A 72,089-nucleotide genomic window follows, 5' to 3' on the forward strand; every position below is an offset into this window, starting at 1 on the left:
TCAGAAATTTTGGAAGGAGCTTCTGTCAGACTAATTTTAGTTGCATATACTCCAAACTAAGGATATTGCTATAATGGCAAGGAAAAAAAAAAGTGAGAGAGAACTTTCTATTTTGCAGGCTTGGGTCATGAGCAGTTTTAGCAATATTAGTGTTAGGAAAAGCTTGGGTCTACAGGTATGTCTCTCTCCACAAATTAAATCCAGAAAATCAAACCAGGTCCCTTTTTTCTCCAAGTTTAAAATTGGTATAACTTTGCGATCATGATTCATTCAAACGTTTGAAAGAAAGATCATTCAAAAATAATCATGTGCCTCAGAGAAGAGCCAAAGCAAAGCAGAGGAAAAGGTGGGAACTCTCCCTGCGGTCCGTCACTGCCGTGGATGGAGGGGAGATGGCCCTTTAATAGAAACAGCCTAATTTCTTTAGAAATATCTCATTAGGCCCGCCCTTTCTGAGCTGCTTCTCCATTAAAATGTGATAAATGAATTCTGCCATTGCCAATTCCAGCCTGTCCTTCTTTCCCTTAATGAAATGAAGATGCGTCATGCTGGCAAGCACTCAGAACAGAGATAATTATTCATGGGATGCAAAAAGCGCTGCAGTCACCCTGCTCATGACTGCCCCACAGATGCTGGAGACAGGACCTTCAGAGTCTGAAAGGTGTTCAAATAGAGATTTATTTTCACTTTACTCAGGGGGAAAAATTCTGTCAGTTTGCATACTCTTACAACTTTTTCTCTGTACATATATTTTTTCTGTCTCAGATAATTATGTATGTGAGTGAGTATATGTATGTTTGGCATTTTTACTTATGGATTTTAAATATAAATCAGTTTATTTAAACTTAATATATTTTTTTTAAAGTTGGGATAGATTTTTTTTTAATTGTGTTTCGGAGGCACTATATTTCAAATGATGGTTTTCCCTCTCAAATGGTAGTTTGGAAACCTATGTAGAACAAATTTTGTGACTCTAAACAAGGTAATTCATTTCTAAATACCTGGCTTGCTTTTGCTACCTTTTACCGGTATTTTCCTTTGATTCAGAATTACGTTTTCTATCACTTGGTGCAACTCTAATATTGGGCAAACTTAAGAGGGTTGTTCTCACTGTTTCAAAAACCAGTCTTTCATAATATTCCACTTTTTTCTTCAAATCAACGCACAACTGAACTTATTGTAAAAGAATGAGACTCACACTCGAATGTAGATGGATATCATCTCAGAACCCTAGTTCTAGAAAAGGAATTTGCTATTTGTCAGAGAGCCAGCCTTTAAGTTTTTCTGAGGTGAAAATGTTACCGCCAAAATCTTGAATTACTGTCCACTGATGCTGAATAGAAATACAGGGGCAGAGTTTGGAGGAAACAGAAAGATGGCTTTAGTCCTCTGCCAGGAAAGGGAAGAATGCAGCGGCTAGTGACTCAAGGACTGTGCCCCCTTCCGTGGGGGATTTGAGAGGGTCATATAGATGGAGCTCACAGTCTGGGGTATGTGATAAGGAACAAAGTCGTAAGAATTTTGCATTCCTCTTCTTGCATTGTTTCAAAAAAATTAGAGCTGGCCTTCCAGTCGCTGGGTCCTCTCCCTTGCGGGTTTGACCCCTGGGTGGGGAAGATCCCTTGGAGAAGGGCACGGCAACCCACTCCAGTATTCTTTCCTGGAAAATCCCCTGGACAGAGGAGCCCAGTGGGCTGCAATCCATGTGGCATCAAAGAGTCAGACATGACTGCACACACCTGAGCCCGCCCCTCCCTGGTTTATTGTCCTGTGACCTTTCTGAAATGCAAAAAGCTACAGGGTGGTCTGTTACACTGGGAAGGTAAGGACCAGGTACGGGATGCAATTTCCATAGTGTCAGGGAGTGATAGGCTAGCTTTGTGAAGTATAAACATAGGCATGACTGAGTGACTAACACTTCCATTGTCAGATATACATTATATATATATATATATATATATATATATATATATCCCACACACATTTATTTTGGTTTCTTTGCAGGGCTTCCCAGCCTGCATCTTCTCTACATGAACCATGTTGTTTAGTTGCTCAGTCGTGTCCGACTCTTTTGCAAACTTACAGACTGTAGCCCCCAGGCTCCTCTGTCCATGGGATTTCCAGGCAAGAATTCTAGAGGGGGCTGTCATTTCCTTCTCCAGGGGATCTTCCTGACCAGAGGATCGAACTCAGATCTTCTGCATTGACAGGCAGAGTCTGTACCACTGAGCCACCACGGAAGCCCCTCTCACAATTCTCACGTGCTTTTAGCCCTAAAATTTATAGACACCAGCACAGCAGTTCTAGGGAACTTACCGCCATGTGAAAACATCTATTTACAAACTAACATCTTGTTGCCTTTTATATGCCAGTTATGCACTAACGAGTTAACAATTTTTGCAGACATTTTGTTTTTATTCCCGAGGAAGGTAAGTTATTTTTTGATAAAGAAACTGATCCCCTCCTTAGGTTATTCAATTAAAAATATATTTGTCTGCAAAACTGCTGTTTCATTGTCATTTTTAATCTTGTCTTTAGAAGTGTCACTTTTGGTGTACCTCAATCTTAGAGGCAGGCAGGAATTGTTATTTCTGAAATAGAAACTGAGAAATCAAGAGGTCAGATGTCCACTCTGCTGAGGAGTGGGAGAGTGAGATGGGACCACAACCATTCTCTCTATTCAGTATTAGCAAGAAGCCCACTGTCAGCCCTCGACTTCTGTACTTTATTTACAAATCTAAAATCACTAATTGGGGCTAAAAACAAACTAAGTTTGGAAGGGAGACTAAGGGGTCAGATGAGAACTGACAGCACATAAACAGATCTTTTTCCAGATCATTTCTGCTGCTCTATTTAGACAATGAAACACATACTCAAAAATCTGTCCATATGGGTAATGCAAAAACGACATATGATCTCCAGCCATTGTTTTTCTGGTCACTTGACACTTTAATAACAGTAGTCATTATAATTAATATTAAGGACAGCGTGAACAAATTATTGGGTAATCACTATTGACATGTCACTGTGCTAACAATTTTACACGCGTTATTTTGTTTCACTCTCAGAAGAAGTAGGAAGAAAGACGTTACTTACTATGAGGTAATTTGGATAGAGTCACAGCTCAACTGTGGGAGAACCAGGACTCTCTGTACCCTGAAATTAGTATCAAGTGGTTCAGAAACCTCATGCGTGTCAAGCTTTTCTTCTGGCTAATCATACATTGTTGTATGTATATTTCTTCTTTTCTCAGCTACTTGTAAGGCTTCCTCAGAAAACCGTTTTGCCTTTTTGCATTTCTTTGTCTTGGGGATGGTCTTGATCACTGCCTCCTATTCAATGCAACAAACCCCCATCCATAGATCTTCAGGCTCTCTGTCTATCAGATCTAATCCCTTTGAATCTATTTGTTAGTTCTACTGTGTAATTGTAAGGGATTTGATTTAGGTCATAGCTGAATGGTTTAGTGGTTTTCCCGACTTTCTTCAATGTCTGTCTGAATTCTGCAATAAAGAGTTGAGGCCCTAGGCCACAGTTAGGTCCTGGTCGTGTTTTTGCTGACTGTATAGAGCTTCTCCATCTTTGGCTGCAAAGAATATAATCAATTTGACTTACATATTGACCATCTGGTGATGTCCATGTGTAGAACCGTTTCTTGTGTTATTTGAAGAGGGTGTTTGCTGTGACCAGTGCGTTCTCTTGGCAAAACACTGTTAGCCTTTGCCCGGCTTCATTCTGTCCTCCAAGGCCAAGCTTGCCTGTTACTGCAGGTCTCTCTTCACCTCCTTCTTTTGCATTCCAGTCCCCTATGATGAGAAGGACATCTTTTTTCAGTGTTAGTTCTAGAAGGTCTTGTAAGTCATCATAGAACCGTATATCTTCAGGAAAGATATATCCATCTGAATGCAGAGTTCCAAAGAATATCAAGGAGAGATAAGAAAGCCTTCCTCAGTGATAAATGCCAATAGAGGAAATAACAGAATGGGAAAGGCCAGAGATCTCTTCAAGAAAATTAGAGATACCAAGGGATGATTTCATGCAAAGATGGGCACAATAAAGGACAGAAATTATATGGACCTAACAGAAGCAGAAGATATTAAGATGAGATGACAAGAATACACAGAAGAACTGTACAAAAAAGATCTCAATGACCCTATAACTATAGTGGTTAGTTGATGCCATCCAACTATATAGATCACTATAGTGATCTAGTGATCACTCATCTAGAGCCAGACATCCTGGAATGTGAAGTCAAGTAGGCCTTACAAAGTATCACCACAAACAAAGCTAGTGGAGATGATGGCATTCCAGTTGAGCTATTTCAAATCCTAAAAGAAGGTGCTGTGAAAGTGTTGCACTCAATGTGCCAGCAAATTTATAAAACTCAGCAGTGGCCACAGGACTGGAAAATGTCAGTTTTCATTCCAGTCCCAAAGAAAGGCAATGCCAAAGAATGCCCAAACTGCTGCACAATTGCACTCATCTCACATGCCAGGAAAGTAATGCTCAAAATTCTCCAAGCCAGGCTTCAACAGTACGTGAACCATGAACTTCCAGATGTTCAAGCTGGGTTTAGACAAGGCAGAGGAACCAGAGATCAAATTGGCAACATCCAATGGATCATTGAAAAAGCAAGAGAGTTCCAGAAAAATATCTACTTCTGTTTTATTGACCACACCAAAGCCTTTGACTGTGTGAATCACAGCAAACTGTGGAAAATCCTTAAAGAGATGGGAATACCAGACCACCTGACCTGCCTCCTGAGAAATCTGTATGCAGGTCAGGAAGCAACAGTTGGAACCAGACATGAAACAATGGACTGGTTCCAAATTGGAAAAGGAGTATGTCAAGGTTGTATTTTGTCACCCTGCTTATTTAACTTATATGTAGAGTACATCATGTGAAATGCACAAGTTGGAATCAAGATTTTCAGGAGTAATATCAATAAACTCCCTAATGGCAGAAAGCAAAGAGGGATTGAGGAGCCTCTTAATGAAAAGTGAAAGAGAGTGAAGAAGCTGGCTTAAAATTCAACATTCAAAAAATGAAGATCATGGTGTCCAGTCCTATCACTTCATGGCAAATAGATGGGGAAACAATGAAAACAGTGAGAGATTTTATTTTTGGGCTGCTCCAAAATCACTGCAGATGGTGACTGCAGCCATGAAATTAAAAAACACTTTCTCTTTGGAAGAAAAGCTATGATCAACCTAGTGTTAGTCATTCAGTCATATCTGACTCTTTACAGTCCCACAGACTGTAGCCTGTGAGGTTCTCTGTCCATGGAATTTTCCAGACAAGAATATTGGAGTGGGTTGCCATTTCCTTCTCCAGGGTCAACCTAAACAGCATATTAAAAAGCAGAGACATTACTTTGCCAACAAAGGTCCATCTAGTCAAAGCTATGGTTTTTACAAAAGTCACATATGGATGTAAGAGTTGGACCATAAAGAAAGCTGAGCACCGAAGAATTGATGCTTTTGAGCTGTGGTGTTGGAGTAGACTCTTGAGAGTCCCCTGGCCTGCAAGGAGTTCAAATCAGTCCATCCTAAAGGAAATCAGTCCTGAATATTCATTGAAAGGACTGATGCTGGAGTTGAAACTCCAATACTTTGGCCACCTGATGCAAAGAGCTGACTTACTGGAAAAGACTCTGATGCTGGGAAGGATTGAAGGCAGGAAGAGAAGGGGATGGCAGAGGATGAAATGGTTGGATGACATCACCAACTCAATGGACATGAGTTTGAGCAAGCTCCAGGAGTTGGAGATGGACATGGAAGCTTGGCGTGCTGCTGTCCATTGGGTCGCAAAGAGTCGGACATGACTGAGCGACTGAACTGAACTGATTTATATTTCATGCCAAGCTCCTGCCTAAGAATCCAATGTTCCTCTGCCTATTATTTCCATAATAAATTAAGGAGATTCACTCTAAATATTTCCCAGCAAGAGACTTCCATGTAAGCCCAAAATGTATCTGAGAATCTGAGAGATGCTTCCAGTAGCACATTGCTCTGAAGCGCCTATGACTGTGTCTGTCCTTCTCCACCGCTGGCTGAGCTGGGAGAGGATGCTAGCTCAGGCTGCCAGACAAACCACTCCATTTAGTGCATAGCATAGCATCTGCTGGCAGATCATCTTGTCTGCAAAATGGAAAATGACTTTTTCTTAAGATCAGCAACGCAGACAAAAGATAAATGACAAGGTCCAAGAACAGAGGGCAGGTACTGAGATTAGAATGTGTAGAGCCAACTGGTATATTTTATGAAAAGTGCTTTGCATGGAAACAGATGTAATCCATGCTCTCTGAAAATAAGCACCATTGATTCTGAGTTGAATATTGGAATTTAGTAGCACCAAAGGAGCAGTGAATCTATGACTGAGTGTCCCTGTGATAACTGTGTCTTTCACATAGTATACGAAAGACATTTGGCCTGTGCCTGAGATCGAAGCAGTCCATCCTAAAGGAAATCAGTCCTGAATATTCATTGGAAGGACTGAGGTTGAAGCTGAAACTCCAATACTTTGGCCACCTGATGCGAAAAACTGACTCATTTGAAAAGACCCTGATGCTGGGAAAGATTGAGGACAGGAGGAGAAGGGGAAGACAGAGGATGAGATGGTTGGATGGCATCACCAACTCAATGGACATGAGTTTGAGCAAACTCTGGGAGATGGTGAAGGACAGGGAGGCCTGGCGTGCTGCAGTCACAGTGTCGCAGAGTCGGACACGACTGAGCCACTGAACTGAACTGAACTGAAGTCTGGAGGCCCAGAGATTGAGGGTATCTGTCAATGAATCCCAGCCCGTTAGGGCCCAGTATGGGTCTGGACTTCTTTCCCTTTTCAGCCAGGTGCCTTTGGGCAGCCCTGGATCATTCTGACCTCTGACTTGACAAAGGTGATTATTCCTCTGAATGTATTTCTAGCTGACTCTTTTCTTCTATCTTTGCATGAAGTTCAGGAACTTCAGTATTCCCAGGGAAGCTCCTTTCCTTAGTGGCCAGCTTTTGTGAAGGGGAGTCTCTGCAGGTCTTTGCTGCCTGAACCTTTCCTTCATTAGCTCCTTCCTAGGGGAATGCTCAGTGGGGAGAGTGCCTGGGCCCATTCCAGCTTCTGCCACTTTCCTCCTCCTCGTCAGCACATCTGTGACCCACTTCCATAGCAGCCCACAGGCTTTATCACAGTTTATTCACTTTTGTATAGTCCCTGCCTCTGCAGGAACGTCACTGCTCTGACATTTCCTGTTTTCTTCACCAGAGTGCTCAATGTAGAGCATATTATTTGGCTCCAAAAATATCTGTGGAATAAGTTTCTAATTATTTAGTAATTGACACTGAGTCAAACTCTGGGACAAGCTGAACCCACTCAGCCTTGCACCTTCTTTACTGTAAACGAGTGATACCATATGATAGGTTTTTGAAAGGGATAAATTATACTTTAGAAATATTCCTTATTGCACAGCATAAAATAGTTATTTGGTAAATAACAGTTATGGGAGTGTTGTTTTTGGAATTACCCTTAAACTTCATACCAAACCTTACCAAAGCAGAACCTGGCTTCTGCGAAAAACAAGCCTCAACCTGACCCGGATGAGGGAGGAACTGGTGTTCAATAACAACCAATATTTACAAACAGTATCCATTTTTTTTCACAATTATACTGTAAGCTAACTGATTTTATGCAACTTCTAAGATCTCAGATGAGAAAAACTGAAGTTCACAGAAGTTAACTGACTTGTGATAGATCACACAAAAATAGCAAATTTGGGTCTTAACCCCAATTTGGAATGAGAGATTCTGAAGTACCCATTCTTTCTCTTGTGCCTGATTGCCGGTACTGGATCAGAAAAGCAGACTTCTTTATGTATAAACTATCAGAGATATTTTGGGGTGAAACTCTGTCAGCTTGTAAGAAAGTGTTTCCGCCTACATTCAGGGCTAATTTATGCGCTGACATTTGTAGCCATGTTCTTCTTGAGTCAGGACACAAGTTGGCTCAATACATCAGCCAGAAGCAGGTCTTCCTCTAATAGCTGATTCCATGACTTGCCACATTTTCGAACCCCTTTGGGTGTTGTGATGGGGGTGGATGGGCATTTTATTTAAAAACATGAAGAAGGTTGCTATTTCTGTAACATTACAAGATTATAGTTTACTGGCAGGTTATATTGACTTTCCCTACTTTTATACCAGATAGAATGGATTACATTTACACATTCAGGAAATTGAAGTATCTGAGACTCACACTTAGGAGGAGTAATTTGGCATGTGGATAGGAATGGTAGTGAATCATTTTGAAGACACATCACAGCTATTAGCCTCATGAGAAATGGCCATCACCACAATCACAAACACATTTATGCCATTAGTATGAAGGGGGGAAATGGAACATTTTTCTTCACTAATGCTTTTAACTCTGACTCACAATGCCCATCCTTTTTCTTCTCCCAAGTCACTCTCCAAAGAATGGCTAATTACACTCCATTCTCACTTCCAGCAAGTAGAAATTCTTTTATTTTTTGATGTCTTTCCTTAAGGAAATAAAATAAATAACACTTAATTGTGTTTATTTATTAGTAAAAACTAGAGGAATCCTCTAAAAACAAAAGTTAAGTATAAAACAATTTTAGGAATTGAGCGGGAAGAGAAAAATGGGAACCATGAATTCAATTCTTTGTTTTTTCAAATATCAAGTATTAATACCTTAAAAAAAACACAAAAAAATAAAAACTATACAACAGTTTAGAATTAGTAATAAATCCAGAAGTGGTGATTTTGTTTCTTGTTATAGAAGTATAACATATATATTGTGTTTCTTGATATAGTAGTGCAATCTTTGACTTTCAATTCTAAGACCTAAGAAGATATCAGGCAGAGCTAATACATTCCAACGTGAGAATCTATAGAAATTACATGTTAATAACTTGTTATGGATTATTTAATAAAGTGCTGACTACCTACTTCAGTGGCTTAAGGTCACATAGACTACCAGCCTGAACACTTTGATTCTAACCCTATCTCAGTCTCAGACTTTGTGACTGGACAAATCATGTAATGTCTCCAGGCCTCAGCTCTCTCACCTATGTAATGAGAGGACAAAATAAAATAAAGTCCCCTTCTTGCCCATCAAATAATAAGCTATCATCTGATAATTATTAATATGGGTTTACTTTTTAGTCATTGAAAATATGGAGAAATTATTTCAGTAAATACATTGAACACATACTTTTGCCAAATACTGGGAAAAGTGCAGAGGCAAAATAATGAATATTTCTAATTCATTAGCAATTCTCCACCCCATCTCCAAGCTCAGACCTCTTTATTGTCTCTCTTGGGCACTGGCTATCTAATGCCCAAGATGTGGAAATATATAGTAACATTCTCTTTCTTCATAACATTAGTGTAACAGGAGGGAAAGGGACAGGGCACAACTTTTGAAAGAATGAAGTGGCCCAAGGACACAACTGCATAAACTGATTAGAATCAAATGGGGCCAAGATGGAAGACAAGACTAGACCTTGATCATCAAACAGCAAGTTAAATGACACACCCAGAGGCACCATGACAGTTGAAAGGCATTGTTAGAAGACCAAGGAGTGGGCAGTGGCCCCAATCCTGGAAATTGCTGCCCCTTCCCAAAAATAGTTGGAATAATTCTCGTGGTCATTAGCACATGAAATTACCCAGCCTATAAAAACTAACCATGCCACATTTTGCACGGCACTCATCTTCTGCAATGGCACACACACACTGTGTCTGTGGATTCTCTCTGAATCTGAATAAATCCACTTCTTACTAATCACTTTGACTCTCATTGAATTCTTTCTGCAATGAGGCATCAAGAACCTAAGCTTCATTAGGTCCTGAAACCAGGTACTGTGGGTTTTGACTGGTTTCTAGTCCCAAACTGGGTTTTGGCTAGGTTTGAGTCCCAGCACATGAGTTCAAGTCACAGTTCAGTTCAGTTCAGTTGCTCAGTCGTGTCTGACTCTTCGTGACCCCATGGACTGCAGCATGACAGGCCTCCCTGTTCATCATCAACTCCTGGAGTTTATTCAAACTCATGGTATTTGAGTTGGTGATGCCATCCAACCATCTCATTCTCTGTCGTCCGCTTCTCCTCCCACCTTCAATCTTTCCCAGCATCAGGATCTTTTCAAAGGAGTCAGCTCTTCTCATCAGGTGGCCAAAGTATTGCAGTTTCAGCTTCAGCATCAGTCCTTCCAAAGAATATTCAGGACTGATTTCCTTTAGAATAGAATGGTTGGAACTCCTTGCTGTCCAAGGGACTCTCAAGAGTCTTCTCCAACACCATCAATTCTTTGGTGCTCAGCTTTATTTATAGTCCAACTCTCACATCCATACATGACCACTGGAATAATCATAGCATTGACTAGATGGACCTTTGTTGGCAAAGTAATGTCTCTGTTTTTTAATATGCTGTCTAAGTTGGTCATAACTTTCCTGCCAAGGAGTAAGTCTTTTAATTTCATGGCTGCAGTCACCATCTGCAGTGATTTTGGAGCTGAAAGAAATAAAGTCTGTCACCATTTCCCCTTCTATTTGCCATGAAGTGATGGAACCAGATTCCATGATGTTAATTTTCTGAATGTTGAGTTTTAAGCCAACATTTTCACTCTCCTCTTTCACTTTCATCAAGAGGCTCTTTAGTTTTTCACTTTCTGCCGTAAGGGTGCTGTCATCTGCATATCTGAGGTTATTGATATTTCTCTGGGCAATCTTGATTCCAGCTTGTGCTTCATCCAGCCCAGCATTTCTCATGATGTACTCTGCATATAAGTTAAATAAGCAGGGTGACAATATACAGCCTTGATGTACTCCTTTACCACTTTGGAACCAGTCATTGTTTCATGTCTTGTTCTAACTGTTGCTTCCTGACCTGCATACAGATTTCTTAAGAGGCAGGTCAGGTGGTCTGGTATTCCCATCTTTTTAAGAATTTTCCAGAGTTTATTGTAATCCCCATAGTCAAAGACTTTGGCATAGTCAATAAAGCAGAAACAGATGCATTTCTGGACCTTTCTTGCTTTTTTGATGATCCAGTGGATGTTGGCAATTTGATTTCTGGTCCCTCTGCCTTTTCTAAATCCAGCTTTAACACCTGAAAGTTCACGGTTCGCATACTATTGAAGCCAGGCTTAGAGAATTTTTACTAGCGTGTGAGATAAGTGCAATTGTGTGGTAGTTTGAACATTCTTTGGCATTTCCTGTCTTTGGGATTGGAATGAAAACTGACCATTTCCAGCCCTGTGGCCACTGCTGAGTTTTCCATATTTGCTGGCATATTGAGTGGAGGAGGTCCCAGCTCCTCCACTAGCTTTATTTGTAGTGATGCTTCCTGAGGCCCACTTGACTTCTCATTCCAGGATATATGGCTCTAGGTGAGTGATCACACCATTGTGATTATCTGGGCAATGAAGATCTTTTTTTGTATAGTTCTTCTGTGTATTCATGCCACCTAATAGCTTCTGCTTCTGTTAGGTCCATATCATTTCTGCCCTTTATTGTGCCCATCTTTGCATGAAACATTCCTTTGGTATCTCTAATTTTCTTGAAGAGATCTCTAGTCTTTCCGCTTCTGTTGTTTTCCTCTATTTCTTTGCACTGATCACTGAGGAAGCCTTTCTTATCTCTCTTTGCTATTCTTTGGAACTCTGTGTTCAAATAGGTATATTTTTCCTTTTCTCCTTTGCTTTTTGCTTCTCTTCTTTTCACAACTATCTGTAAGTCTTCCTCAGACAGCCATTTTGCTTTCTTGCATTTCTTTTTCTTGGGCATGGTCTTGATCACTACCTCCTGTACAATGTCACAAACCTCCGTCCATAGTGCTTCATGCACTCTGTATAACTAATCCCTTGAATCCATTTCTCACTTTCATTGTATAATCATAAGGGATTTGATTTAGGTCATGCCTGAATTGTCTAGTGGTTTTCCCCACTTTCTTTAATTTGTCTCAATTTGGCAATAAGGAATTCATGATCTGAGACACAGTCAGCTCCCAGTCTTGTTTTTGCTGACTGTATAGAGCTTCTCCATCTTTGGCTGCAAACAATATAATCTATCTGATTTCAGTATTGACCATCTGTTGATGTCCTTGTGTAGAGTCTTCTCTTGAGTTTTTGGAAGAGGGTGTTTGCTGTGACCAACGCGTTCTCTTTGGAAAACTCTCTTAGTCTCAATCTCAAGTCCCAATCTGAGGTAAACAGTTTCATTAGTACTAGCTAGTTAAGTCACAGTGAAACCTACAACTGATCACATGGTTATTTTTTACTCTAAATAATATCACATATGTATTTTTCCATATTTTACTTTATCTACTCATTGACTTGATGGTAGGGCCAGAGGGTCATATAGACACACACGAGGTTCTGGAAAACTTTAAATGAGGGATAGAGACTAGTTCCTGGGATTCAGGATTCAGAAGGTTTCAAGGTTACTGTTCCTGTTAAGGGACTCAGGAATCTGACATTATTCACCTAAACTGAGTTCCCTTTAAAAATTCAAATCCTTTTAAAAGGGAGAAATTGTAGTAACTGCCAATCTTCTGCATTTGCATTTATCAAATCAAATTATCTCACTCAATATAACATCATAATAGAATATTGTCAGAGGCTTGATGTCTCCTGCCTGGAAGATAAATGGTTCCCTAGTTAGGTAACAAGGGGAAATAGCCCTTGATAAGGCTCCAATCTACTTCTGGGAACTGAAGGGCCTTCCTCATGCTGAAGTTTTCTCCAAGTGGCCATAGGGAGTAAAGGTGTATAACTTATGTGTGCTCTGCTGAATACCAAAGCCCAAGTAAATGACTCGCACAAAATGTAACACATGGGACGGAGTAAACATAGCCATAGAAACCCCATCCAAGGCAGCCAAGGCAGCCAACGGATGGTGAAGGGAACAGTGGATGTATTGTGTAGTCATCCAAGCCTCTGAATTCAACTCCCATGGATGCTGTTGTCTCTCCTCTGCAAAGGATCAAATTTAGCCCTATCACACAACACTTCCCAGGTTTGAAAAATATTGTTTATGTCTCAGCTCTGGACTTACTAGCTGAGTGACATTGGCAGAGCTCCTTCACCACCTTGAGATTCAGATTCCTTATCTATAAAAAATGGGTATAATCAGATAATCATTGCCTTATCTATGTCACCCATCATTTCTTGGAAAAAAATAAAATATGTGAAAATGATTTGTGAGGTATAAAGAAATATTTAAATGTTAATTGGTAAAATGAGTCTATTTCATTAAAAAGAATAGCGAAGTTGTAGTGTTTTTCTTTTTATGTCTAGTGGAATATCTAATATCAAATCAATGCTGTGTCGACTGAAAAAAAAAATAGTGTGTGATCTAAAAGTTGAGAGTTAGGTTTTATTTGGCAGAAAAACTGAGGACTTCAAGCCAAGGAGGTGGCATCTCAAGTAACCCTGAGGCAAGAGGTGGGGGCAGGTCATATATAAAAGTTTTGCAACAAAGGGTAGATAGTCTGAACATCAAAAGATTATTGTTAATTAAAGAAAAATGGATATTTCAAGTTAAGGAATTTAGCACTTTTCTTTGTGTTGGAAGATGCAAGAGTCTGGGCTCACTGAAATCACTCCTTTGATGTGCACCTCAGCTATCTGGGGCCAGATATTTTCACATCCTGAGTTTCCTCAGGGCTCACTGTAGGGAGTGGCTACAGGCTGATAGCTGCCAGATGGCAGGCATTCTTTTCCTTCCTGAGTTTCCTCAGGGTTCACTAGCTAATGTTAGGCGGCTGCCCTCACTGATGCCTGTGACATACTTTGTTTACAGATATGTCAGGAAATATTCCATTTCTCAGTTGTCTATCTTCATTTCTAGATCTCATCTAAGGAACAGAATCAGGGTGGGAAGGGATGGGGATGGAGCTTGGGAATAGCTGAGTATCTAGATGATGCTAAATATGCAGGTTAAAAAATTACTCAGATATACTTCACTGTTTTCTGTGTATCTGAATAGTTGAGCTATAGCTAGTCAAGCTTAAGTGGAAAGCTTTAGTTGAGGAGTGCAGAAATAGCATGGAGTATGGAGATTCTGAAGACTTTGTTGTGGTTGCGGGTAGCTAGAAGGTGAATAGAGATTTGGGGAGAGAAAGAGGGACATTTCAGTTTCTTTCAGCCTCTAGAACAAAAACTGAAGGAAGAAAAGTTATATGTTTAGCTCAAGATTGGGGAGAATCAGGGACTGCGTACCATACCAGGTTAATGGTAGGACAGAGCTAAGCAGCACTGATGGGAACTCACTCAAGTCAACAAAGATGACTTGGAGCAATACTGGGGCAAAAATGAGAGGATACTAGAGAATGCAAAGCATGCATATGGGTGTCCTTTTACGAGGCCAAGAGAAGCCCCATCCGGCTCCTACTAGGTATCTATCCCAGCCTGCCACCTGAGACTCAAGTATAACCCAGTGAGTGACTGGAAGTGGGAAAACGCATGGGCTGTAGCCCTGAGGCAACAAGGGTCCATTCTGTAAGATGGCAATAGCACACGTTTTACTGTCCAAGGAAAGTTCTTGAAAAGTGTGTTGGCAGACAAAGGATGAGGACATTTTGGAATATCTAATTTTCTTATGATCAAAGTGATTACAACACAAACAACGGCTGTTTTATTTTTTGAAGTGACTTGAGTCAGAGGAGTAGTCACAGAAGTGATGAAGAGCAGATTCTAGATGCTTGGGGAAAATGAGAGAGATCAGATTTACTGAAGAAGCAGATGCAGATGTGAGAGAAGAGGGTCATCAAGGACAGCAGGGCTCGGTTCTGAGCAACTGTAAGAATGAAGTTACAGTTACATGAAATGGGGATTATTGCGAGAACAATACTTTTTTAAATTTAATTATTTTTAAACACCAAAACCATTTTGTATCAGGGTGTCGCTGACTAACAGTGCTGCAGTTGTTGCAGGTGAACACTGAAGGGACTCCGCCATTCATATACTTGTATCCATTCTCCCCCAAACACCACCCGGCTCCAGGCTGGCACATACCATTGAGCAGAGTCCCGTGTGCCATACAATAGATTTTTGTTGGTTATCCATTTCAAATGTAGCAGTGTGTACATGACTTTCCCAAAGTCCTTAACTATTGCTTCCCCCCAGCAACTGTGAGTTCATTTTCTAAGTGTGTGAGTCTCTTTCTGTTTTTTTTTTTTTTTTATTTCAACTACAGAGGGCAGGTCTTTATTCCCAATCCCGATCCCCCCTCCCACCTCCCTCTCCACCCGATTCCTCTGGGTCTTCCCAGTGCACCAGGCCGGAGCACTTGTCTCATGCATCCCACCTGGGCTGGTGATCTGTTTCACCATAGATAGTATACATGCTGTTCTTTTGAAATATCCCACCCTCACATTCTCCCACAAAGTTCAAAAGTCTGTTCTGTATTTCTGTGTCTCTTCTTCTGTTTTGCATATAGGGTTATGTCCGTTTGTATTGCTTCTTTTTAGATTCCACATATAAAGGATGCCCTATGATATTTCTCCTTTTCTGTCTGACTTCATTCAGTATGACATTGTCTAGGTATATCCATGTTGCTGCAAACGGCCCTATTTCATTCTTTTTAATGGCTGAGCAATAGTTCTTTGTATATATGTACCACATTTTCTTTATCCATTCATCTGTCAATGGAAATTTAGATTGTTTCCATGTCTTGACTCTTGTAAACAGTGCTGCAATGAACATCGGGGTGCATGGATCTTTTCAGGCCATTCTTCCTTTGCATTTATGCCCAGGACTGAGACTTCAGGGTCATGTGGCAGCTCTTTTTCAGGAACCTCCATACTGTTCTCCATAGCGGCTATGCCAGTTTACATTCCCACCAGCAGAGTACAGGAAGGTTCCCTTCTCTCCACACTCTCTCCAGCATTTTGTTCTTTGTGCATATTTTGATGATGGCCATTCTGACTGGTGTGAGGTGATATCTCACTGTAGTCTTGATTTGCACTTTCTAGTAACTAGCAATGTTGAACATCTTTTCATGTGCCTTTTGACCATCCATATATCCTCTTTAGAGAAATGTCTATTCAGGTCTTCTGCCCATTAATTGAGTGCATTGTTTGTTTTGATGTTATTAAGTGTCTTAAGCTATTTGTAAATTTTGGAGACTAATCATATCATTTGCAAATATTTTCTCCCAATCTTGGGTTGTCTTTTTGTTTTGTTTATTGTTTCCTTTGCTGTGCTAAAGCTTTTGAGTTTAAGTAGGTCCCCATTTGTTTATTTTCACTTTTTTTCCGTTATTCAGGGAGATGGATTGAAAAAGATGTTGCTGTGATCTATGTCAGAGAGTAAAACAATACTTTTAGAAGGAAATGTGGACTCCTATTAGAAATCAAAACTAGTATGTCAAGTATTGGTTTCAATTCACAAGTCTGAAATTCAAGGAAGAGGTTAGGGATACATATATAACTCGGGGGTCCTCAGCATACTTAAAGCCATGAGTCTGCATCAGACCAATAACAAAATGTGTATAGATTGAAAAGCAAGAAGACCCAAGGGTTCATTCCTAGACCACTCCAACATTTAGAAGTGAAAAAATTATAATAGGTGAAAATATATTTATATAGGTAAAACTTATACAGGTAAAAATGAAACGTAGAATAACAAAAGTGAAAGGGACAAAGCTAGGGTTAAATGGAATTATACTGTTGTGAGGCTCTTCTCTCATTTCTAAACTTTTATTGTTTAAAAGTAAACCAAGATGAGTTAAGGATGCCTATTCTATTCCCTAGAGCAATCACAAAGACGAAAATAAAACAAAGACATAGCTAAAGAACAACAGAGAGACAAAACTGAATACTAAGAACTACTCAATTAATTCAAACATATACAGAAAAGGAGAGACAAAGGAATGAACAGATGGGACATATAAGCAAGTAGCAAGATGGCACCCTTAAAAAGCTAACCAAATTAGTAGTTACATTAAATATAAATAGCTTTTGCTGTGCTGTGCCGTGCTTAGTCATTCAGTCATGTCCAACTCTTTGTGACCCCATGGACTTAGGCACGAAAGCTTTCCCTGGCCTTCACCATCTAGTGGAGTTTGCTCAAACTCTTGTCCATTGAGTTGGTGATGCCACCCAACCATATCGTCCTCTCTTGACCATTTCTCCTCCTGCCACCTAATCTATGACAAAGAAGGCAAGACATTTCTCCAAAGACATAAAGTTGACCAAATATATGAAAAGATCCCCAGTGTCACTAATAGAGAAATGCAAATCAAAACTACAATGAGGTATCACCTCACACTGGTCATAATGGCCATCATGAGAAAATCTACAAATAAATGCTAGGAGGGTGTGGAGAAAAGGGAACTCTACTAGACTGTTGGTGGGAATGTAAATTGGTACTCCACTATGCAGAAGAATATGAAGCTTCCTTAAAAAACTAAAAGTAAAGCTGCCATATCATCTAGCAATCCTATTCTTATTATCCCAAGAAACACAAACTTGGAAAAGATATATGCATCCCAATGTTCATTGCAACTATTTACACTAATCAGGACATGGAAGCTAGCTAAGTGTCCATCAACAGATGAATGGATAAAGAAGATGTGATACATATATACAACAGAATATTCCCCAGCCATTAAAAAGGGAACAAAATACTGCCACGTTCAGGGACATGGACGGACCTAGAGATTGTCATAAAGAGTGAAGTAAGTCAGAAAGAAATACTGTATAATATTGCTTGTACATGGAATCTATCAAAATGGTAAAGATGAACTTATCTGCAAAGCAGAAATAGAGTCACAGATGCAGAGAACAAATTTACAGTTACCAAGGTGGGGAGGAGCAGGTGGAAGGAATTGGGAGGTTGGGATTGATGTAGATACACTACTATGTACTAATATAAAATAGATATCTAACAAGAACCAACTGTTGAGAACGGGGAACTTTACTCAGTGCTCTGCGGTGACATAAATAGGAAGGAAATCTAAAAACAAAGAAACAAAAAAATGTGGCTATATGTATACATATAACTGATTCATTTTGCTACACAGCAGAAGCTAACAACATCGTAAAATACCTGTGAAAGTGGAAGTGAAAGTCACTCAGTTGTGTCCGACTCTTTCCGACCCCATGGGCTATACAGTCCATGAAATTCTCCAGGCCAGAATACCAGGATGGGTAGCCTTTCCCTTCTCCAGGGGATCTTCTCAACCCAGGGATTGAACCCAGGTCTTCCACATTGCAGGTGGATTCTTTACCAGCTGAGCCACCAGGGAAACCCAAGAATACTGGAGTGGGTAGCCTATCCCTTCTCCAGCAGATATTCCCAACCCAGAAATTGAACCAGGGTCTTCTGCATTGCAGGCAGATTCTTTACCAAAATACCTATACTTCAGTAAGTAAATATTAATTCACATAAGAAATTTTAACCTTTGTACTTGCACATGGGGATCTTGGGCTTCTTTTTCTACTCAACAATCCAGCAAACCCATTCCTACATATTTAGCCAATGGAAATAAAAACAGATACCCATACAAAAACTTCCCCAAGATTGCTCAGAGTTGCTGCATTCATCAGAGCCAAATGCCAGAAACAACTCAAATGCCCATCCATATACAAAGAAGAAATAGCATACAATGCAATACTAAACAATAAGAATGAGCTACTCTTACATGCCCCAACATGGATAAACCTAAATATAGAACTCAAAAGCATATGCCGAGCAAAAGAGGTCAGATTACATACTATATTTTCTATTTATGAGACGGTCAAAAACAGGCAATGCTATTTATGATTATAGAAGTCAGGAAAATAGTTACTTCAGTAATGTACAGGAAATTTTCAAGGTGAAGGAAACATGGTCTATACATTTGCAAAGATTCATGCAACTATACACATAATTTATATACAAAAATTTTCTAACATTTCTCAAAATATATAGTTCATATTTTTAAAGGTATAAAGATGAAGTAGAATTAGCAAAGAAACTTAGAGGAAGTAGTCAGTGAGGTATGAGATTATTATAATTAGGATATTATGATGGCCCAGGAACCAAGGGAAGAAAGCGTTTTGAGGTAGATCTACATTCAGAGTAGATTACAGAAGACAGTAATGTACTGTGACAAATGCTAGTGACTATGAGCTGATACAATACAGTAGAAGTCACTGACTGATAAGAACAATTTCGGTGGAGTGGTGGCTTTCAATCTAGCAAAAGTTCAAAAGGGAAATTGGCAAATAGGTATAGATTTTTAAGAAGTTGCTATAGAGCAAAAGAGCGACATGAATCGCCACTACAGAGGAAAATTTAGCCAAAAAAAGGATTCTTTTCTCAGATCAGAGGATTATAGTACGCAACTCTGCTTTGGAAGTAATCCAATATTTCGATGTTTTGATAATACAGAAAATTTGATAATGGAGCAAGGACTAAAGGGACCTTTGAGCCATGTGCCTGAGTAAGTAAGCAGAGATAAAATCTAGAGTAATCAAAGGTTAGTAACGTTTAACTTTAAGGTTGCATGCACACATATGTGTATAAATGTCAGATAAAATAATGAATCGTGCTTAGCATACCATCTAAACATGTATTTCTCTAGGTAGAGGCTGCTTCTTTGCAAGTTAATCAACTCATGAGCCATTCTTTTCTGGATATTTTGGGTAGCACCATATAGTGTGCTCCACATCTAGACTGAGAGTTAAAACATTATATTTTGTTGTGTTCCTCTTTCTCTGATTGGGAAACGATTTAATAACTTTATCCATGATGGCAGAAAGAGCGGTTAGCCACATAAAATCCTCAGTAAATTTTTGGAAAATGAACAAACCATTGCCCTTTTCCTAGGGATGTCTTTATTTACAACCTTACTTCTCATGATGCTATGAAAGGCTCTAAAGCCTACTGCATTCACACTAGTGGTAAGGAAATAGCTGAGCAGTTTCAGTACCCCACTACTTCTCAAAGTGTGATTTTCAGATCCGCAGCAGCAGCACACAGCATCACCTTGGAGATGGTTATAACTACAAATTATTGGCCTTGCCCCAAGGCTATTGAACCAGGAGCTCTAGATGTGTGGTCTCGTAAGCTGTAGTTTAACAAGCCCTCCAAGTGATAAGGGTGTACAAGGAGGTTCAAGTACTGTAACACATATTCTTAACTTTTAATTCCTTGGCTAGGAAGATGCAAGGAAACATCTTATTATACTTTGATCATCGATCAGTGATTTTATTAACTCTTGTCTTAAACTTTTTCTACACATTTTTTCCTATTATTAGAAACAGAACATTACTGATTTATCCTGTGGTCTTTAAATGTGTTTTTCACTCAGACACATGTGCGTTAGGAGTCTTTGGTGACTCTTCAAGGTGGGGGGTGGGTGGGTGATTGGTGTGATTTCTCTGCTTCCAAAGGCATAGACAGGATCTTTTCGAAATAATCCAGAACTCACTGCCTTTGGAAAGATAACGGGTGATACTGACACCGATGGCTTTTATAAGCAATTCTTAGATGTATTCAATTCTGGGGAATCCTCTTTGCCCTGGAAGAATTGAGACTGTGATACACTGAGTTTATAATCTGGGAGGCCTGAAAAAGACCGGAGATAGAAAAGCATAATACGAAAGGAGCTCTGACCCTTAAAATTGATTCCACTCCCGTAACAATGGTACAGTTTTGTACAGGTTATTTTACCTTCCTGGATTCGTTTCATCTCTGAAAAATAAAGTTCAATAACTTGCTGTTTACCAGAAGATGATATAGATGACAAAAATTAGTAGATGTTTAAAAGTCCCCCCCCCCCACCTAATTCTTCACAAAAATATCAATGTGCTATTGTGGGGTAGTTCTCTTTTTCACCCACCCTGAGCATTAGTGGATCCTGTATATCTTTAAGAAAGTCCCTCAACACGTAAGATCCCATGACTACTTTAGAGCTGAAAAAAAACCCAGACTCTCCAAGTGATAATAATGGTTTTGATGAAACACATATAATTTCAATATCACCACACTCTTCAATGCTTACCACCTCTGTTGGTACAAAGGTATATATGGCAGTGCTCTTTGAGGGAAACAAATATTTTTAAGTACAGAGAATTTATAATCAAAACTGGACAGACAGTAAAACTTCATTAACAACAAAATTATAGACAATATGTCTTTTAACAGTTGAATATCTGTATTTGTGAATTGCAGTACAAATTGGAAAATATTTCCATGGATGAGGAAGAAAAATTGTCATTTGTGTTAGTGTTCTATTGTTGTGTAATCAGCTACCACAGACTTGGCAACTTAAAATGATATCCATTTGTTACCTCACAGTTCTGTGGGTCAGGAGTCCAGGTCAGTTCAAATGGGTTCTCTGATTAGAGTCTCACAGGCTGAAATCAAAGTGTTGACTGGACTGGGCTCTTAGCTATAGGGCTTGGGAAGAATCCTCTTACAAGTTTGTTCAGCTGTCGGAAGAATCTAGGTGATTGTATTTACAGGAATGAAACTCCCTTTCCTTTCTGGCAGAAAGCCTTGAGCCACTCTCTGCTTCCAAAGGCCACCATTTCTTACCATATGCCCTCACGCCTTCAAAGGCCACAACAATGTATTATATCCCCCTTGTACTTGAATAGCTGACTTCTCCTTCTGTCTGCCACAAGTTGGAGAAAATTCTGCTTTTGAGGCACTCACATGATTAATTTAGGCTCAAAGATTTTCTCTATGTTGTAATATGTGTGTGTGAGTGCCCCGTCATGTCCAACCTTTTGCAACTCCCTCGACTATAGCCCACCAGCGTCCCCTGTCCATGGAATTTTGCAAGCAAGAATGCTGGAGTGGGTTCCCATTTCCTCCTTCAGGAATGGAACCAGATATCTTTCATCTCTCCTTCACTGGCAGGTGAGTTCTTTACCACTGCACCACCTGTGGTAATATAATCATAGGATAATCACAGATAATATGTCATCATATTCACAAGTTTTATCTATACTCAAAGGGAAGGGTCACTACGGGTTATTCTTCGAATTCTTCCAACCTTGTGGTGTGTGCTTAGTCACTCAGTTGTGTCTGACTCTTTTCTGACCCCGTGGACTGAAGCCCGCCAGGCACCTCTGTCCATGGGGATTCTCCAAGCAGGAATACAGGAGTGAGTTGGCATGCCCTCCTCCAAGGGATCGTCCCAACCCAGAGATCAAACCCAGGTCTCTCACATTGCAGGCAGAACCTTAACCAGCTGAGACACCAGGGAAGTCCAGGAATACTGGAGTGGGTAACACATCCCTTCTCCAGGGGATCGTCCCAACCCAGGAATCGAACCAGGGGCTTCTGCATTGCAGGCGGATTCTTTACCACCTGAGCTGCCAGGGAAGCCCTCTTCCTACCTTATCAGCCCTTATAAATGAAGGACAAGCCCTAATATAAAAGCTGCAGAGAGAATTTGGGGAGAGGTGGTTCCGTGATCAAAGGAAGGGGAGAACAGAGATGAACGGGAGTAGACAGGGGGAGCTCTTCAAAAAAGTATAAAATAGCCATCTTGTCCTTAAGGCACCAGCTTTCCCATCTCTGCTTTCAGCTGGCCAGGGCTCTGATGTTCCTTCACTCTTTCCCTAAAGACCAAAGAGGAAGATCTGTTCAGCTGTCGAATATATGTCAAATCATAAACATAATATTCGAACATATGTCGAATCATAAACATAAGCCAAGGTGTGAGTATTTCTGTGCCTGTTTGCAATCTTATCTCTAATCATGACATGAAAGTTTCTTCCCATCTTTCAGTTCTGGGACTTGGAAATAAACTAGAGGAGCTACCGAGGGACAAGGTAACTTATGTATGCCCCTGAAATTTAACCAGTAAAAGAAGTCACCATGCTGCTTCCATGGAGGCCTGGCTCTAAGTATGAACTGGTATCAGAAACTTTCTTTCCAAACTTGGCAAACCACTCCAGCCTTCTGTTTCTGTTGAACTATATTAAATTAGAATATTTGGATGGGTGTCCAAGTGTACTCTTAATTGCTTCCAAGAGCTCTCAACCAATAGGACACAAATGTCAGGTTGTACTTGGAGAGGAACAAAGCTAAAGCCACGAGGCTAAAGTTTAGGGGAAATGGAGTTTTTTTGCAACTCCCAGGCTCACTGTTCTGAGATATGAGCTCATTCTAACATTAGTTAGTCCTAGAATTCATCACCTTCCAAATGCTAAAATAAAATCAGGGAAATGTCATCAAGTTGTTAACCATTATTATCTATTAAAGTAGCACTGCCGAAGATGGGGAAATCGCCTAATAAAACCAATCTTTCTTCTTTATATCACCTAGAACTGTCAGGACTCCAATAGATTATAACGGGCCCAACTTAAAACCAATGACCTGCATATTATACATGGAAAATCCCTCTTATCTCAGCAAGTTACCAACACCAGGCTTGTCAATTAGAATAGAAGAATGTCAAGGTTAAACGTTTCTCAAAGCTTCTGATGTCTACCTTTCAAGGTGGAACCACTTGAGATACCTGTTTATTGACTCTTGGCAAAGGCACTTTTCTATTTCCAGGGGAAAAAAAGATGGATTTGATAGAGCTCTTACAGAATATAGCAGTGCGGTGTTATTAGGTTAAATGATTTATAAACTGAAGCATATTAGGGAAAAATAAATCCTTTCTAGAGGCTCCAAAGTGACCCCATTTTAAAGAGTGAAATATTTGGCAATTTCCCTCTCCAAGTCTGTTACTTTGTCTCAAAAATACAGATAATAATAGCTCTCAGAAATTATTACATTGAAATTAAACTGAGGTAATATATATTAAAGTATCTGCAAATAACAAATAATGAATAAATCAAAGATATTATTGGTAATATTATTTTGTTGTCATTGTTTATTCACTAGGCTGTATCTAACTTTTGTGTGACTCCATGGACTGTAGCCCTCCAGGCTCCTCTGTCCATGGGATTTCCCAGGCAAGAATACTGGAGTAGGTTTCCATTTCCTTCTCGATAGTATCTTCTCAACCCAGAGATCGCAACCCACCTCTCCTGCATCTCCTGCACTGGCAGGCAGATTCTTTACCACTGAGCCATCACAGAGGCCCAGTATTATTTTACACAATTCCATTAATTTACTTAACACATATTTAGTGAAGAGTGATTTTACATGGGCTTTAAGGTAGATGCTGGGACAGTCTTTACTCTGAAGTAATCTGCAGTCAAGTGGCGAATAGAGACAATTGAACAAGGAATTATAATGCAGAGTTATTTTATAGGAGAAATATGAGGTTTAAGGGATGTATAAGCAGAGACACCTAATAGGCAATGGTCTGCTAGGTTTGAAAATTCAGGGAAGGCTACCTAAAGGAAGAAACTCCAAAATGACATTTTTAATTTCTGCTAATCAGCAGAAATAAGTTAAGCTAAGTGGTGATGGAAAAGGCTCACAGCAGGGGGACAGAGAGTGTGCAAAATCTTGGGGAAAAGGCAACATGGTGCCTATTGATGCCTTAGGATAACTCACAATGGGTGGAACATCAGGCTGAAAGAAACTTAGTGAGGTCAGCCTTTCTTGTCTCCATCTGGTTACATTCCTGGAAAGCTTGGGTAGGGAGCAATGCAGAGGAGCAGAGAGGACCCTATTGCCTTTTACGCTCAACCTGTCCCCAGAAAATGTTAGGTCAGGGGCATGGAGCAGCACACTTGCTGTCTTTGGCTAGTTGAAACAGGAAAATTTAGCAGAGTAAAGAGAAAAACACAGCAGTGTGGGGACTGTAGTAAAGACCTGAAATATGGGAAAGGAACAGTAGAAGCTGGATCACATTTCAAACTGAAGACCCTGCCCTCTTTGCTCACGCCCAGGATACCTGCCCCCTTCTTCCGTCCAGTGGACTCACATTTATAGCTGGACGTGGCTTAAAAGAGGCTTTTTGAATTGAAGCTTTCCTCACCTCTAGCAGGCAAAACTACTCTCCCTTCCAGTCCGTTTCCATAGAAAACGATTATCTTGGTTGAAGTACTTTCCTTTTATTTCATTATTGTCTATTGATATGAATTCTCCCCCACACAATGAGCTTTCTGAGGACAGAATAAGGTCATTATTTGCTTATATACCTCTGGCATGATTATGAACTTACTCCTTGGTAATATTAACTTAACAACATGTTCTTTGGATTCCCACCTACGGTCAGCGCAACACGGTATTAACACACTTCCCCTTTCATCCATATTGACTGCATTTCAAAGTTGGAATGAGCATGTTTCCTGACTCTAAAGGCAGGATATATGGTGTTCTCCATGACATGTCAAATGGATGGAATATTGAAAACTCAGGGATTTTCTGTTTGCAGTGAATCTTCAGAAAAGTTGCCAGGATAGGGCATGAGATGAAGAAGGATGATAGTAGTGGGGGGCAAAGCAGCAGGGACCACTCTCTGCGGGATGACAACGCCTGGTGAGTCAGAGCCCAGCCTAACAGGTGCTGCTAGAGTTTGAGCAAGGTTTGTCCCTCGGGTGGAAATGACAACTGTGCCTTCCAGCAGAGGGAACAGCCTCCTAGGTATTGATACCCAGACCTTACCGCCATTGGCTTCCCTCGGCAGACAGCTCCCTTTGTCCCTTGGTAGCCATGGTGGGGGGTCTAATGAAACACCCCTGGGAGCTTCTATGTGAGGGGCAGAAATGGCACCAGCTGTTTACCTACATAAGGAGAAAACTTTATGATACCACAGACTGTAGCCGGCCAGTCTCCTCTGTCCATGGAATCCTCCAGGCAAGAATACTGGAATGGTTGCCATTTCCTTCTCCAGGGGATCGTCCCCACCCAGGGATTGAACTCAGGCCTCCCTGAGTTCAGTTCACGTTGCAGGCAAAGTCTTTACCATGTAAGCCACCAGGGAAGCCCATAAAACTCACAGAGAAAGTATTATTGAGAGCATCCAACATTTCTTTAAATATCTTCCTAATTATTTTCTCTCTTGAATTTGCCCATTCCACTTTTTTCCTCAATAGCTTAGGAAGTACTTTCTGTATGGTAGCCCATGTTATGGGCTTTGTAACAAAAATTTACAGCAAGGAGATCAAATCAATCTATCCTAAAGAACATCAGTCCTGAATATCATTGGCAGGACTGATGCTGAAGCTCCAAAACTTTGGCCACCTGATGTGAAGAACTGACTCATTGGAAAAGACCCTGATGCTGGGGAAGATTGAAGGTGGGAGGAGAAGGGGATGGCAGAGGATGAGATGCTTAGATGGCCTCACTGACTCAATGGACTTGAGGTTGAACAAGCTCCGGGAGTTGGTGATGGACAGGGAAACATGGCGTGCTGCAGTCCGTGGGGTCACAAAGAGTTGGACACAACTGAGTGACTGAACAAAAATTTGTATAAAAAGGCTCAGTTCAGTTCAGTTGCTGCATCATGTCCAACACTTTGCAACCCCATGCACACAGCATGCCAGGCCTCCATGTCCATGACCAACTCCCAGAGTCCACCCAAACTCATGCCCATTGAGTCAGTGATGCCATCCAGCCATCTCGTCCTCTGTCATCCCCTTCTCCTCCTAGTCTGCATGTAAAAGAACACCACGACTGGCCAGTGCATGTTAGGTCAAATGGAACAAAAATCATCTGAGAAGAAATTCAAATGATGATCATTTAGTTTAGGGATCCATATCTAAATCTTAACACTTCAGCTCTGACAACAATTCAAGTCTAAGACAGTGAACATTAAAGCAGTCAAACATTGCTTTCCTTAGCTCACACTGCAAGGATTCCTATGATGAGTACTTCATTAGCTAAGAAATTGTGAAACTGAATGAAAAGGTGAATGCAAATGCTGTGAAAGCCTCCAGTCTTCTCTAAAAACAGTATTTATAGTTAAATAAAACAGTCCGCGAGGATATACACTGGTTACAAAGTACTCACCTCAGTAAGGCAGCTTTTCCTAGTCACAGCTTCCTAGGAGCTAAAGTGAATAAATCAAGAAATCCATTGTTTTTCTTAATGTATTAAATGGGATTTATCTAAAGAAGCATTTAGTCTGCAGACTCCTTTAACCACTATATTTTTAAACTCACATATATCATCATTACCACCTACATTTTCTCCATAATCACTTACCCTTTAAGCAACAATGAGGTTTTATCACTGTGAGCATTTTTTTATTTGAAATTAGTTTTTCAGAACTTTTAACAAAGAGGCAAGAATCATAAAAGTTTTTCAAGCATCATAAGACTTCCTGTTCAGTTTTAATTGTATGAGTGAAAGTCACTCAGTCATGTCCAACTCTTTGCAACCCCATGAACTGCAGTCCACCAGGCTCTCCTCTGTCCATGGGATTCTCCAGGCAAGAATGCTGGAGTGGGTTGCCGTTCCCTTCTCCATGGTTAAGAGCATAGTGTTGAAAAAAATATGTTGACTGCCGAATGAGGTGTCCTGACTTTGGTCTAAAGCATCTTCTGCCTTCATCTCTGTTATCCCTATTCTGCTTGAGATCAGTTCTACTCCAAGAGCTGTGGCCTCAGTGCAGAAGAAACCTATGCTGTAGAAGAAACCTCCTCAATCCTAGGAAGAAACCCAGCAAATCAATCAAGAGAGACTGGACTGTTATAGCCTCTTCAGTCCTCCTTACTGCAGGCTTTGACTCATCCAGGGGTGGAAACCCCTTCTTTCCAAGCTCCTGTTCCACAATCGACCTTCCTCACTGCTTCCCTTCCCTCTCTTCCATAAACACATCCCTCCAGTGTGCATGCAGACTGTCTTTACTTCCCTCATATTTGGAGACACTGGGTGGTGGTGTGTTTGGGGGGTACCTTCCCATCTGATTTTGTTTTCCACGTGTGCTAAGTCGTTTTAGTCATGTCTGACTCTATGCAACCCTGTAGACTATATAGCCCACCTGGTTCCTCTGTCCATGGAATTCTCTAGGCAAAAATACAGGAGTGGGTTGCCATGTTCTTTTCCAGGAGATCTTCCCAACCCAGGGATTGAACCTGTGTCTCTTATGTCTCCTGCATTAGCAGGAAGGTTCTTTACCACTAGCACTATCATTGTCACATTTTTTCTGTTCTGTTTTGGTATGGAGTGTTTCTGTTTTTATGAGGCAGTTTGAAGAGACTGAGAAACCTCTTCTGACACTGTGGCAATTTTCCCAAATTGCTTCACCTCTTCCCATTCATCTCCTATCAATCATTCTTCTTAGAATAACCAATATTATGTTTTAAAAAATAAAATTTGCTATTCTTCTATTTAGCTTCCCCAATCCCAATAGCTTCCTCTCACTCTTAGATAAATACATACATACATGTAACATACAAAAGGGTCTTTCTATGGATTATAAAGTCATCATCTGGCCCCTTCCTATATTTCAAACCCTTCCCCCCATTCAGTTCAGTTCACTCACTCAGTCCTGTCTGAGCCCACGGACTGAACATGCCAGGCCTCCCTGTCCATCACCAACTCCCAGAGCTTGCTCAAACTCATGTCCGTCGAGTCAGTGGTGCCATCCATCCATCTCATCCTCTGCCGTCTCCTTCTCCTCTCACCTTCAATCTTTCCCAGCATCAGGGTATTTTCCAATGAGTCAGCTCTTCACATCAAGTGGCCAAAGTATTGGAGTTTCAGTTTCAGCATCAGCCCTTCCAATGAATATTTAGTACTGAGTTCCTTTAGGGTTGATTGGTTTGATTTTCTTGCAGTACAAGGGACTCTCAAGAGTCTTTTCCAACAACACAGTTCAAAAGCATAAATTCTTAGGCACTCAGCTTTTTTTTATAGTTTAACTCTCACATCCATACATGACTACTGGAAAAGCCATAGCTTTGACTATATGGATCTTTATTGGACCTTTCCCTCCATTACTGCCCCCCCCCCCACTTTAAACATATCAAGGTAGCTCTTGATTCAGATACTTTTTACTTACTATTTCTCTCTTCTTGAAAATATTCACTGGCTGTATGAGAGGGAAACTGTTCCCCTACCCTCTTAAGTTATGTGTCTGGGAGTGTTCGTCAGGGCTTCCCTGTTGGCTCAGATGGTAAAGAGTCTGCCTGCAATGCAGGAGATCTGGCTTTGATCCCTGGGTTGAGAAGTTTCCCTGGAGAATGAAATGGCAACCCACTCTCTTCTTGGAAATATCCCCTGGCTGTATAGGAGGGAAAAATAGTTCCTCTACCCTGTTAAGTTCGGTGTCTGGGAACTGTGAATTAAACTAACAAACAATAGATTAACAGAAGATAAAGCACACAAATTTATAGTTTTAAATTTATGTGCACATAGGATAAACAGAAGAGAAGACTCAGTAGTTAGAATCAGAGACTTATACATTATTTTAACAAAGAGCAATAGACTGCGAAGAAGTGAAGACACAAGGGAAAAGAAAAATTTGACCTTCTAGAAGAGATAAATTATAAGAAAAAAAAGTGACTAGGGACTGTATGGTAGGTTAGGGTTATTTAATAAAGTATGTTACCCAGAGATTATTGGTGCTGACTCCATTGATAAGTCTGCACCCTCCCCAATGATTAAGAATCTTTCTCCTCTTCCATGTATAAGTGAAAATTTATATCACCCCGCCAAAAGGAAATTTATGTCCCCTTTTAGGCAGAAAGGGGAAGGGCAGAGAGCTCTCTTGTCTACTCTTTCTCAGTTGTCTTTAGCTATAAAATGATCTTTATGTCAAAGTGGCATATTTTAGAGTGCTGTATTCTGGTCTCCTTTATCTGCCTCTGGCATTTGGACGGTTTTCTTCTTTCAATTCAGAATCAATGTAAATATTATTTCATGATCCCCCTGGAGAAGTAACACTTGCTTCCCTCTGTTTCATGGTAGTTTCCCCTACTCACTTCATAACAATTTTTACTATTAGTAATTACCTTGCTTATAGAACGTGTGTTTGATCCCTGGTCAAAAAGATCCCCTGGAGGAGGGCATGGCAACCCACTGCAGTATTCTTGCCTGGAGAATCCCATGGAAAGAGGAGCCTTGCGGGCTACAGTCCATGGGGTTGCAAAGAGTCAGACACACCTGAAGCTATCTATTTAGCCTGCATGCACATACATTGATTAATTATGTAATATCTACCTGCTCCCAGCCTGCAGCTGCTGCTGCTGCTAAGTCGCTTCGGTTGTGTCCGACTCTGTGCGACTCCATGGACTGCAACCTACCAGGCTCCTCCGTCCACGGGATTTTCTAGGCAAGAGTACTGGAGTGGCTTGCCATTGCCTTCTCCGCCTGCTCCCATGAGAATACAGAAAGTGTATTATTCGCATCTCTATCCTCCATACTTAGAAAAACACCTGGCACATTGTAGGAGTTCAACAGTCAAATAATAAATGTTCACAGTTTAGTTAGGTTGCTTAGTTATCCTAACTTCTCAATTAAATTCTTAGGACCAAACACTGCTCCTCCCACTGTGTAATGAAAAGACACTTTCATCTTATCCCCTGTTGTTGTTCTTTCATTTTCAAAGTTAACCTTGCTTAGACTATCATAAGGCTTTAACAAGGGACCAAAGGAAGGCCAAAGGACAAAATCTGTGATGACTTTAGTTCCACAGGGGGAAAAATAAAAATGGTCTGTCTTCAGAATTCACTGAACAGATGTCAACTCCATTTGCTACTTCACAAATCATTGTAAAGGATAATTGGATTTCATTGCTCCTCAAACAAGGTGACAGGAAGAAAGATGAAACTGCTTTCCAAAGACCAGGTAGGGGGGATTCCTGGCCAAACGGCTGAGGACTGCTGCTGGGGAAATCACTGTCAGATTAAGGATCAGGCTGGCAAGGCTGCGTTCAGAAGGAAATCTGAGACACCACCTTGGCCTGGCCAGCACAAAAAGGGATACTGGGGAAAAGAAAAGAAAAAAAATTATATTTGCTGAGTAATTTGTGTAATTAATACAAACAAAATAAAAGCAATCCTCTACTTTTGAAAAATGCATTTCAAAGTCACGTGTCTAAAAGCTAAACATACATTTAAATATACATTTTAAAGGGAAATATACATTTAAAAGGGAATGGTTGGTACAAGTGGAGGCTCTTTTCTGAAATTGCCTATCAGTGTAACAAAAGACATACCTTATCCTCCTAGGGATCCCTCCCTTCTTGCTTCCTAGCAACCTGGCATTCAGAAAAGAACCATTGAAAAGGCCAGGGACCTCACCCAAGTACAAATAAGCGTGTTACCCGTGGGTGGCCATTCTAATAGCTGAGGACACCAACCCAACCACAAGTTAGCCCCTACTTCAGCGACGTCTTACCCTGGGCACTTGTGCAGTACTTCACAACCAGGCTTCTGCTCACCTTTAAAGAACTTATTTTTGCTATGTGAAAGGAATTTTAGTTGTAAAAGTAGTGGGAAAAATATGAACCATGAAAAAGTTGAATACTTACAGTAAAACAAGTTAAAAAGTTAATAAACTGTAATTACTAGCCCTTCAAATAGAAAACGTGGCATGTGTATATATCAAATAAACCTTAAGTGTGATTGCTTGGAACAACTTGCTATGTGCAGGGGGTGTTTAGATGAACTAAGCATGAGGACTCACATTTTTTTTTTCTGTTAATTTTAGAAAGCCACTTTCCCAGAAGCATTACTCATGTGTTTTATTGTGCTCATGAAATTTCAGTCTACAGAATAAATGCTCTATATGTGTAGTGCTAGTGGTAAAGAAGACACCTGCCGATGCAGGAGACACAAGAGATGCGGGTCGATCCCTGGGTCGGGAAGATCCCCTGGAGAAGGGAATGGTAACCTACTCCAGTATTCTTGCCTGGAGAATCCCATGGACAAAGGAGCCTAGCGGGCTATAGTCCAGGGGGTCTCAAAGAGTCAGACAAGACTGAAGCACCTTAGCATGCATGCACACACCTGTGTTCTCATCCAGGAAAACTGTCTAAGGATATTTTTGGTATCATGGCTAAAGGAGGAAAGGGTTCTAGCATCTAGTGTGTAGAGATGCTATTAAACATCCTATGATGTATGTAGCAGTCTCCCAAATGAAGAATTATCTTTTCACAATGTTAATGGTGCCCACTTGAGAAATTCAGCTCTAGACGTGAGGAAATGGGTAGGTAATGACGGTGACAATGAAACAGATAATATTCTTTTGCTAAAAAATGAAAACAAAAAAATTAAGAGAGACTTGAAACAAAATGCCAAAGAACACAACACCATCCATTTGAAAGGAAAAAAAGACTCAGAAATGCTCATCTTGGCGTTATTTTACTCCAGAGAAGTTTTCCACATTCATATGCCAAAAGCAATTACCATATTTCTGATTGCTAATGAGGCTGGCACAGGTTTTAGCGTATCTACAGATGGCACTTTAAATGATAGTTAATTTTTAAGTTAAATTTTAAATTTTGTAAGTTTAAATGTTTAAAGCTATGACATCATCTGTTAATGTATTCACTACAATAACAGGCCCAGCTCTGTCACATATCAGGGTTGGGCATATGCAAAAACAAAGAGGTTTCCCAAGCCACATGCAAACATCAATCACATTTCTGGAAAGCATACCCTATATAGAGACTCATTAAGTTTCAGGAAGGTTGTGTCTGAGAACCCCATCCCCTCCCTCCTTCCCTCACGCATTTCCCTTATGTGACAAGAACTGTGTGATGTCTTTCATTCTGGTCCTCACACAGGATTTCTAATTAGTTAGGCGATCATGATCAGCCCCATAACCGCTGGTACCTCACTCTGTCCATCTGTACAATGGACAGTTAGAGTCATTTTCTGTTACTCTTCAGCAAGGCTCCATATGAGAATGCCAAAGCGTTGATGCTCTTCCCTTCAAATGTACATTCAGTGCATAGATTTTCAAAGCATTCCTTAAAGCCCATTAATGAGTTCACTAGAAATCATCTGACCACTGGTTAACAATCTCTGTATTAAACCAGGTCCTTATAACATTTCCAATTCTAAGAAAAGTTTCAGCTGGACAATATGAAGAATTAGTAAAGGAAATCTCTTTCACCCATGAGTAGCCTGGCTAATGACTATTGTCAAGAACCACTACAATATTGTAAAGCAATTAGCCTCCAACTAATAAAAATAAATGGAAAAAAAATAAAGTTTAAAAAAAAAAAGAACAAGGCCACCTGGGTCAGCAAAGAACATTCTAAAGGGAATGGAGATAAGCTATCTCTATTTCAAAGAGCAAGAAGCAAAATCAACCTTCAAAATTCTGTTAAGATCATTCACATTAGAATAGAAATGGTATTAGTCTCAGAATAAACTGTAAAAAAAATTTAGTATACAGAAATGAGACCAGAAGGGGAATCTCTCCTACTCTACGATAATAGGAGAGCATGACAGTAAGACTCCTCCATTTCCCCCCACCCCGCCAGCAACAATTCAGTCAATGAATAGCTATGGACATTGTTTACTATAACCCTCACCAATTCCTCTTCCTATCTATTAATGTTAAAGAGTTTTCCTTCCCTTGCCACGCGGGGACTTGTATATGGCTCATCATGGTTGTTGTTGAATCCCTAAGTTCTGTCTGATTCTCTGAGACCCCACGGACTGCAGCATGCCAGCTTCCTTGTCCTTCACTAACTCCAGGAGTTTGCTCAAATGCATGCCCATTGAGTCAGTGATGCCATCCAACATCTCATCCTTTGTTGCCCCCTTCTCCTCCTGCCCTCAATCTTTTCCCAGCATCAGGGTCTTTTCTAGTGGGTCAGCTCTTTGCATAAAGTGGTCAAAGTATTGACCTTCAGCTTTAGCATCAGTTCTTCCAATGGATATTCGGGGTTGATTTCCTTTAGGATGGACTGGTTTGATCTCCTTCTGTCCAAGGGACTCTCAGGAGTCTTCTCCAGCACCACAGCTCAAAGTATCAGTTCTTTGGCAGTCAGACATCTTTGTGGTCCAACTCTCACATCCATACATGACCACTGGAAAAACCATAGCTTTTATAAGATGGACCTTTGTCAGCAAAGAGATGCCTCTGCTTTTTAATATGCTCTCTAGGATTGTCATGGCTTTTTTCCCAAGGAGCAAATATCTTAATTTCACGGCTGCAGTCAGCATCCACGGTGATTCTGGAGCCTAAGAATATAAAATCTGCCACCGTTGCACACCTTGAATTGTAATTCTCATGGTGGCTCAGACGGTAAAGAATCTGCTTGCAATGTGGGTTTGACCTGGGTTTGATTCCTAGGTCGAGAAGGTCCCCTGGAGAATGGAATGGCAACCCACTTCAGTATTCTTGCCTGGAGAATCCCCATGGACAGAGGAGCCTGGCAGGCTACAGTCCCTGGGGTCACAAAGAATCAGACACGACTGAGTGACTAAGCACAGCACAGCCGATGTTAAATGAACTCATTTTTGCTGGAGAAATTATCTGGCAATATATTTATTTCAGGCCAATATTTTGGTGGCCTGAATGTGGGGACCGGAGGAGATCCTGAAGGCTTCAGGGCTAGTGAGCACGCAGGTACGTGACCATAGCCGAGTCCGTTGTCACTTACTGCCTTCTTCCTAACCCTGGAGTCTGAAGGTATGTCTTCCTCTTGGATGTAAGATCATGCCCTCTCTGCATTTGAAGCTCTCTAGCCTTTATTCAAGAACCATTTTGAAGGTTTCATCTTTCTGATAAAGGCCTGTTTCTCTGAGCACTTGTTTGGCACACCAGTCTGACTTTAAGATCAGATCATTTCAACCTAAGCTGGCAGAAAACACCTTCCACCCATTCCATCCAGAACAGAAACTGCCTAACTGAAACTGTGCCAGTTTTTCAGCCTTTGGCCTCTTCCTCTGGAACAGGCCTTATTCTCTAGAATCTGGCCAAAAAGTCTTCAGCCAGGTTCCTCTGGACTAATTTGTTTCCTTAGAATTGGCTGAGATTGGCTTGCAAGCTGTTTGAACTGAGATGTTTTGAGCTGTATGATGTTTAAACTGTTTGAAAATTGTTCTTTTACTCTAGAAAAATATCTCCGAGAAATGGGGTTCCAGTTATATAGTATTTTGAGGGCCCCCTTACAGAGACTTCAACAATTATTTTTTAAACTATAGTACTTCCTCATGTGTACTTCTAACTAAATGGACTGAGCAAACCAGTGGCAATTTAGAATATCAATGGCCATTAGGGGAACTTTCAAAATTCCCAAACTTAATTTCTTAAAACTGAATTGAACTACAGGAGCTCAAAAATTTCCATTTTGTTTGGTATTATGAACCTTCCAAATGTTATCAGAAGTCCACAGTTGCTTCTGTATGACATAAGATTAAGATTGTGTGTGTGCTGTGCTGTCTTTAGTGGCTCCGTCGTGCCCGACACTTTTGTGACCCCATGGATTGCAGCTGGCGGGGCTCCTCTGTCCATGGAATTCTCCAGGCAAGAATACTGGAGTGGGTTGCCATGCCCTCCTCCAGGGGATCTTCCCAACCCAGGGATTGAACCCAGGTCTCTCGCATTGCAGGGGGATTCTTTACGATCTGAGCCACTACTGAGGCAAATAAACAAACAAATGAAAAAGGCTCCTGAAGCCTCAGGCTCTCCTTTGGCTGACCTCAGTCTCTGCAACTGGCAGCATTGTCCTCTTCCCCTTCTCTGCCATCTCCACCTCCTTTATAGCCTCACATCACCCATGCTAATTCTTTCACTGATCTCATTTTCTCTGAAACTCATTCCACTCTCTTCTCCTCTGGACTTGTCAGAGCCTGCCCCTTTAAAATTGTCTGATTGAGGATTTCTGGACTTTTGTATTCCCTGAACTAAAGCTGAATTTCAAGCCATAGTCAAAAATTTTCCCGAAGTAACTAAATATCCTCAGATTTGCTGAGGAATTTAATATAATCATTCAAATTAATGAACTTGGTTTCTCTTAACTTATACCAGCTAGTTCATACACCAGCGAGTTCAGAGAAGGTCAGGCCCAACAGTGATGAAGGCTACTAATTGGAAAAATCCTGAAAGGTCTCTAGAATTGCAACCAGTGAACCAGAGCACTAACTTATTATATAATCATATTTGGGCGATCTCTAGGTAACTTCATTAAACAATTCCTAGGGCTTTTTCAAGCCTATTGATTGACACAAAACTCAGGCTTACACATGAATATATGATGAACCTGTTCGTGACTATGATAATTGACTTCATATTTTTTTATCAAAATATAGTTGATTCATTATATTAGTTTCAGGTGTACAATGCAGTGTTGTGACATGAAAGGAAGAAAGGAAAGAGGGTAGCCTGTGACATAAGTTGAAGGATTTTTCTCCAGTATATCAAATTTTGAAACTTGCTCACAAGAAGACTCTTGAGAATCCTTTGGACAGCAAGGAGACAAACCAGTTAATACTAAAGGAAATCAGCCCTGAATATTCACTGCAAAGACTGATGCTGAAGCTCCAACACTTTGGTCATCTGATGTGAATAGACAACTCTTGGAAAAGACCCTGATGCTGGGAAAGATGGAGGGAAGGAGGAGAAGGGCATGACAGAGAATAGCATCACTGGCTCGGTGGACATGAGTTTGAGCAAGCTCCAGGAGATGGTGAAGGCCAGGGAAGTCCGGCATGCTGCCGTCCACGGGGTCGCAGAGTCAGACACAACTTAGCACTTGAACAATAAGAACAGCAACCACATTACAGGTCCAAAACCTTTTTGTTCATACGGATGAACTGTAAATCCTTTCCTTTGGTCTACTAGGCAAATTTAGGATACATATTATCCCTGGATCAGGAAAGGTTTGCTTATTTAAACTAATCATTTATCGCAGATAGAGATGGAGAAACAATCTAGACATACTAGAAAATTATTAGCCACAAAAATGTATGTGTATTTTGTTCACTATTGGTAACTATAATTAAAAACAACTTTTTTTCTTTTTAACAAAATTCTTTGTCAATTATGCTCCATATATACTGCTTTCCCTTTTGTACTGAATAATAAAATATTAACAATGATAGAATCATTTTTAGAACCTACTTTGATCAAAGGTCATTATATTTTCCTTGTATCTCATTGGGAAAATGGACTCTGAGCATCTCAAAACCTGTTGTTATATAACAAAGGAAGAAGACTTTAATCTGTGGTTCAACAAAGATTTTCTGTGAAGGGCCAGAGAGTAAAATTTTTTGGCTTTTTAGACACATATGGTCTCTGTCCCACATTTGCTTTTATTTTAACAACTCTTTAATAATATAAAAAAATATTCTCAAGTCATAGGTTGCACAAAAACAAACCCCTGACTGAATCTGGCTAATGGGCTATGGTTTTTCCACCTGAGAGGGACCCAGGATTGACTTCATTTAAAAGACTGAACACGGGACAGTGTCATGGAAAATGTATTTCATGTCCATCAGTTAATAAATCTGAAGTAGGATGCACAAGCATCTCAGTGTCCCAGGATGGAGGGGTTTCAAGGGCCGTGAGATGTGCAGAGCTAAATCTAGGGAAGCTTCTGTCTAACAGGGATGGTTGATCACCCTAATAAATTCCTCAAGTAGGGGAAGTGAAAACCTAATAGGAGGAGGACAAAAGTTTCATGGTCTGACCACCTAATCAAAATGAAGGGAGAGGTTGCCAGGAGGGAGTTGGCCCTCACAAGGCTGGTGCAGTTGGATCCTTGTAACCAAGTGAACCTGGATTGGATCCAGCTACTGCATCCCATGGTTGTTGAAGTCATTCACTTTTCATGCTTAGGCAAACTTGGGGAAAGAAGACGCAGAGAAGTCACAAAGTAAGAAGTGTCAAGAGAAACCAAATAGGCCAGGTTAAGTCTGGAACACAACGCACAGATATTTACTCAGAAAAGCAGCTTGAGGTTTCCATTTAAACTTGTCAAAAACAAGAAAGGTTGTGTGTGCACACCTCTGTCCCCAGGTGCTGCTCATTTCATTTTGTTCTTTGGTATTTTATTTTGTTTTCCCTCCCTCTTTAATGTAATTGGCACCGTGTCAAAAAGAGTCCATTCTGTGTTCCTCTTGCTGAGGTGATGAAGCAGATGGCATCAGAAGCTAATGCAGCAGGGAAATACAGATCACACACAGCTTCATCTGTGTGAGCTTGAAAAAGATCGGTTTAAAAGCAGGTTGGGTTCAGAGAGAAGAGGGGTGAGGGCAGGATGCCAAAGAGACACAAAGAGAGATGTTAGGAACATATAATGTCTCACTCTTAAGGAGATGACTATTTCAAGGCTGAGTTATGTTTCATTAATATATAATAATTTCAGTACAACTCTGTAGTAAGATCAATAGATTCAAAAAGATCACCAACCAAAGCAGCACTAAGTAGCAGAACAGAAATCTCACCTAATATAAGAGCTGCAAATGTGTTAATATAGGAACAATCAAGAGAGTTAGCAAGATGGATTAGTAATCTAAGTAAAATGGAGCTATGAGGGAAAAAGGGGCCTTGAGTGAATCTCAGAAATGGCATTCCTGTATTTCTCTGTATGCATTCTATTCCTTAGGAAGTATTAAACATCTCACATGTTCTCACTTATTTACACAATCCTCTCAAGAGGTCTATGGGAAAGAAATGCTGACACCCATTTCATAGGCAGCAGGATTCAATTATTTCCCCAAAGTCACATCTTAAAAAAGTGCTGATACTGGGAACATCATCTGTTTCCCTGAACTCCAAAACAATCCAAATTTGAAGAGGAGAGAAAAGCAATGAAAACACAAGTCAGTTATTCGACTGGGAAATACTGGGTTGGCCAAAAATTTCATTTACAGAAAACCCCCAGTGAAATTTTTGGCCAACCCAATGTATTAATAGACCTTATATTCAACATTAGAATTATTATTGCAAATAGGATGAGGGACCATAGGATAAAAGATATCACTTAGGGCAGAACTCTGGGGGTGAGATTAAAATGTGACTCTATCTAGGTAAAATTCCTTAAAAAATTAAGGTAGAGAAGCTACCAAGTTTTGTTTTGTTTTTTAAACCTCACCAAACTAGAGTATCATGCACATGTTGTTCAGTTCACCTAGAACAGGAAAATGAGGGAAAAGAGGAAACAGCATCAGCAAGGTACAGCTGCACCCCAGGGGCTTCTGCCCTCCATTCAGCACCTGTTCTGCCGACTCTGTTCCCCCAGATGCCAGAGAGAGCTCCAAGCATGAAGCCGCAGGCAACAGCCCGGGAAAGCAGCCAGAGGCTAGCCCTGAAGGGCCAATTACTCTGGAAAAACCATAGGGGCCTGCCTTAGCTTGAGAGCTCTTGAAGAAACCACTAGCTTCGTGCAAAGCAGAAAGTATCATCCCCTTCCCCCAAACTTCTCTGTCCAAGCTGAACTCTGACACTAGGAAGTAATCACTCCTTAGTTATGGCTGGTCTGTGCTACTTCCTGCTATAGTAAGTACTTGTGGTGCTGAGGGAGGAAGGAGGAGAAATCCTTCCTGATGCTCAGAGTCCAGTGGTGTTCTGGTAAAAAGATGAACAGCCAGCTCTCTGTGGGGCAAGTCTGATCTGTACCGCTGCAGGTTGCCATGGTATAAATAATCCCACGATGGCCAGTTTCAAGCTATCCATGTGACGTCAAACTCATTAGAAAATTCCTGAAAATTCAGTACTTAGATGCTGGTAGGAGCCCTCTCCGGTGCACCCCTGATGATGCTAAGGAGTTGAAATTCAAGAGAAAGTAGCTGATTCTTGGAGCAGGGAACGGAGTATGCAATCTTGAAGTACTAAATTGATCTCATAGTTTCTGTATTCTCACATACACTTCTCATTTCCGAAGAGACAAGAGTCCATGAGACTCATGACTGCTTCTGTTGTAGGAAAGAAAGTACAGTGTGAGAGAATGGTCGCGTCCCGGCCCTCAGGAGAGACCTAGGCATGGCCACCAGGTGTGGGTTCTCGGCTTCACACAGGAAAGAATTCAAGAGCAAACCATAGTAAAGAGAAGGAAGCTTCATTTTCAGAAATACACACTCCCTCCACTGAGTGTGGGCCATCTCAGAAGGCGAGAGGCTCTAAAACAGGTGGTGGCTAGTTTTTGTAAGCTGGGTAATTTCATAGGCTGATGAGAGGGAGGATTACTTCAGCTATTTCAGGGAAGGGGTGGAGATTTCCAGGAACGGGATCATTGCCCGCTTTTGGCCTCTCCTGGTCGGACTCAGAACTGCCCTGTGGCCTATAGGCGTGTCATCTAGCATATGCTAATGTACTGCAATGAACATATAATAAGGCTCGAGGTTTACTGGAAGTCAATCATCTGGCATCCTGGGCCTCATTGGTTCTAACCAGTTTATGTTGCATTCTCAGTGCAACGTCGTTCTTTTCAAGGTTATCCCCTGCCCTCTTCCTGTCCAGCCTCCAGGGACTGTCAGTTTTGCTGGTCTGGAAGCCCCACAAGATTTCCGCTCTAAAGCTTAAGTACTGTGTATGGTACAAAGCAGGAATTTCATATACACAATCGCCTATTGGTTGATGATTGGTCTGCATTTCATCATTGGTTGATGATCGGTTTCATCATTGGATGATGACTGGTTGATGATCTCTCCCTTTGTTTCTCCTTTTAGACCTCCCCCCAGGGCTCATGGGTTGGGGGGAAATAACTTGATGAAAGAGAGTTCCAGTTAGGGTGTGGAACTTCTTGGGAAGAAAAAAATATTCCTTCACCTTTCAAGGTTCTTCTGACTGTTCTAAGAATTAAGTTGACGTGAGACAGACTAGCAAGAGAAAAATCTAATTTAACTATGTATGTACAGGGAATCTGACCCAATAGATCCCAAAGGCAGTCAGGCAAAATGAGGCATATTGTCATTCTTGATTAAGAAGAAGGGGCAGGGGTCTGAGACTTTGAAGAGAAGGCAGGCCATTTACAGGAAGAGGAGAAAAGAGCAAATGTGTGGTAAACAAATGTTTGCTGGGCCATGAAGAAACAGTGGGACACAGGGAGGTATTTTAACAAACAGACTTTGCTATGTTCCTCTCTGTCTACCATATCTCCTTCATAACATACTATGGATACTTCTCTTTCCTGGAATAGGCCCTCTATCAAATTGTTTTAGGCAGTTAAGGGGGTGGGGTGAAAAGAAAAACTTGCTGAGTCTTCTGTCTCTTCCTCATGCCAAAGACACATATTTTAAAGTGGCAAATTTTGCTTCCCTATAGAACCATGGCAGAAAGTGGATTAAAGCAATTCATCCCATACCCTGCTTCTCTGACTACAAACCCAGATGAAGACGACCGATGTGAACTCGTTTTACTTTATGTAAACAGCATACAATGAAGCAGTGGCCCCACGTCCCTGACTTAAGGAAAGGTTCCCTGAAGTTAGATTATTGTACTTATTTGAAATTCAAATAATTCCAAGAGAACACTGAGGTGACATACAGCTTTAGGGAAAGAGAGATTCCAAAGGTCTTTAGGTACAAGGCAATTACTTAGTCCAGTTAGTAAAGCAATCAAGCCATTTGCTCAGCTCTTTGCACACACATCTCATTCTCATCTTGAAAGTCTTAGTTATTACCTCCTCAAAGAAGCTTTCACACACACGCACACACACACACACATTCAGAGTCACCCCTAGCACATCATCCTGTTTATCTTCATGGAAATATCACTATATAAAATCACCTTAGACATTTACTTATTTCCTGTTTCAATCTGTTAGAATGTAGAGCCAGGAAAATGGAATCTTTCTCTGTCTTGCTCATTTTGATGCCAAAAACTCAGTCTCTGTGCACCGGTGCTGAATCGAATCTCAAAGACAAAGTTTTGGGTAAAGTGGAGAAGGCAATGGCAGCCCACTCCATTACTCTTGTCTGGAAAATCCCATGAACAGAGGAGCCTGGTAGGCTACAGTCCACGGAGTCTCGAAGAGTCAGACACTACTGAGCGACTTCACTTTCACTTTTCACTTTCATGCATTGGAGAAGGAAATGGCAACCCACTCCAGTATTCTTTCCTGGAGAATCCTAGGGATGGGAGCCTGGTGGGCTGCCATCTGTGGGGTTGCACAGAGTCGGACATGACTGACATGACTTAGCAAAAAAGAATACCTTTATTTTTTGCCAGGCAAAGGGGGATTGTGTTTCTCAGAATTGTGTACCCATCCAGGGGAATTTCAGTTCAGTTCACTTGCTCAGTTGTGTCTGACTCTGTGACCCCATGGACTGCAGCACGCCAGGCCTCCCTGTCCATCACCAACTCCTGGAGTCTACCCAAACTCATGTCCATTGAGTCAGTGATGCCATCCAACCATCTCATCCTCTGTCGTCCCCTGTTCCTCCCGCCTTCAGTCTTTCCCAGCATCAGAGTCTTTTCAAATGAGTCAGCTCTTCGCATCAGGTGGCCAAGGTATTGGAGTTTCAGCCTCAGCATCAGTCCTTCCAATGAATATTCGGGACTGATCTCCTTTAAGATGGACTGGTTTGATCTCCTTGCAGTCCAAGGGACTCTCAAAAGTCTCCTCCAACACCACAGTTCAAAAGCATCAATTCTTCAGAGCTCAACTTTCTTTACAGAAACAACTTCACAGTGTTATTTAAGCCTCACACTGTACCCCAATAGGACACAGGTGCCCTAAGAGACATACGGACGGTAAATGAAAGAGAGCTCGGCAGATGTTGGGACCGAGGTGTGGTGGAAGAAACCAGAGATCCACGGAGAGAAAGGCTCAGGATCTTGACAAGGTGAGTGAATATTCCGACTGTGGTTCATGTATGTAAAGTGTGATAACAACACCTGCCCAACAGAGGTGCTGTGAGAGTTAAGTAAGATGCAAGGAAGCTTCTGACACCGAGTTAAAGACCAGTTAAAGCTAGTTCCCTCCCCATTCTTAGGCAGAAAATCAAATTTAGGAGAAAACAGCAGCGAAGGGATCAAAGAGTCACTCTCAGCCCTGGGGCCTTCACAGGGGAGTGCTTCTCACAGCCCACCTTTATGGAAAATCATGCTTGATTTCATGCTCTGCCATCACGATTTTGAAATGGTTCATAGTTTTGAATGAGCAATCCCTCCTTTTCATCTGTCACAGGATACCACATGTTATGTACCCAGTCCTGTTTTCCCAGAGCTATTTGTGGCTTCCGCGTCCTGTCCCGGTCATGCAGGTAAGGACCTGCCTGAATGCTGCTCTGAAGAAGGCACCCAAACTGCACACTCTAAAATGAGGAGAATGAACTTGAATTCCCAGCCATTTCCTTATTTCCTCTCCTTCCACTGTTCTTACTGCTCCATTGCTTTCTCCTGGTCTTAATTTAAGATTGGGGGGAAACAGTTTAAATATATGTCACGGACTTGATGTACATAAGTTTGAGCAAACTCCGGGAAATAGTGAAGGGCAGGGAAGCACGGTGTGCTGCCATCCATGGGGTCCCAAAGAGTCAGACACGACTGGGTGACTGAACAACATATATATATATATATGTTGTTCCACATATATATGTTCAACATATGTTGTTCAACATATATGTATATATGTTCAACAACATATATATATATATATGTTCAGTATATATATATACTGAAAGTGCTCACTATCTGACATAAAAGTTTAAGGAGGCAGTAAGGCAGTCAATGAATATTAATTCATTCCAGAAACACCTCTAAATCTTTAGAACACTGATTAATAAAATCTTATACTTAATTTCTTAAACTTGCTCTAAAGGGTTGATACAATTTAGAGACAAATGACTTTTAGGAGAACCCTATGTTCCATGAGCTGAAAAATGTAGTGGACAAATAAAGTGAACAAACTCTTAGATGCATAATAGAAAAGAAAAGAAAGGAAGATAGTGAAGTCACTCAGTCGTGTCTGACTCTTTGTGACCCCATGGACTGTAGCCTACCAGGCTCCTCTGTCCATGGGATTTTCTAGGCAAGAGTACTGGAGTGGGTTGCCACTTCCTTCTCCAGGGGATCATCCCAACCCAGGGATTGAACCCAGGTCTTCCACATTGTAGGCAGATGATTTACCATCTGAGCCACCAGGGAAGTCTAGAAGCATAATATTTGGAGCTTAATATCACTTGGTTGGAACCTGGCTATCTCACCTCACTTATTCAAAATTCTACCAGTAGTATAAGCTCATATGAGTGAAAGAGACCCCTAAAAGCTAAGTGTGGGAAAACAAAAACATTAGTGTCTAATAACTGCTCAGAGCACTTTTCAAAGCTTTGGTTTTTCCAGTAGTCATGTATGGATGTGAGAGTTGGACTATAAAGAAAGCGGAGTGCTGAAGAATTGATGCTTTTGAACTGTAGTGTTAGAGAAGATTCTTGAAAGTCCCTTGGACTGCAAGGACATTCAACCAATCCATCCTAAAGGAAACTGGTCCTGAATATTCATTGGAAAGACTGATGTTGAAGCTGAAACTATAATACTTTGGCCACCTGATGCGAAGAACTGACTCATTTGAAAAGACCCTGATGCTGGGAATGATTGAGGGCAGGAGGAGAAGGGGACGACAGAGGATGAGATGGTTGGATGGCATCACGGACTCAATGGACATGAGTTTGAGCAAGCTCTGGGAGTTGGTGATGGACAGGGAGGCCTGGCGTGCTGCAGTCCATGGGATCACAGAGAGTCGGACACGACTGTGCGACTGAACTGACTGAACAGAGAACTTATCCTCATGCCATGATTTGAGTTCTTTTTATTCCTTTTATAAACACAATACTGCTAAGGAGGCTCCAGTTTCTGAATTTTCATTTGATTAAATTTAATAAATTAGACTAGAAGAGAAGACTACATCGTAGACTGGTGTCCAGGGAACATTATTACCAAGAGCAAATGTGGAAGGGGAAAAGCGTGTCTGTGTATCTAGATCTATATTGTGGTTGCTGAGTCACCAAGTCATGTACTATTCTTTTGTGACCCCAGGGACTGTAGCCCACCAGGCTCTATCCCAGTCCATGGGATTTCCTGGGTAAAAATACTGGAGTGGTTTGCTATTTCTTTCTCCAGGGGATCTTCCCAACCCTGGGATCGAACCCACGTCTCTTGCTTGGCAGGCAGATTCTTTACCACTGAGTCACTTGGGAAGCCCAAAACATGTGTATGCATATTTAAACACTCAAGGAAATGAACACTTAAAAATTACTGCATTTTATGCTGTTTCTTAATGTAAATTTTACATTACAAGGAAAAAGGGAAGTAAAGATATAAATTATCTGACCATTTGCAGTTAAATTTTTACACCATTTCTAATGTTGATTCTGTTACAGCTGGTTAGTTTGCTAACAGAACCTCTTCTGCTCCATCCTGTGTGGTTAAGTATCTGTGACCCTCCAAGCGCAGTAACAGGAGTGCAGATGTAACATTTGCATTGTCTACCAATTGCCTTGCCACCATTAAGGAAGTGAAAATGCTACCAGGAGACATTGTAGACTTTCATTTTCTTAATATTACTCTGTCTTTAAGGGTATATTATCATGATACAGCCACACACTTGAATATAGTTCTACAGAAGAAAAGCTTATACTGACTGTCGTTGTCCTTTTAAATTGGAATCTTTTAGCATAATTAAATGTGAGTGTGTGAGTGTATGTGTGCACTCAGTTGCTAAGTCCTGTTTGATTCTTTGTGACTCCATGGACTGCATCCCAGTCCTCTATCCATAGAATTTTTCATGAAAGGATAGTGGAGTGGGTTTCCTTGCCCTCCTCCAGGGAATCTTCCCAACCCAGGGATCAAACCCTCGTGTTTTTCATCTCATTGGCAGGTGAATTCTTTACTACTGTGACACCTAGGAAGCCCTATAACTTAAATATACATATATGATAGTATCTGTAGTAGGAAACCATGTATCAATTTCTATGTCTTATTTCTTGCATGAAGGACTTTTGGGAAATTGTAGCTTTAATATCTTAAAGGTGAAAGGAGTTGTTCATCTTAAAATAATTTTTATGTAATTTTGATGATTATTAAAAGAACTGTCAAGTAAAAGTCTAAATCTTACAAAAATGCACTGTGCTTTCAGCTCAGTTCAATTCAGTCGTTCAGTCGTGACCGACTCTTTGCGACCCCATGAATCACAGCACGCCAGGCCTCCCTGTCCATCACCAACTCCAGGAGTCCACCCAAACTCTTGTCTATTGAGTCAGTGATGCCATCCAACCATCTCATCCTCTGCCATCCCCTTCTCCTCCTGCCCTCAATCTTTCCCAGCATCAGGGTCTTTTCAAAGGAGTCAGCTCTTCACACCAGGTGGCCAAAGTATTGGAGTTTCAGCTTCAACAAATCAGTCCCTCTAATGAACACCCAGGACTGATCTCCTTTAGGATGGACTGGTTGGATCTTCTTGCAGTCCAAGGGACTCTCAAGAGTCTTCTCCAACACCACAGTTCAAAAGCATCAACTCTTTGGCCTTCAGCTTCTTTATGGTCCAACTCTCACATCCATACATGACCACTGGAAAAACCATAGCCTTGACTAGACAGACCTTTGTTGACAAAGTAACGTCTCTGCTTTTTAATATGCTGTGCTTTAGTGTTTTTGAAAGTTAAGGGATATGAATTCAGTCCAAGTTTTCATTTTTAATCTATTTCCATTAATCAACAATTTCATTTTTCAGTCAAGGAGAATCCAGAACACTAGGAGAGGCAACAATGTACCTTTACTCTCTTAGGGTCTGAGAATTAAATTGAGGTAAGAGACTAGGAGGAGAACAGCATACAGATTTTGACGTGTACCTGGGAGCGCACAGAGGTAAATGGATAACCAGAGGAAAAGCCTAATGCTTATCCAGTAGGACAAGCCAAGTGGCAATTGAGGAGACGTAAAATGCGTGGGGAGGGGAGGCTAACAGAAGCTAAGTCATTCTAACAAGGTCTTTTGTACAGATTTTTCTTAGCTTCGACTCTGTCTCTGGTGACTAGAAAGTTTCTTCTCTCCCTATTCAGGAAAAACAGAGTGTTCTTTTTGTATCCACTTTTTTACAAGTACCTTTAGTTCAAAATAATCCTTATGTTAAAGTGTCATATTTTGGACTTGCATATTCTACTACCCTTCAACATTATACAGATACTTGCTATATAGGTATAGTGTGTGTGTGTGTGTGTGTGTGTGTGTGCACGCTCAGTCGTGTCCCACTCTTTGCAGCTGCATGGACTATAGCCTGCCAGGCTCTTTTGTCCATGGGATTCTCCAGGCAAGAATACTGGAGAGCAAAAATACTAAAGATCCTACTTCAGGGGATCTTCCCAACCCAAGGATCAAACTGGAGACTCTTGCATCTCTTGCATTTACAGGTGGATTTTTTACCACTGTGCTACTTGGGAGGGCTTTCCTCCTGGCTCAGACAGTAAAGAATCTGCCTGCAATGCAGGAGACCAAATCTGTGTGCAAGTATGCCTGAATAAAAGAAACAAATAGTTTGGAAAAGGAGTGTAGGTGTTTCATTTAGCTTAATTAAAAAAAAATAAATAAACCTGGAAACTTTTAACTATGTGCTATGGTGTTCAAAACTATAATAAATTCACATACTGTCTCAGGTTTATCTGAGTTTAAAGGAGTGACTATACGAAAATCAGGGCTTCCCTTATAGTTCAGTCAGTAAAGAATCTGCCAGCAATGCAGGAGACCCAGGTTTGATTCCTGGGTCAGGAAGATCCCTTGGAGAAAGAAATGGCAACCTGCTCCAGTATTTTTGCCTCGAGAAGCCCATGGACAAAGGAGCGTGGCAGGCTAAAGTCCATGGGGATACAAGAGTTGGATAATCCTGAGTGGCTAAGCACACGCACATAAAAATCAACTGAAAGGTTTTCCATGTCTCCTAAAAAAAAAAAAAAAAAAAAAAAAAAAGCCAGGCAACATTATTTTATGGGCAGAATCCAACAGGCTCTTTGAAAAATATTAGGCTTAATCCTTCCTGGCTGAGACAGAATTCATAATCAAGGTTTGAAATCAGGAAAATTCTAGGTTTTATTTCCTAACACTTGGAAAGCAATCTTCAAACTCACTGGGAAAGAGAAAATAAGTAAATATATGATCAACTGTGAGGAGAGTTTTTCTGTCCCAACAATACTTAGGGTAGCTTGGCTACCAACTTCATATAAGCTATTACCTTCAGAAAAACAAAAAGACATCTGGTATAGAGGGTCCAAATTCAATATGATGTATGGTAAAAACCATGCACACATTTTCCTTAATATAGGCAACCTAAGGTATAATTCCAATGTATCTTTTAGAGTTTCATATGTCTATTTACATTGAAAGCATGGATACTGGAATGCGGAGCCATCCCTTTCTCCAGGGGATCTTCCCGACCAAGGGATCTTCCCGACCAAGGGATCCAACCAGGGTCTCTTGAATTGTAAGCAGATTCTTTACCCTCTGAGCCACCAGGGAAGCCACCATTATTAATAATAACAATATAAAAATGTAGCTGAAGTGAAACCAGATTGCCAGTTTCAAAATCCTTCATATGTCATTGTTGTATTATGATTTATAATAATATATATTTGGTCTTTCTTCTCATTTGTGGCACAGAGTTCCTAAAACCCCTGAAATATCCTAATATAGTGATAAGAGCTATAGAGACATCTTCTGTTATATTTTTGTCCCTGCTTCCAGAGAGCTCCAGAGACAAAAAAGAGAATGTCTTTTGTTATTCATAACATCTTCCTTTCATCCTTCTCTGATTTTATGTTAATGAGGTAATGCTTGGAAAGCTCCTAGATAATCCTGGGTGCCAGGGGATCCAAACACATGATTAGACAGTTGGAATTTCTAGCCCCACTTTCAGATCTCTGGGCAGAGCAGAGGTGCTGATCGTATATTTGCCCTAAAAGTTGAGGTCTTAACTATTAAAGCCAATGATGTAATCAACCATGCCTCTATAACAGGGCCTACATAGAAATCCCTGAACTGTGGGGTTCAGAGGTTGGTAACCCTTCACTCCCCTACACCAGCATTCCAGGATGGTGAACAAGTAGAAGTGCTGGAAGGGTAGGACCAGGGAGCGCATATGGAGACTCTACACTCTGCCCCCGCCCCCCCACCCCCCACACACACACCTTGCCCTGCGTATCTCATCTGACTGTGCCTGGGTTGTAACCTGGTCGTTCAGTAAGTAAACCATTTTCCTGAGTTCTGTGTGTTCCAGCAATTTATCAAACCAAAGAGGTCCTGTTCATGGGTTCTCAAGGATTAGATCTGACAGACAGACTGCCTGATGAACCATGGATGGAGGTTCATGACATTGGACACGAGGCCCTGTTCAAGACCATCCCCAAGAAAAAGAAAATGCAAAAAGGTAAAATTGTTGTCTGAGGAGGCCTTACAAATAACTTAGATAAGGGGAGAAGCTAAAGGCAAAGGAGAAAAGGAAAGATATACCCACTTGAATGCAGAGTTCCAAAGAAGAGCAAGGAGAGATAAGAAAGCCTTCCTTAGTGATCAATGCAAAGAAACAGAGGAAAATAATAGTATGGGAAAGACTAGAGATCTCTTCAAGAAAATTAGAGATAGCAAGGGGAATTTTCATGCAAAGATGAGCACAATAAAGCACAGATTTGGTATGAACCTAACAATCAGAAGATATTAAGAAGAGGTGGAAACGATACATAGAACTTTACAAAAAAAGATGTTCATGACCCAGATAATCACGATGGTGTGATCACTCACCTAGAGTCAGACATCCTGGAATATGAAGTGAAGTGGGCCTTAGGAAGCATCACTATGAACAAAGCTAGTGGAGGTGATGGAATTCCAGTTGAGCTATTTCAAATCCTAAAAGATGATGCTGTGAAAGTGCTGCACTCCATATGCCAGCAAATTTGGAAAACTCAGCAGTGGCCACAGGACTGGAAAAGTTCAGTTTTCATTCCAATCCCAAAGAAAGGCAATGTCAAAGAATGTTCAGACTACCACACAATTGCACTCAACTCACATGCTAGCAAAGTAATGCTCAAAATTCTCCAAGCCAGGCTTCAACAATACATGAACCATGAACTTCCAGAAGTTCAAGCTGAATTTAGAAAAGGCAGAGGAACTAGAGATCAAATTGCCAGCATCCACTGGATCATCAAAAAAGCAAGAGAGTTCCAGAAAAACATCTACTTCTGCTTTACTGACTATGGCAAAGCCTTTGACTGTGTGGATCACAACAAACTGTGAAAAATTCTTCAAGAGATGGGAATATCAGACCACCTTACCTGCCTCCTGAGAAATTTGTGTGAAGGTTAAGAAACAATAGTTAGAACAGGACATGGGACAACAGACTGGTTCGAAATTGGTAAAGGAGTACGTTAAGGCTATACATTGTCGCCCTGCTTATTTAACTTATATGCAGAGTTCAGTTCAGTTCAGTCGCTCAGTCATGTCTGACTCTTTGCGACTCCATGAATCACAGCACTCCAGGCCTCCCTGTCCATCACCAACTCCCGGAGTCCACCCAAACCCATGTCCATTGAGTCGATGATGCCATCCAACCATCTCATCCTCTGCCATCCCCTTCTCCTCCTGCCCTCAATCTTTCCCAGCATCAGGGTCTTTTCAAAGGAGTCAGCTCTTCACACCAGGTGGCCAAAGTATTGGAGTTTCAGCTTCAACAAATCAGTCCCTCCAATGAACACTCAGGATTTATCTCCTTTAGGATGGACTGGTTGGATCTCCTTGCAATCTAAGGGACTCTCAAGAGTCTTCTCCAACACCACAGTTCAAAAGCATCAATTCTTCAGCACTCAGCTTTCTTTATAGTCCAACTCTCACATCCATACATGACCACTGGAAAAACCATAGCCTTGACTAGATGGACCTTTGTTGGCAAAGTAATGTCTCTGCTTTTTAATATGCTGTCTAAGTTGGTCATAACTTTCCTTCCAAGGAGTAAGTGTCTTTTAATTTCATTGCTGCAATCACCATCTGCCATGATTTTGGAGCCCAGAAAAATAAATTCTGACACTGCTTCCACTGTCTCCCCATCTATTTCCCATGAGATGATGGGACCAGATGCCATGATCTTAGTTTTCTGAATGTTGAGCTTTAAGCCAACTTTTTCACTCTCCTCTTTCACTTTCATCAAGAGGCTTTTTAGTTCTTCCTCACTTTCTGCCATAAGGGTGGTGTCATCTGCATGTCTGAGGTTATTGATACTTCTCCTGGAAATCTTGATTTCAGCTTGTGCTTTCTCCAGCCCAGCATTTCTCATGATGTACTCTGCATATAAGTTAAATAAGCAGGGTGACAATATACAGCCTTGACGTACTCCTTTTCCTATTTGGAACCAGTCTGTTGTCCCATGTACAGTTCTAACGGTTGCTTCCTGGCCTGAATATAGGTTTCTCAAGAGGCAGGTCAGATAGTCAGGTATCCCCATCTCTTTCAGAATTTTCCACAGTTTATTGTGATCCACACAGTCAAAGGCTTTGGCATAGTCAATAAAGAAGAAATAGATGTTTTTCTGGAACTCTCTTGCTTTTTTGATGATCCATCGGATGTTAGCAATTTGATCTCTGGTTCCTCTGCCTTTTCTAAAACCAACTTGAACATCTGGAAGTTCGTGGTTCACGTATTGCTGAATCCTGGCTTGGAGAATTTTAAGCATTACTTTACTAGCACGTGAGATGACTGCAATTGTGTGGCAGTTCAAGCATTCTTTGGCATTGCCTTTCTTTGGGATTGGAATGAAAACTAACCTTTTAGTTAGTGGCCACTGCTGAGTTGCCCATGTTTGCTGGAATATTGAGTGCAGCACTTTCAGAGTGTCATCTTTCAGGATTTGAAATAGCTCAACTGGAATTCCATAACCTCCACTAGCTTTGTTTGTAGTGATGCTTCATCATGTGAAATGTGGCCTGGATAAAGCACAAGCTGGAATCAAGATTGCCAGGAGAAATATCAATAACCTCAGATACCTAGATGACAGCACCCTTATGGCAGAAAGTGAAGAAAAACTAAAGAGCCTCTTGATGAAAGTGAAAGAGGAGAGTGAAAAAGTTGGCTTAAAGCTCAACATTCAGAAAACTAAGATCATGGCATCTGGTCCCATCAGTTCATGGCAAATAGATGGGGAAACAATGGAAACAGTGGCTGACTTTATTTTCCTGGGCTCCAAAATCACGGCAGATGGTGATTGCAGCAATGAAATTAAAAGATGCTTGCTCTTTGGAAGATAAGTTATGTCAACCTATATAGCTAATTAAAAAGCAGAGACATTACTTTGCCAACAAAGGTCCATCTAGTCAAAGCTATTGTTTTTCCAGTAGTTCTGTATGGACGTGAGAGTTGGACTATAAGAAAGCTGAGCACCAAAAAATGATGTTTTTGAACTGTATTGTTGGAGAAGACGCTTGAGAGTCCCCTAGACTGCAAGGAGATCCAACCAGTTCATCCTAAAGGAAATCAGTCCTGAATATTGATTGGAAGGACTGATGCTGAAGCTGAAACTCCAGTACTTTGGCCACCTGTTGGGAAGAGCTGACTCCTTTGGAAAGACCCTGATGCTGGGAAAGATTGAGGGCAGGAGGAGAAGGGGATGACAGAGGATGAGATGGTTGGATGGCATCATCGACTCAATGGACATGGGTTCGGGTGGACTCTGGGAGTTGGTGATGGACAGGGAGGCCTGGTGTGCTGCAGTCCATGGGGTCAAAAAGAGTCAAACACGACTGAGCAACTGAACTGAACTGAGGGAGTCCTGGTAACTTCTTATTTATAGCTGGTCAGAAACCCAGGTGATAATCTGTACTCTTGGTTGTCATCAGAAGCAGTAGGAAAGAATTCTTACCGAACTTGGGCTTTAATCTGTGGGATCTGATGCTATTTTCAGGTGTGCTCAGTCATGTCCGACCTTGAGACCCTATGGATGTAGCCAACTAGGCTCCTTTCTCCATGGGTTTGTCCCAGGCAGGGATATAGGCGTGAGGTGCCATCCTTCCTCCTCCAGGGTACTTCCTGACCCAGGGATGGAACCCGCCTCTCCTGTGTCTTTGGCATTTACAGGCAGATTCTTTATTGCAAAGGCTTCCCTGGTGGCTCAGTTTGTAAAGAGACTGCCTGCCATGCGGAGGAGCTGGATTTGATCCCTGGGTTGGGAATATCTGCTGGAGAAGGAAATGGCAACCCACTTCAGAATTCTTGCCTGGAGAATTCCACGGACAGAGGAGCCTGGTGGGTTAAAATCCATGGGGTCACAAAGAGTCTGACATGACTGAGTAACTAACTTTCACTTTTCACTTTCACTTTCTTAATTGCCGAGCCACCGGGGAAGCCCTATATCCAGATAGGTAGTGTCAGATTTGGGGGATTCGCAGGTGAATCTAGAGGTAAAGAAAATGAAAGTCACTCAGTTGTGTCTGACTCTTTGCGACCCCATGGACTACAGCACACACTATATAGTCCATGGGATTCTCCAGGCCAGAATACTGGAGTGGGCAGCCTTTCCCTTCTCCAGGGGATCTTCCCAACCCAGGGATCAAACCGAGGTCTCCCAAATTGCAAGTGGATTCTTTACCAACTGAGCTATTAGAGAAGCCCCTAGAGGTAAAGAAACTGCCTGCCAATTCAGGAGACATAAGAGACTAGGGTTCGATCCCTGGGTTGAGAAGATACCCTAGAGGAGGGCACGGCAACCTCCTCCAATATTCTTGCCTGGAGAATCCCCTGGACAGAGGAGCCTGGCAAGTTGTAGACCATAGGGTCGCACAGAGTCAGACACGACTGAAGTGATTTAGCAGGCACAGTATTAGAATTGAGTTAAATTGTAGGACATGAAGTTGTGTTGGAGAATTGCTGGGGATGAGAGCGGAAGGCCCACACATTTGGGAACCAGAAGCATTGAGAGCAGAGTGTTGAGGGGAGAGACATGAGGCTTTCTTTTATGGTCAGTATAGTATTTCCTAAAATATTCTTCCTCAACAGAAGTTGGCAAAGGACCAGATAGTAATTATATTCATTTTTGCAAGCCACATCCAATCTCTATCACAGCTATGTATGTAATTGACATTGTAACATCATTGACAATATATTTAAAAAGAAAATGGGTGTAAATGTGTTTCAGTAAGACTTTATCTGCACACACAAAAAAGGTAACAGAACAGAATTAGTTCGTGGGCCACTTGTTAACTATTCACTGCTCTAAAATGAAAAGTCAAATGTAAATCTGTTAAATTTATAGAGTCACTGCTTTTGGTTTGGTATAGTGTTTACATATGGTTTTCACACAATTCAATCTGTTGAAATGTAGCTGCTGATTTCCTATTATAAAAAAATAAAGAAAATTAGCACATTTACATTTATTCCCTGTTCTTTGCCGAAGCTCGGTGTTTTTCAATTAGATTGTATTAGATATAATCTACAAATTTAAGCATTAAAAGCAAGACATCCTTTCCTGTGGTCTATCTTCCTAAGCATCAATCAAGACACCCTATAATACTATAAAGATACCTGTACTATATGTAAACAAGCAAATACAGAGACTGCACTGAGCAACTCCCAAGAAAAGTACACCAGGTGTGTCTAATTATTTTATAAACTGATTGGGAAAGAAGTTGAATCCCATTGTTTTTGTGTTTTTCTGGAGCCATAGTTTGCTCATCACACTGGAATGCACTGCTTTAACTCAACACCCTGAAACGGACTCCCTGAAATATCTGCTTCTCACTTCCTCCCATGGGAGGGAAATAGACATGATTTGACTAGATACATAGAACCAGATGCTTACAAACAGCATGTCCTCTAAAACTCGACAAGTATGTGTAATGAATCTGCAAACAGATAAATAGGTGTATGATAAGAGTCATCACCACATGAGCCGTCTAGGGGGGAGAGAGGACTGAGTCCTCCCTTGGCAGACACCGCCTGCCCACATCCGCCCTCTGCCAGCCTCACTGCATGTGCTCCGCCCAGCCCTCACCTGCCTCTCACTGCCCACTGCCCGAGTGCTTTCTGAGGCCTCTGGATCCCGCCTAGCTATCTCCTTGATAGGCTATAGCAGGAATTCTTAATAATAACTCCAGGAACAGCCCTCAAACAAAGGCTCACAGGAGTTCCTGCCCACATCTCCCAGCTCCCTCACCCATCCCTTGTGTCTGTTTTACACAGACCCCCATAACTCCCCTGGCAGGATGATGCTTTAGCTGCCCCTAGTGGTCCCTGGTGGAGAAGGAAATGGCAACCCCCTCCAGTGTTCTTGCCTGGAGAATCCCAGGGACGGGGGAGCCTGGTGGGCTGCCGTCTACGGGGTCGCGCAGAGTCGGACACGACTGAAGTGACTTAGCAGCAGCAGCAGTGGTCCCTGGTAGCTCAGCGGGTAGAGAATCCGTCTACAATGCAGGAGTCCGCGGTTCGATTCCCAAGTTGGGGAGATCCCGTGGAGAAGGGATAGGCTACCCACTCCAGGGTACTTGGGCTTCCCTTGTGGCTCAGCTGGTAAAGAATCTGCCCGCAATGCGGGAGAACTGGGTTCGATCCCTGGGTCGGGAAGATCCACTGCAGGAGGGCATGGCAACCCACTCTGGTATTCTTGCCTGGAGAATCCCATGGACAGAGCAGCCTGGTGGGCTACAGTCCATGGGGTCTCGAAGAGTCAGACATGACTGAGCACAGCACAGTGGTCCTTGTTGATAATCCTCCACTCCTTGGCTGCCTTCCCTTCCTTCCTGATCTCACTTCTTTGCTTCCTGACAGGATCTTTCACCTCCCATATCCCGAAGGTATTACACTCATCTTACACATCAGGAAACTGAAAACTAGAGATTGTAAACAGCCATCCATGAACACAGATCTTCCTGGTTATGTTGTCACTGGACACTTTATCTTTTAATTTTTTTTTTGCAGTTTACTCCTAACAAGCAATAGGACACAGAGAGAAGCAGTATTAATAACTGTGCTTATTCTGTGCCAGGCACAAGTATCACTTCATTTAACCTTCACAATAATTCTATGAGGTCGGTACCATTAGTAAACGTTTCTGCGTAAGAAGAAGCAAGGGCATAAAAAAAGGTAGGTAATTTAGGGTGGTGGTATATGAGGACTTGAACCAGCCCCTCCGACTCAAAGAGTACAAGGTTTTCCTGCCTCCACTCTGCTACTTCCCAGGAGAGCAGGGCTTCAATACTCATTTTTCAGACAAGAACATCAGTTAGTACTTCCACTCTGCTTCTACCCGGTAGCACACGCAGATCATTGCTGGAAGTGCGGGGACATTTTCTAATGAGCTTTGTCTAATGTCGATATTAAAATAATTACAGATCATCCCTTCCCGTGCTAAGGGCTTCACACAGCATCATAACGAATAGTATCATCTAGATAGTACTACCTCTATTTAACTTAAACCTCAGTTTCTTTATCTGTAACAGGTTCAAGGTCACACAAACAATAAGTGTCAGCCCCTAGATTTAACTTTCGGTTTGCCTGAGCCTAGCAATGGCACCCCACTCCAGTACCCTTGCCTGGAAAATCCCATGGATGGAGGAGCCTGGTAGAGGCTGCAGTCCATGGGGTCGCAAAGAGTCCGACACGGCTGAGCGACTTCACTTTCACTTTTCACTTTCATGCATTGGAGAAGGAAATGGCAGCCCACTCCAGTGTTCTTGCCTGGAGAATCCCAGGGACGCGGGAGCCTGGTGGGCTTCTGTCTATGGGGTCGCGCAGAGTCAGACACGACTGAAGCGACTTAGCAGCAGCACCAGCACAACTTTCATGATTCCTCGCCCTTTCAGCAGCCTCCCCACTTACTGATGTCAGAAAAGGCACCTCGCAGGACTGGCTTCAGGGGAGTTTCATTTTTTAAGTGAGCCAGGTGGACCTTCTTGGCATTTGTTGCTGTCTTGTTACCTCCACTTGTGAGGACCTCAAGGACCTCATCTCACCCTCTTTGTAAACTCCAATTTACCATCAAGGCTACCCCCAGAAGTGAGGGTCCTGTCATCCCCCAACAGGTTGGTGAGACGGCAGTGCTGAAGAGGAGGGGTATTTGCACAACCAACAGATTCATTTGCCCACAAAATATTCCTTTCACTCCAAGAAATCCCAAGGGTAAGTGGGATATTTACATATTGGTTGGTTTGTTATGTTTTGAGTGTTACCTAATTTTTCAAAGCAGAATGACATGATGGCACCTGTCTAACCAAAAATCTAGGAGGCTCCTCAGAGTCATAATTAGGTCTTGTTTTGCTTTTCTTTTCTCCCAGTAGACCCCTCTTCACCATTCTACCTTTCTACTGTGGCAACTGGTCTGTCTCAGTCTTTCTCAATCTCTCTAATTCCTCTTTCTCCTTTTTCTCTCTCATATGATATACACACAAACATGTAAGTCCATACACACATTTAAAAAACTTGCTCTTAGAAGATTAAATTTCATTAAATTCACTCACAGCAAAGTATTAAAATCAAAAGCTTTATCTCCATTGAGCTATTTGCATTTTGAGCCTCAGCTGCAGCTTGCAGAATTAAAACTTTATCTCACTTAAAGGAATTTCATACATCAGTGAGCAGCTATTACAGGGAACAAGGTATCTTTTTAAAAATCCTACACAAATACACCCCAGCCTGGCCAATGGAGGATGGAGGAAGAAGGTTTGAGGGGCACTGCTACACATATCTTAATAGGCCTTGGCGGCAGTAATTATTACCTGATGGCTTGTGTTTTAAATATGCACCACTTGGGATCCACTCTGAAATTCAGAAGGGTACCACCAACACTGCCACAAGCAGAAGCCGCACAATAACCATCTCCCTTTCACTTTCTAAACACATTTATCAAAACCTGGCAAGACATCGCCCCCAATTGAATAAACAAAACTAAGATCAGTGTCTTTACCTCAGGGGTGTTCTGTCTCTGCCAGCAAGAAAATGTCATGGCTGACACCATTTATTCGCAGCACTGATAACGCAGCAACTTCACTCAGCATCTCTGTGGCTCCTGAGGAAATATTCTTTGATGTGGGGCCTTGCTGGCAGCTCTCTCTCGTTTTTTTTGGGGGGGGGGGGGGATGGGGGGGGTGATCAGGGAGCAAACAGGCATCTTGAGACAGCCCAGGCCTGTTTCTCTCTCCTGCCCTGTCCTTGGAGAGCTCCTCTCTGTAGGTTTGACTGACGGTTTTCTGAGGGTCCAGGAAAAATGCAAGCCAGCCCCTGTTGATGCTTTTTTTTTTTTCTTGCAGGAAAATTTGCTGCTATAATTGCCTCAGGGAGGAGAAAAGCTCCAAATGGAAAAGAGGCAGCGCTTTCATTTGCGACAATTCTTCTGAGAAGCTTAAACATAATCTCCTCACTGAGACTTTCATTAGATTTTTACCTGGCTCATTCCCACAGAAGCTTTACGACTCCATTGAGATGTCACCTCTCCTGGGAAGACGCCCTGACCCCCCAGTCTTTGGTAGGAGGCTCTCCTCAATGGTCCTGAACTCCCTTTCATTGTTGTTCTTATCGCCCTGGGTTTGAATTTTCTGATTGTCTGCCCCACTGGATTGGGGTCTTAAGGGCAAGTCTGTGTCCGAGTACTATATACCTGTAGCTTTATTATCAAGTCAGTTCATCTAAGCTAGACACTTTCTTTAAAGGAAGAAAGAAAAAGGACATTTCTATCTTTCAATAGAACTCTGGAGTTAGAATGCTGGGAGGAGTCCGGTGTGGTTTAGTGAGGGGAGTTCATCCTCATTTTACTCCGAAAGGCTTTGAAGTCATGTTATAGAACCATTTGGCAACCTCAGCAATGCAGCGTAAAATCCTAATTGCAACAGATTTATTAAGCTTGACCCTGATTGGAGACATTCTTATTCTACTGCAAAGCCCTAGTGCCTTGCAGGAAATACACTTCTTCCAAGTATACCTGTGACCCAGAGACTCAGAAGAAAGAAGTAATGTCTAGTGCCCATGCTGGCTCCACTTAGTCATCACGTCACTGGCTTTGTAAAATTCAGACATTTCTAGACGTGGGTTGACAATAAGAAGGGAAAAGAAAAACCCACAAAAAGTCCTGGAAACCTTTTCTTTCTTATGGTGAGTGCCAGGGAACAGTGGGTCTGATCATTCTCCCGCGCTGAGGCAGGCATGCCCTCAGAAGAAGAGAGAGATGTGGACAGACATGATAACACAAGCCACCCTTTCTTCTAAAGTCCCTGTGGACCGTTTCCAACTGCAGCGCTCACTCAGCTGCACCCTCTGTGATGTCACCGGGGCCCGGAAGCAACCAGCAAGCAATAGATGGATACAAAGCCTAATGTTAGCAATGGACGAGAACTCCTTACAGAGTGTGGCCCTCGACGGGACGTGGTGATGAACTGGAGACCTGGGCACTGACTGGGGATTAATAATCACTCAAGAGCAGTGAGGAAGACTCTAAATGCAGGCAGAGAAAAGAGCCCTGAGGAAGAACTAGAAGTCAGCACTGTTGACAATGCAAGATTTTGAGCCTGAGCCTGAGGGTTTGAGCCCTGAGCAAGAGCTGGGAGTCAACACCATTGAAAATGAAAGCTTTTCTTGAGGGTCTGAAGTCAAAGGAAGAATGAATAAAAGAATAAATCTTAAAGTCTGTGTCTCCCTGCCTCTGGTCTGCTGAAGGTACCAGAGGTTGACCTTTTTCTGGCCTTGGATGAACAGAGCTGCTAGAACAGGAAAAGTCTACTCTTACTAGCAAATGGAGACTCAGACTACTTTTTTTGGTATCTAATATCCACCTTGGAAATGAAGTCTTTTAAATAAATGTATTGTGTATTAAATAATACATACTCATCATACCAATTATACAAACAATGCAAGATCTTTAAAGATGAAGGAGAAAACATGCCAATGAAAATAATTTATAAGCATTTTAAAACTTTTATATCTGGAAATCATTCCAGATGCATTTCCACATAAAAAAGGCCAATAGAAATATTTAAAATTAGAAACACTGAATAACATTGTGATTATACTTCTCAAGCTATTATAAAATTATTAAATTTAATTTCATTTTCCAAAGAAAAAAGTTAAGAAAAACTGAAGGAACCATTGGACATCTTATAAATATTTCTGGGGAAAAACAGATACTAATTTGTGACAATAGACAAGATTATAAAAAACTGATTAAGAAAATTACAAGTTTTGGTTGATACATTACATTTTTTTAAAAATCAGATTTCATATTTAATATTCAGGTTTCTCTTCTATGACAAATTAAGGAAACTTCTTTCTACTGTTAATATCCCTGAATCTTTAATTTCATTAATTATATTTTATTATTATTACTATATATTCAAGAGTCATAAACACATAAAGTGATGCCAATATAAAGGTCTAAGCAAAGACTTAAATTCAATATCCCAAATAATGACTTTTAATACTTACATAATATTTTTAACAGAATTTTCACAAAATTTTATTTAAGAACTATGTAATTTTTTTTGTATTCACCCTTGCTTCCCACAATTGTTATGTACATATGCCATTGTTCATTTTACCTTCTTAGGGTTTCTAGTTAACAACATTAAAACTAGTTAATTTTTTATATTTAATTTTCAGTTCAAATGGGTGGCTCCCATTCCCTGATGGGAAATTCTGATACAGAAATGTATGCAACATATTCCATTTAAACTTCAGAGTAAGTTATAAAGTTAGTAATAAGATGTCCAAAAACACTGAAAAGGCTTTTGTGTTGGAAAGGGTTAGGGAATCAGCACGTCAGAACCCTCCTATGGTCTCGTGTCTGACTCTTTGTGACTCCATGGACTGTAGCACACAGGCTCCATCTAGCAATGAGTAGCATAGACTTTTTACTCTATCTAATAATCCTTGTTTCATGTCCCAACCAAACTTTGAATTTAAAAGGGGGTCTATCCCTTCAAAGTTGTGTGAATTTGAGCTCATCACTCAGTCTTAATAAGTAGTATTCCCTTCTGTAAGATGGAGATCAGATAACTCTCCTATTGGGTTATCGTTAGGACTGAATGAAATATGTTATGAATACCTAGTACTTGAGTTACTATTAGGTACTAAGTTAAGAAATCATACAGTGAAGACTAACAGTATGCCTTGCCTGCCGTGTGTCACACACGATGGGCTGTTGCTGCAGGACCTTGCTTCAGGTGCCTAAGTTCCCCATTCATTAAACCACTGATGTCTCTGTTGCAGACTCCAGGTTCTTTCTTTGGTCTTGATGCCAGGCACACACAGACCTTTCAGGCCTGTGGGATGCAGCCCCCAAAATTAGCAGAGCCAGCTAGGTGACCAAACAATCTTGCGGGCACTGCCCACTGACCTGGGAGTCCCAAAAGTTGTAGGGGTGATCCTGAAAGTTGTGAGAGAAACCCCAAGGTGCCTGTCCACTAGTATGCATGGGGTCTTGTGGTGACTTTCCTTGATTAATGAGAGCCACCAAAAGATCTAGGGAACAATGGCCTCTAATGGCTGTGCTGTTGTATCAAAATGAGGCTTTGTAATTGGTTAAGCTAGCTTTCTAGAAGGAATTGGTATTTCTCCTGTGTCTTTCTTACATAAATGACATATTAGACCAGACAGACTTAATTGATATTTATAATTCCATCTGAAAGCAGCAGAATACACTTTCTTCTGTAGTGTACATGGAATATTTTCCAGGATAGATCACATCTTGGGTCACAAATCAAGCCTCAGTAAATTGAAGAAAACAGAAATCATAGCAAGCATCTTTTCCAAACCACAATACTATGAGATTAGAAATCAACTACAGGAAAAAATATTGTAAAAAAAACAAACAAACCCCACAAATATATGGAGACTAAACAATATGTTACTAAACAATGAATGGATCACTGAAAAAAATCAAAGAGGAAATAAAAAAATTACCTAGACAAATGACAATGAAAACATCATTCCAAAGTCTATGAAATACAGCAAAAGCAGTTCTAAGAGGAAAGTTTATAGCAACACAATCCTACTTCAGCAAACAAGAGAAATCTCAGACAACTAACCTTATACCCAAGGCAACTAGAGAAAGAAGCATAAGCAAAACCTAAAGTTAGTAGAAGGAAAGAAATCATAAAGATCAGAGCAGAAATTAATGAAATAGAGATGAAGAAACAAATAGCAAAGATAAATGAAGTTAAAAGCTGGTACTTTGAGAAGATAAATAAAAGTGATAGACCTTTAATAGGACTCATCAAGAAAAAAAGGGAGAGGACTCAAATCAGTAAAATTAGAAATGAAAAAGAAGAATTTACAGCAGACACTACAGAAATACAAAGGATCATGAGACTACTACAAGCAACTATCGTCCATGGAATTCTCCAGGCCAGAATACTGGAGTGGGTAGCTGTTCCCTTCTCCAGGGGATCTTCCCAATCCAGGGACTGAACCCAGGTCTGCTGCATCTCAGGCCGATTTTTATCAGGTGAACCACAAGGGAAACCCGAGAATACTGGAGTGGGTAGCCTATCCCTTCTCCAGGGGATCTTCCCAATCCAGGAATCAAACCAGGGTCTCCTGCATTGCTGGTAGATTCTTTACCAACTGAGCTATCAGGGGAGCCCTGCAAGCACCTATACACCAATAAAATGGACAATCTAAAAGAAATGGACAAATTCTTAAGCATACTCTTTCAAGACTGAACCAAAAAGAGAAAATATGAACAGACCAATCAAAATTACTAAAATTGAAACTGTGAGGAATAATCTCCAAACAAACAAAAGTCCAGGCCAGATGGCTTAACAGGTGAATCCTATCAAATATTTAGAAAGAGTTAACACATATGCTTCTCAAACTACTTCATAAAATTGCAGAGGAAGGAATACTCCCAAGCTCATTCTATGAGGTGGTGATTAGCCTGATACAAAAATCAGACAAAGATATCACAAAAAAAGAAAATTATAGACCAGCATCACTGATGAACATAGAGGCAAAAATCCTCAACAAAATACTAGCAAACCAAATTCAACAACATGTTAAAAGGATCATAAACCACAGTCAGGTGGAATTTATCCCAGGAACACAAGTAGTTTTCAATATGTGTAAAATCAATGTGATACACCACATTAACAAACTGAAGAATAAAAACAATATGATCATCTCAATAGATACAGAAAAAACTTTTGATGAAATTCAACACCTATTTATGATTAAAAAAAAAAAAACTCTACAGAATGGGGGCATAGAAGCTACTGACAAGGGATTAATCTCCAAATGATACAAACAGCTGGTGCAGCTCAATACCACAAAAAACTCAATCAAAATATGGACAGAAGATCCAAATAGACATTTTTCCAAAGAAGATATAAAGATAGTCAAAAAGGATATGAAAATATGCTCAACATCACTAATTACTAGAGAAATGTAAAATCAAAACTACAATGAGGTATCACCTCACACCAGTCAGAACAGCCACCATCAAAATATATATCTACAAACAATAAATGCTGGGTGTAGATGAAAGGTTGTTGCTGAACGGTAAGATGCCAGGATTCTTGGCCTCCAGAGGAGATGAATTAAATCCGGGGCCAGAGACAAGGCTGGATCACTCAGAGCTTTTGGTAATAGTTTTATTAAAGTATAAAGGAGATAGAGAAAGCTTCTGACATAGGCATCAGAAGGGGGCAGAAAGAGTACCACCTGCTAGTCTTCAGCTGGATGTTATATAGTCACAAGCAGTCTGTTAATGAAAAGAAAGGAATGTCTTAAAACTCAGAATGGCACCAGATGATTCATCCCAGGCCATAAACCGATTGACTTGAATCTTGTAGAAGGGCAGATTACCATACAAATAGTTTCGTTTACATAGATTAGGGGAACAATATCTGAGTATAACATACTGGTTTGTCAAGTGGGTTGAGCCATTTGGTGGAACCAACTTGAAGACAGAGTCTGGGGTACATTAACATAGCTTAAGACAAACATTTCCATAAGAAAAAATGTATTCATTAACTCAGGGTTTGAGAATAGTTAGCTTCAGGTGAAACCAGGTATCATGGCAACAGAGCATTTTAAGAGAAACCTCCTTTTAAATGTGTATAGTGAAGGAAAAAAAAATATCGCTAGTTTGTTTCCTCCTGTTGCTTAAAAGAGATAAAAATGTCTAGCACTTGCAGCCTATTTCCTCCATTTAGAGACCCTTGGCCTTCCTGCCCGTTACCCTCTCGTAAAGAAAAGGGAACTCTCCTACATTGTTGTTAGGAACGTAAATTGGTACAACCACTATGGAGAACAGAATGGAGGTTCCTTAAAAAACTAAAAACAGAGCTGTCATATGATCTAGCAACCCTATTCCTGGGCATATGACCAAACAAAACTGTACTTTAAAAGATACATGCACACCCGTGTTCACTGCAGCAGTATTTACAGCAGCCAAGACATAGAAGCAACCTAAATGTTCATCGACCAATGAATGGATAAAGAAGATGTGGTACCTATATACAATGTAATATCACTCAGCCATAAAAAGAACAAAATAATGCCATTTGCAGTGACATGGATGGAACTAGATATTGTCATACTGAGTGATGCAATTCAAAGAAAGACAAATATCATCTGATATCACTTACATGTGGAATCTTAAAAAAAAAAAATGAACCTACTTGGAAAACATAAATAGAGTCACAGATGTAGAAAACAAATTATGGTTACCAAAGGGGAAAGGGGCAGGGGAGGGATAAATTGGGAGACTGGGATTGACATATATACACTACTATATATAAAATAGATAATAAGAACCTGTAACATAGCCTTGCAGGCTACAGTCCATGGGCTCGCAAAGAGTCGGACAGGACTAAGCGACTAATACTCACTTTTCACAGGAAATTATATTCAGTATTTTGCAATAACTAAGGGAATATAGTCTAAAAAACTAATTACTTTGCTATATACCTGAAACAAGCCATGAGGCTTTCCTCAGAGCTAAGTTGGTAAAGAATCTGCCTACAATGCCAGAGACTGGGTTTGATTCCTGGTTCAGGAGGATCCGCTGAAGATGAAAATGGACACCTACTCCAGTGTTTTGGCCTGGGGAATCCCATGCACAGAGGAGCTTGGCAAGCTAAGGTCCACGGGGTCATAAGAGTTGGATAGGAGTTAGTGACTAAACCACCACCACCATACCTGAAACCAACACAATATTGTAAATTAACTATACTTCAATAAAAACACTGAAAAAATATAAAGATAGCTATGCCTGTCATTACTATTTGTGTTATTTTCACTAGCATCATCATCTTGTCAGGCACCTACCTCTAATTTCATGAGACACCCTTTCTCAATGTTCCTGTGATAGGGAATGTTTTGGATCTCAGAATATCCCATGTTGTCCTAAATCTGAATACATGGCTCTGACAGTTCTTTCTGATTGCATAATCTTACCTAACTGTACAAGGAGTCTGTCCACCTGCCAAAGTGCTATTTTTTAAGAGAATCTCTTTAATATACTGTCACCTGAGAGGCATTTACTGATTTCCCTAAGTAACCATAGGGAAGCTTCTCCCAAGCTTCCACTTGATTCTGCAAAGTCTTGTACCTTAGCCTATGACAGAGCATCACGATTTGTAGTGTCCATTATGGTCTTACTTCTAGACAGTAAATTTCATTAAAGAAAAACTTTGTATATGCTCAGTCCCTGACATCACCATCAGCTTTTTCATCTCCATGGTTACCAAAGAGTTATGTTTATTTTATCATGTAAGAGACATTTGTTCGTCTATGAACCTTATATATATACTATATGAATAACGGAAACTTCCTTCATGCACACACTGCTACTTTCAAAGTGGATAACCAACAAGGACCTACTGTATAGCACGTGGGACTCTACTCAATATCATGTGCAAGCCTGATGGGAGGGGGAGTTTAGGGGAGAATGGATGCATGTATATGTGTAGCTGAGTCCCTTGGCTGTTTGCCTGAAACTTCCACAATGTTATGAATCGTTTATACCTCAATACAAAATAAAAAAGTTTAAAGCTTGAAAAAAAAAAATAATGGAAACTTCCTACTGGTAAACTATGCTCCTTTTAGAACATGTGGAATGGAAACGAAGAAACCTTCAGAAACTTGCCTGAGGTCATGCAACTAAGGATGACAGAGTCATGATCTGTAACTGTGCAGCCCAATTTCTTAATGCCATGCTGAATAAACAGTCAAGGGTTTTATGAATAATGTGTATACAATCCCTAAGGTAACATTTAGCCCAAACTCCAGTATATTTTCAGGGAGTTATTAAGCAATTAAGCATTTTATAGGTCATACACTAGGGTAAATGCTATGAAAGATGGAAAAGAATGACTATCCTACTTTCAAATATTTTACAGTTTCATTGAGGGAAAAAGTGTAGCATATATGAAAACAAAATTAGATGACAAAAACACACTAAAATGGACTGTAGTGAAATTGATAAATGTTAGGTTGCAGTGAGGGCCAAAGAATTTGGAGAGGAATGTTATTATGAGATCATTTTAAAGAGCCACTAATGTATTATACTGTACCTTAAAAGTCTTTCCTGATTCTTTTAGTCTAAAAATGTGATACTCCTTACTTTTGTGAGACTAATAGACAAGCAATTGATTGGAACAGTTATGAAAATCACTGTTATTTCATAGAGAAGAATGACAGAGACATTTTGTGTATTGTTGAGCTTTGAGCACATGGGAGAAAAGTGAAGTTGTTGTCACTACTTTTTAAAGAAATTTGAATGCTTGCCTTTTGTGATCTGTTGTATGGTTTGTTACACACTATTTCAGTGTCATACAGAGAAATTTTAAATTCTAACCATAAATGTTTCACTACGTAAGTATTTGTACTCGTTACCACAAAATCCCAGTTACAAAAAAAACCAAGAGTCACGACTGAGCAACTGAACTAGCACAAAAATCATTACACTGATTAGAATAACAAATGAAGTTAAAGATCTCACAACTTCTATCCAAAAGAACAGAAGAGGTTTCTTTCAAATTGTCCCAGGCTAGGTGGTCCAAAATTACCTTGAGGTTAATGATTTAATAGATGTATATTATGCATACCCTTTATGAAAATCACTATTCAAGGATATTCTAATAAAGATGTGCTGTTTGAAATAGGCTGGAAATACTAAGATAGGGAAGCCCCCACCTTTCAGAATATTTGTACCATATGCTTTTATTAGAACTGCAGATGTAAATAGTGAATCATAAGTCTCCTAAACATCAAGCTTTTGTTAAATCTAAATCAGAAGTATGACTTTTTTTTTTCTTAAACTAAAAACTGAATAATTTAAAAGCTCACAGTTCTATCTTGGTAAACTAATATTCATAACATAATTTTTTAATACATTCCCTAAAACTACTGAACCACCAAAGTATTCTCTATATTAAACTGGAAGTAACTCTATATCTTATTCAGGTTAAGGTTTCTGAAAATAAGATAGGCCTATGATTTAACATTATCATACTTAGCAATTTCACTATGTTGTATGTGTTTGAATCGTTTCTACCACACAGTTTATGTTATCTTTTACTTGTTCAATTCTTTTAAAAATATATATTCACACAATTATATTTGGTGGACTAGGTGCATAGCTTGGAATTTTTAGTGATCATTTGAACACTTTCTTTAAATTAAATGTGTATTCGAATATTACCCTTTCGGCATTGCTCTTTCGTGGACAGAAGTAACAACAGACCTATTCATGGATTTTTCCAAACTTAAGGAAGAAATTGCATTTTGAGGCAAATCACAGATTTAATCATTCCTCCTATAAGTTGTTCAACGCACAGAGCAGGGCACTCAAAGCTGGTGCTCTGGGACAACTCAGAGGGATGGGGTGGGAAGGGAGGTGGGCGGGCGTTCAGGATGGGGGACACATGTACACCATGGCTGAGTCATGTCAATGTGTGGCAAAAACCAGCACAATAATTGTAAAGTAATTAGCCTCCAACTAAAATAAATATTTAAGAAAAATCAATGGTGAATGAAAGATTGAACATGAAAATATTACAAAGTCCACATTTTCATCATTTCTCTGTTCAACTTTCTATGGAAAGTTGTGACTGCAGTTGTGAATGCAGTTATGACTGCATTTTCTGTTTAAGATTAAATTTGATGTCATTCTTTCACAGAGATTGGTAACTAGGAAAACAATAAAGATAAAAACTAACGCACTGAAGAAGACAACTCCTGGTTAGGCCAGGATCCAGTACTGAAACTCTTTTAATCTGCAAAGATTAATTTCTATAACAAAGATTTATAAGAACTGGATGCTCAGAAGCAGCTAGAGAAATAGTCTTCTCTTTGAAAAGAGTTGAAGCAAGTCCCCAGGCTCCATTTAGACCCACTTGAGTGCTTTATTCATAAGTTGGCTTTCAAATTCCACAAAGGCTGCTTTTTGTTTTCAGATCTTCAGGGGAGCCTTGCAATTCCCAGTGTCAGGGGCAAAACAGAATCTGTGATCTGCAAGCAACTCAGCTCATCAGCATGAATTATTGCTCTGCCAGGCTTGTAAACAAATGCAATCAGAAGCCTTGTGCAGAGGCCCTGGGGAGGGTGCCCCCTTACCCCCTGTCTGCTCTTTCCCGGTCTCTTTCCACTCTCCCATGAACTGTTGGCTCCCCACCCTGTTGATTGCTCTTCTTCTTTTTCACCTTCTCCCTGGGTGGCCACATCTGCCTTCCTGGCTCCAGCTAAATTTTCTATTATGATAACTTCTAATTACACATTTTCAGCATCAGCCTTTTGCAGGAGCTCCACACCTGTATTTCCAACTGCCTACTAAATGCAACTCTAACCACCAAATCCAAAGCTGGCTCATGCTTTCCTCCCCCTCCTCGAGCCCATATTTGTTTTTTTGTGAGAGCTCCCATGGTGAGCTGATGTCTCTGCTCCATGTTGCCAACGCTGCACAAAAAGAAAACCTCACGTTCCTACCTGACTCCTTCCTCTCCTTGACTCACACACTCTCCCACCACAGCCAGTCAGTCATCAGATAAATTCAATACATCAACTCAGGACCTTCTCCAATACTGTTCCTACTTGGGAACTATTACCTGCTATCAGTCTCTCCCCATTTCTTAACAGGATGATTTCCAGCCCCCGTTTGTCTGACTTTCACCATGCATATCTCTCTCCCACCCAAGCAGCATTATTTCTCAAATGTCAGATATTTCGCTCTTCCCTTTAAATTTGTGGTGATGAATATACTTACTTTTCTCATGGCAAAAGACACCTTGTAAAGTTTTGGGTTGGCCAAAAAGTTCATTTGTTTTTCTCCATACCATATTATGAACAAACTTTTTGGCCAACCTCATAAAATTTGATGAAACTGATAAATGTTAGTACTAATTTATTTTACTCTTGACAAATTACTTTCATGAGTTTGCTTCATGTTCTCAATAAACATCAAAACTCATTGGCCCGGTATCCAGACACATGGCCATCACCTACATCCTAGATATGATCTCCCACCATTTTCCCCATAAATATTTTACTTTGGACATTGAAATTTGTGCATTATTCACTACCTGTGTCTTTAACATTTCCTGGAACACAGGAAGCACTGAATAAATGTTTGTTGAACAGATGAAGTTGTTCTCTGCAGTTCCTCTCTGCAAAGCCCTTATGATATTCTCTGTTGTTACATATTCTACTCTCTCTGCTTGGAAATTTCTTTCTGCTCTTGTGAACCTGGCTAAGAATTGCTACCCTTTCTGCAAAATCTAGCTGACATTTGACCTTTTGATTAATTATCATTAATTCAGCAACTGTTTATTGAGCACATACCAAGAACTTGATGCAAAGGACACAAGAACCACAATTTCGTGTGTGAAACACAAATAATTATTAACACTAGACAACTGCTTACTTATTTATAGCCATTCCTGTATATCCCCACATATGTAGTTGCCTCCTCCTGTCCACTCCATTTTTTAATATCACTCAGAACTACTGTATTAACTTAGGAAAATCTCTCTCCAAGTTAATCTGATATACTTTTAGACTGCATTTGATTACACTATACTTTTATTACAATATACTATATGTTTCCTCTAAAATGAGCACAATTTCTAGCAAATAGTAGGCCATCAATAAATGGGGCTTATTTATGTAATTATGCTGAGCATACAATATACTAAAATGAGCCTATGCTTATGATCAGATTGCCGAGTTGAAGTTCAGACTGACTTATGTAATTCGGATGTGGAGTGGATCAATTACCTTTTCTGGCCTCCTTGCTGCTGCTGCTGCTGCTAAGTCACTTCAGTCGTGTCCGACTCTGTGTGACCCCATAGACGGCAGCCCACCAGGCTCCTCCATCCCTGGGATCCTCCAGGCAAGAACACTGGAGTGGGTTGCCATTTCCTTCTCCAATGCGTGAAAGGGAAAGTGAAAGTGAAGTTGCTCAGTCGAGTCCGACTCTTTGCGACCCCATGGACTGCAGCCCACCAGGCCCCTCCGTCCATGGGATTTTCCAGGCAAGAGTACTGGAGTGGGATGCCATTGCCTTCTCCGCCTGGCCTCATTAGCACCTTGTAAATCAGGTGGGACAACATCTATTTCATTAAGTTCTTATAAGCATTAAGCAATGAAATAGGATGGGCTATGAAATTGTCAGTTGTTTGTTTGATTCAAGAATACAAAATACAAGGTAATAAAAGTTCAATAGGCTGGAAAAGTAGAAGAACATAGGTAAGTAAAGAACAAACAACTGAGTTAGTAGGTCAGTTCTTCCTAGATTAAGAAACTCTCAGAGGGCAGAACAGTAAAAAACAATATGGAATAGGTAAATTCATGTTTTAATCAAACTGGAAAAGGAAAGTGAATAATTCCTTACTTAAAAGGAGCAGAAATGTGATACAGTATACTGTACAGTATTTTGTTAAACATAACTTTTTATAGTAAATTGTATGAGATTTTTATTTCTGAGCAAAAGTTTAGTTATTTTAAACAAATATATCTGTTGTTCTTTGATGTCTGGATTTTGAACACACTGAAAGATATAGATGCTTGACCTACAGGGAACACAAAGGCAAAATCTGGGGGGCTCTGAGAGGGCAAAACCAGGTAGAAACTCCCCATCTGTCTCCTAAAGGTCTGTCTCAACATATCTGTTCATATCTGTTTCTGCACTTACTCTGATGAGCTCTGTTTTTAGACTTACTCTGGATTCCTCTGGCAGATATTTAACTGATGACTGATGGAGTGGATGGGAAGAAAGCCTTCATCAGGTCAAGACTTAGGAACTTGACGAAGCCAAGACTGAAGGACACTTCATAAGAGCATTTTTATAGACATGCATAGACCACTCAGAACTGAGGATATTATCCTCCAAAACAGTTTTTGCATCTGCTTTGAGACAAGGAGAACTTACATGGACTCTAAGAACATTGACTGACATCACATTGTCTAATATCTTCCAAAACATAAATTTTAACTACAGGGTATGTTTAGAGGGAAAAGGTTCAGCTTTGTTTGAGTACCAACAATTCTCATGGTTTTTATTTGCCATGTCTCCTTTTTCCTTTCATCCTATTAAAGAAACTTGTCTTATTGACCTGAGGAAACTAGGAATGATGAGCAAATCCAAAACCAAGCTATTTACTGAAGCAAAGAGCAATTTTTGTAAAAGCCTACATAATATCAATGTAAAAACTACCTTGAGAAACCAGAAGAAACAAAATTTTAAGAGAACTACCTCAAAATAAATAGGAAAGAAAACTGGACATTTTTGAATAGCTATCAGTTACAAGGTACCATGTTTAGTGTTTATAAAGGTGTCCTTATTTAATTCTTCCACAGTTTCCTTGGGAAAATTATAAGGAATAAGACTAAGTTTAACTTGTTCATGATCAAATATGCTAAAATGAAGATACAGGATTTGAGCAAGTATCCAAATCTAGACGATTACTCCTCCACAATATTTTACTATTCACAGAGTGTAGTACTGTTGAACTTTAGGGTCACCTTAAATTCATGACCAAATAGATGGGAGTTTTATTTTTAAAGAGAGGGTTAAAAGTATATGAAGACCTTTTTTCTCTTTTAAAAATAAAATCAAGCACTACTGAGTCAATTTACAATTTCTCCTGGTTTATGATTTTGTAAATAAACATGGCACTCTTCTTGGCACTGTGTCAAACCGACTTGTTTTCACAGCCGAAACTGAAGTCATGGACTAGCTTTTCTAGCCAGGTTATAACAATATAATTTACAGCATATTAGCCTTTTCATATCTCATTGATTTTTCATGCTGAAGGGCTTCCAAAGCCACAACAGAAGCTAGTTCTGTGCTAAGGAATAACAGTATCAAATTAAACATTAAGGCATGTGCCAATTCGAATATTGAGTTGGTATTAAAAAAAGATAAACATTT

The 72,089-nt window shown here is 40.7% G+C and overlaps 1 long non-coding RNA gene across 1 annotated transcript; it reads right to left on the reverse strand.

The window, feature by feature from the left end:
* Positions 1-14,978: 14,978 nt before the first annotated feature.
* Positions 14,979-31,082, reverse strand: LOC122705099. Its single transcript, XR_006344036.1, has 3 exons — positions 31,071-31,082; positions 28,796-28,801; positions 14,979-15,128 (listed from the first exon to the last, which is right to left on the reverse strand). It is a non-coding gene; the product is annotated as an uncharacterized LOC122705099 (long non-coding RNA).
* Between the last annotated feature and the right edge of the window lie 41,007 nt (positions 31,083-72,089).

Source organism: Cervus elaphus, chromosome 12, assembly GCF_910594005.1.
Source record: "Cervus elaphus chromosome 12, mCerEla1.1, whole genome shotgun sequence".
NCBI classification, from domain to species: domain Eukaryota; kingdom Metazoa; phylum Chordata; class Mammalia; order Artiodactyla; family Cervidae; genus Cervus; species Cervus elaphus.